At 25.2% G+C, this 72089-nt stretch overlaps 7 protein-coding genes across 7 annotated transcripts in view; 5 read left to right on the forward strand and 2 right to left on the reverse strand.

Annotated features, from left to right (window-relative positions):
* LOC145844691 (E3 ubiquitin-protein transferase MAEA-like) overlaps positions 1-4118 on the reverse strand; it is an 11690-nt gene extending 7572 nt beyond the window's left edge. The window contains exons 1-2 of the mRNA XM_082952101.1: positions 4059-4118; positions 2175-2264 (exon numbers count right to left, since the gene is read on the reverse strand). Of these exons, the coding sequence (XP_082808227.1) occupies positions 2175-2264; positions 4059-4112 (144 nt within the window). The 5' untranslated portion in view covers positions 4113-4118. The remainder of the gene's footprint in view (positions 1-2174; positions 2265-4058) is intronic.
* An 11773-nt stretch (positions 4119-15891) lies between these two features.
* On the forward strand, positions 15892-17948 carry LOC145844898 (serine/threonine-protein kinase pim-1-like). Its single transcript, XM_082952318.1, has 4 exons — positions 15892-16246; positions 16555-16691; positions 16926-17057; positions 17637-17948. Exons 1-4 carry the CDS (start codon positions 15892-15894, stop codon positions 17946-17948), a joined length of 936 nt encoding a protein of 311 aa, XP_082808444.1.
* LOC145844553 (uncharacterized) lies at positions 17872-23491 on the reverse strand. Its single transcript, XM_082951951.1, has 4 exons — positions 23374-23491; positions 21223-21533; positions 20476-20732; positions 17872-17962 (listed from the first exon to the last, which is right to left on the reverse strand). The coding sequence occupies exons 1-3, from the start codon at positions 23470-23472 to the stop codon at positions 20492-20494; spliced, it is 651 nt and encodes a 216-aa protein (XP_082808077.1). The 5' UTR covers positions 23473-23491; the 3' UTR covers positions 17872-17962; positions 20476-20491.
* Positions 23492-36786: 13295 nt separating this feature from the next.
* LOC145844644 (V-type proton ATPase subunit C 2-like) lies at positions 36787-41090 on the forward strand. The gene is made up of 6 exons (XM_082952044.1): positions 36787-37067; positions 37309-37389; positions 37743-37889; positions 38556-38692; positions 39017-39301; positions 40580-41090. The coding sequence occupies exons 1-6, from the start codon at positions 36798-36800 to the stop codon at positions 40797-40799; spliced, it is 1140 nt and encodes a 379-aa protein (XP_082808170.1). The 5' UTR covers positions 36787-36797; the 3' UTR covers positions 40800-41090.
* Positions 41091-41451: 361 nt separating this feature from the next.
* Positions 41452-43526, forward strand: LOC145844645 (NPC intracellular cholesterol transporter 2-like). Its single transcript, XM_082952045.1, has 2 exons — positions 41452-41696; positions 42656-43526. The coding sequence occupies exons 1-2, from the start codon at positions 41550-41552 to the stop codon at positions 42956-42958; spliced, it is 450 nt and encodes a 149-aa protein (XP_082808171.1). The 5' UTR covers positions 41452-41549; the 3' UTR covers positions 42959-43526.
* Positions 43527-48458: 4932 nt separating this feature from the next.
* On the forward strand, positions 48459-54111 carry LOC145844899 (uncharacterized). The gene is made up of 12 exons (XM_082952319.1): positions 48459-49103; positions 49196-49319; positions 49702-49863; positions 50181-50332; positions 50526-50729; positions 51128-51232; positions 51439-51553; positions 51893-51972; positions 52316-52420; positions 52498-52633; positions 52843-53038; positions 53883-54111. The coding sequence occupies exons 1-12, from the start codon at positions 49023-49025 to the stop codon at positions 53947-53949; spliced, it is 1527 nt and encodes a 508-aa protein (XP_082808445.1). The 5' UTR covers positions 48459-49022; the 3' UTR covers positions 53950-54111.
* Positions 54112-67671: 13560 nt separating this feature from the next.
* On the forward strand, positions 67672-70596 carry LOC145844900 (angiopoietin-related protein 1-like). Its single transcript, XM_082952320.1, has 6 exons — positions 67672-67846; positions 69033-69238; positions 69297-69393; positions 69645-69744; positions 69803-69870; positions 70316-70596. Exons 1-6 carry the CDS (start codon positions 67672-67674, stop codon positions 70594-70596), a joined length of 927 nt encoding a protein of 308 aa, XP_082808446.1.
* Positions 70597-72089: the final 1493 nt, after the last annotated feature.

Raw genomic sequence — 72089 nt, forward strand, 5'->3', positions numbered from 1 at the left:
CAAATATTTCATGTTGATCGATCTACATCGCGTAAATAAGTACAAGCTTGTGGTTAAATTTTGTTTTTTATGTTAAAATAAAATTCTATATATATTATATTAAAATATGTTTAGATCTTTATTTTAGAGAAATTGTACTTTTAGCATTTTTTTTGATATTTTTTGTTATGTGTTTTTCTGTTTATGTGGCCTAGGTTTTGATGCCTAGGTCCATCAAATGGACAATAATAATATATATCTAAAGTTGGTTTTTAAACTACATAATTTCTCATATAGTATAATGAAAATGTATGAGGAAGTTTATGATTTTATAAAAAAGCAAATTTTATTTCATAAATATAGTTTTTGAAACCAACTGTTTCTTAGATTTTGAAGGTCCTTAATTGTTTTCCAGATAAAAGGAATCAAAGAGAATCTTATAGACCACTTCAATGTAATGTAAAATTTAAAAAAAAAAAGTTTCTTAAACATATTGCTTCATAAAACTTTCCAATGATCTAGAAGTTTCGATTTAAATTCAAAACAGTAACTTAATGAGAAATATGTCTAGCAACTAATTTCTAAACTTTCACTAATTAAAAATTGATACACCCAAGGCACTAGTGTGTAATCTGGCATTTACTTTGACAAAAATTAACTTTGACCTTTATTTAAAAGTTCAAAATATAAACTATAAGTAAGTTTTTAAAGGCTGTGAAAATTTAAACTCAATTTTAAAATTTAGTCAGCTTTGTAAAAAAATTAAACTTTTTAAACTACCACTTATCAATCAGAAGTCTATAACAATACAATATTTACCCTGTTAGATTTGTCAGTTATAATACTTCTGAAAGATAAAACAAACATAAAGAAATACATTCAGGTTTAAGTAAAGTTTACAAACTAAATTTAGTGGATTATGTAAAACTATAATAAACTAAATCAAAAACACTTTAAGAACTGTATAATACGTAAAAACATTAATATGTTGATACTATGATTAATTACATAAGACTATAAGTTATAACAGTGTATGATTTTGATCTAAATTAGAATTAAACTAAAATTGTGAAAACCAAGACATTTATAATTAAAAACTAATTTTTCTGAACTGATTTTCAAATGAGTTCAGCTTGTTTGGACCTCTGGTATTTAGCACCTTATTATACTTTGAAACCAAAAAAAAAACTTGTTTTAGTTAATTTTACCAAAGTTAAAAAAATTCTTTAAGTAAATGATTTAAAAACTGTTTGTGGTAAAACATATACATTTTAAAAATATTAACTTTTGTTTTGGCTTTTTAGTTTAGATATTACAAAGTAAACTATTGTTATCTAAAATTTTGATTTAAATTTCAAAGCTTGCTTTGAAACTTTTAAGAAATGTTTTAAGAATGTTGCTTTGAAATTTTTTAGTAGTAAAAAAGTTGCTGATAGCTTACATTAAACTCTAAAAATAATTTTAAATTTCTAACGGAAAAGGTGGAACCTCTATAGTCTTAATAAATCATATTTAAATTATACATATATTTATGCTTTTTTGTTGTAACTAAATTAGATAGTTTTGCTACTTAAAAAGTATAGAATAATAACTCTAAAATTATGTAAATATTAAAAATTACTTTTAAGTGAATGATTTTGCAAAGTAGACTGTTTGAGCTCAAAAATTAATTTAATAATCAAACACCAAAATCAAAACACTTTATTTATAGTAAGCAGGGGCTTCATTTGATACCAATGCAGAGCAATTCAAACAAATCTTATTGATTTTTGAATTTATCAATTTGATTTAAATAAAGCAGAAGAACTTTAAAGTTAACATTAAGAATAGAAATAACTGAAATTAAGTATTTCTTGTTCGGCACCTCTTATGATATCATCATACTGTTAGGACATAATCATTCATAGCTATATTATATTTTGAGATGTTTTGAAAAATAAAACAATAATTAAAGATCTCTACTCAAACAAAAAGAAAAAATACAATTTAATTTTTTCTAAATTTTATTATGCAAACAGTGTTTTGCTCAATGAGCTCATCAGTGCTTTAGCCAAATTTCTGAAAAGTCATGGAAAATGTAAGTTGATAAAGAGATTAAGTTAAATATTATTTTTCAATCAATAAAAAAGTAGCTATTGTATAAAGGCTTATTTATACTAAACTGAGGTGAACAAAAGTATAAGTTATAGACATACCTCTTTAAAGCAGCTATTTAGAGTATTTGCTTCTCTATCAAGACTTTTTTGTGCAAGTCTAAACTTCTTATTTAGCATTTCATAGGGAACCTGTTATTGATTTCGAATTTATCTTCAGTAAACATATATCAATCAATTTTATAACATAACACATAAAAATTAAAACTTACAACAGTTAAGAAATGATATTCAAGTTTTACATTTAAAATTCTCCTTACTCTTGAGTTTGATCTTACCCAAAAAACTTTATAGTTAAGAGCACATTTGTATTTTTTAAGTTTCATTTAAAAAACTTTTTCATTAACTTAGTAATAATGAAAACAATAAGAACAAAATATAATCAGTACTCTTTCTTCATTACACTTCAACGGAGTATTCTTTATTTATTACACTAGCGCATGTTTCTGTGTCTTAAAGGATTAACAAACTTCAATGGAGCTATGAAGATCAAGAAATACATAATTTTGATCTTCATAGTTCTGTTGAAGTGTGTTAAGGGCATAGGGGGGGGGGGGGGGGGGGGGGGGTAAACACCCTTTTTTGGTTTTTGATCTTATTTTATATAGTTTTTACTAAGATACAAGATGCTTTTTACAGATTTAAAAAGTTCAAAATAATTTTTGAGATATAGCTGGTCAAAGTTGGAGGCAACAATAGGCTCCTTATGGGAGGCGCAAACTAAAACGGCAAAAATAGACTATTTTACTAAAAACCTATCTCCTCCTACGTTTTTTGAGATAACTACCTCAAACTTTCAGGAAATGTTCCTTGATATATTTAGAAAATTCTGTCGGAAGGAATTTTGAAAAATATAAAAAATAAAAATTTTATAAAAAAAATAAACAAAAAAAAAAGTTTTTTTTTTGTTTTTTTATTATAAAATTTTTATTTTTTAGTTTTTTTAAATTCTGTTCCGACAGAATTTTCTAAATACTGCAAGGAACATTTCCTGAAAATTTGAGGTAGTTATCTCAAAAAACGTAGGAGGAGATAGATTTTTAGTGATTTCTAGTTATTTGTCATTCTAGTTTGCGCCTCCCATAAGAATCCTATTGTTGCCTCCAACTTTGACCGACTATATCTCAAAAAATATTTTGAATTTTTTAAATCCGTAAAAAGCATCTTCTAGCTTAGTAAAGACTATATAAAATAAAATCAAAAACCAAAAAAGGGTGTTTACCCCCCCTATGCCCTTAACCTGTTATCACACAGAAACATGCGTTAGTGTAATAAAGAAAGGACACTGTATAAATTTTGTTATTTTTTCATATTTCATTAAACTTGTTTTGCTAGGATCTTTATTAGCAAGCGCTTAAATTTATATTATGAATAGTTATAAAATACAATTTTTTATTTAAGGTCGTTTGTTTTTAATGAAACTAAACAAAAAACATAAGGAAAACATTCAAATATACTAAAAATAATGCAGAAAAATCCAAAAGTTTAATAAAACAATGAACAATGCAGTTCACATCTACAATCTTATGGTTAAATAGAAATTATAGAACACCCTAAATAAAACTAAGATTATAAATAACAAACAATGTAATTTATATTAGCATTACTTAGAATTAACATTGTTTAGAATACATTGTTAAAAACAATTTTTAACACATTAAACTTTGCTTTCTTGTAAGAAAACATGATTATGATATCGTTAGTTAGCACTTCTAATGAGTTCCCACTCTTTGGTTTTGTTTAAAGTGCAAACTAAAGAGGAAAGTGACTGTACTAAACTACAAAGCCAATTACAAAAAGTTACCTAAAATTATTTTGTACACCAAAACTATATAAACCTAAAAAAAACTATAGCATGACTACTTATATATTTTATTTAAGCAAACAAAAAATATATAAATAAATTCAAGTTCTTCTGCAAATAACCTTCAAAGTTGCATACTCTTGTGCTCTAACACCGTCTCCAATTTTAGAAGTCATATTTAATATGCCTGTAAAAATATATATTTAATACAAAAAAGGAACTAAAAAACTTGCAACTAAAAAAGTTTCACAAGTTTTCTGAATATTTTTTTTATACAAAAAGAAGAACTTAAAAACGTGCAACTAAAAATTTTTACAAGTTTTTGAAATAATTTATTTTCTAGATTAAGTATTTAAAGTCAGTTTTGTCATGAAACATAAAGTGAAAACCAATTAACAATATGTTTGTAATACAGTTTAATAACAAACATATTCATAAGACTTTTTTATAAACCTAAATCAAGTATTGTTATTATCTAGAGCAGGGTTTCCCAAATGGGCTATATTGCATGTTTTTTGGAAAATTTTAATTAGCAGGAGAGCAATAAAAGTAAGGAGGCAAAACGGAGGGCAAATTTGAAAATTTAAGCAATTATATAAAATTTAAAAACTATCTTACACTGGACATCCTAAAGTTTCAAAGAAGAGTAAATTAAAAGGCCTGAAGGATAGTCGAAGGGTAATTTAAAACTTACACTAGATTTTTTGAGGTTTGTATTGAAAAGTGAAAGTTATTTTTATATTGAAAAACTAGGATGTTTGTTTTTTAGTTATCTGCCAAGGTGGTGATTATGAAAATGAGTTTGGTAAATCCTGATCAGCGTGATCAAGGTTACAAGTCTTAATGTATTTTATCAATAACTGTTAAATCTTTGAAACATTTTAAAAATTAAAATAAACTTAAATAAGTATTTATAATTAATTATTATAATAACTAGTCTTAATTTTCATTAAAATTTAGTCTCACTAAACTATTTGAAAATTATTTGTGGTCAACATCAAACTTTATAAAATAATTAAAAAATTAACAATTATTTTCAAAAAAAAAAGACTAGTCAGTTTCTAAACAGGCACACAATAACATCTCACAACTTTTTCAAAAGGCTTGTAATAGCCAATAACACCAACCTAAGATTTCAAGGAAAATTTAAAGTAAGAATAAAATATATCAGATATTAAATTACAAAACACATAGCTTTTATAGTTGCTTGAATAAAAATATTACCCTTATTCAGTCAAAGAAAAAAATGTTTTGATTGTTTTTATCACCATTTAAAAAACATATAGTATATTTTCTCTACAACTTAAACTAGCAATATGCATACTAAATGTTTAAGTATCATTATTTTTAGTAACAAACAATCCATAAAATTAAATAAAAGTATTAACAAAAAAACTATTTGAGCTGAGGGTTTTTTATTTTTATTACGTAAACAAAGGTATCTCTATATTTTCAGTTGCTTTTATAGAAACACCAAATGAATTAAATCAAGAGTGTACCAAAATAAAATTAAGATTTTCTATATAAATAATGTGCAGTTTTTGATTAAAATCAATGACATATATAAAACTTTTAAAAAAATAATAAGTTCTCTAACAAATTTGGTTTAAATAAGAAAATAAATCTCATTTAAAATCTAGAAAAAATATGTGGTGAGATTATTAAAAAATCTTAAATCTTTCCTGAAGATTTTATAAAAAATAATTAACTTAATTCAGCCTGTATTTGAAAAAATATTCAAAAAATCCTGAGTTTTTCTGAGATTTTAGATAACATCAAAATATCCACAAGTTTGTGGTAATCCTGAAATTATTCTAGGTTTTGTAGTTCTATATTATCAAAAAAAAAAATTCAACTTCAACAAAACTTTTTGACTTAAGAATAATTTTTAAAGCTTATGATAATATCAAACAAAACTGATGATTTATCCTAATTTTGTTTTAACACACTTTTTTAGTATCTTTAAGAGCTATTACACTAAATTGCTAATTTTCTTTAAAAGTTATGTTTATGATAATGTTTATTTTACAACAAAATTAGTCTTTTGGTCAGACTATTATTAAAAAAATTTAAAGAAAATGAGTTACAAAATTTATTTTAATTTGCTTATGGGATTTAGTTTGGATAAAAAAAGACCTTTTTAATTAAGTAATTTTCTGTTTAAGCAGGGTTGCCACTCTTTTAGTCAAATAAAATGTCCTGTCATCCTGAGTTTTTAAAACCTTTCAAAATTTTGTTTTTTTTAATTAAAAAAAACCTAACTCTTAAACAAAATTGGTTAAAAAGTAACAAAATTTTGAACATAATCAACTAAATGTCATTAAAAATGTAGAAAAAAATCTTTTCTGAGATTTAAAAAAGCCTAAAACTATCATGAGTCAGCCTGAGTTATAAAAAATCAAAATATCCTGAGTTAACCTAAGCTGTCCTGAGATTTTCAAACACTTCAAAGTATCCGGAGTTATCTTGATTGTATAGCAACCTTGAAATCATTACGGTAAATTAAACATAGTTGCAAAGGGTAAAGTTTTATGTATGTTTTTTACCATAAAAAAGTTTTACACTCATTTATAGTATGCTATTATTTTTATATTGATATTATAACTAATTCAAAGTAATGAGTTCTGAATCTTAAATTTTTACTATTTATTTAAATGTCATTTCAACTTCAGTAATAACTTATAGATCATGAAATTACTCTAGTAATAAAAATGGCCTATTTAAGTTTTATTTCTAAGTTAAAATAAACATCATTTTAATATATTTTAAAAGTACGATATCTATCAAATAGACTGAGATTTTAATTTTTTACTACAAATGTTACATGTAACATGTCTCTACTTCAAAATAAGCAAAACTTTTATGACCCAAAGTAACGTATTTATACAAAAATGTTATCTTAACTTATCTATTGCATCATCTTTTATTGCCATTTACATTTCAATAAAACATTTAGTTGAAAAACATCTTCAATTTTTAGTGAAGAGTTGCGATTGAAAATTTAGTAGTGCAATTGACAACTAAATTTTTTGTTTGTAAGCTAGGCATTTTTGATTTAGCTATTAGGAAGCTTGATATGGTAGACAGTATGAGGGTGGGAGCCCTGTTACTTCTTGTGCTTTGATGAACAGATGTAAATATGTGACCTTATTATAAAAAATACTAAAACATACATATAAGCAGCTTGATTAAAGAGAAGCTAATAGATTTGTCTTGACAAAAAGGTTTTCATATATTAGGTCCCCTAGGCTACCACGCCGAAACATTAATAAATGAGGGGGAACTTTTGTAATTAGGTTTACTTAGCATAGAAAAAATATATATACATGAGTAACAGTGTACTAAAGTTTGAGATACAATTTTTTCTGATAATAAAGGGCATAAGGTGGTCACACTTGTTTTTTACAAGTTAGTCTTATTTTATAGGGTTTTATACGAGTAGTCAGATACTTTTAACAAACTATAAGAATTCAAAGAAACTTTTGAGATATAAGCAATCAAAGTCAGTATGCTCAATAATTTCCTAATACAAGGCGCAAACCACATAAACACAAAAAAAGACTATTACATAAAACATCTATTTTCTTCTTCATTTTTAAACTAATCTTCTTCAATTTTTCACAGAGAGTCCATTTAAAAATTTTCAGTAGATTTAATGCAAGATTTTTTCCAATTTTGAAAAATAGATATTTCACCAAAATACCACCTATTTTTTTGTTCGTTTTTAAGCTTTAAAAGGAATGTTTCCTGAAGTTTTGAGGTCTCTAGCTCAAAAAATGAAGGAGAAAATATTTTTTTTGAGATTTTTCAAATTTTCAATAAAATTGACATAGAAACATTTGCGGTTCATACCTTTGTATTAGAAACATTTTACAAAAATAACAATATCTCAGACTTTAAACAAGATTTTAAATTCTATAAAATCTGGCTTGCAGTTTGTATGTAAAGCTTATATTAAAACTTGTATTTAAACAGAAAATTGAACTATTTAGAACTAAAATTTACCTTTCAAGCATTTAAATTTGAGGTGATTAAGATAAGACCTCTTGACCAAGCACAGAACATCAGGAGGGCAATGGAAGGAAAGTGGAAATCTTGAAGGGAGAAATTCTGAGGGTGACAAATACAGTTCAGATCAGCAAGTTTTAAATGGTAACGCAATCAATGACTTAGAAGTGGCCTGCCGGCACCTTGAACTTTAGAGCTTATGTTATTTTTTGTAAAACATGTCTGACTCCCCTGTGCCCTTTATTGTACTCTCAGAGTTTTGTAAGATGGAACTCATGATAGCCAGCACATATACAAAAAAAAGGTTTCAAGTTTCAGGAAAAAAATTTGCTAGTGAAGTGTGCCTATTTGTGATGATCTTTAAATATTTTTACTTAGTAACAAAAATAGTTCAGTTGAAGTCAAAAGTAGAATGACAAAGTAACACTAAAAATATGTTTTCTCAGTTCCCACCTTGTGAAGTGTTGATAGAACTGTTCATTTCATAACAAGTGTTTTGTTTTAAAATGTTTTGTTTCAACCATCAGGTGTCAGTATTTAATTGTTTTTATTTAGAAAATGATAATTTTGTGAATGATAATTCTTCAATGTTGTTTTTCATATTATTCTACTAGAATGATTATACATCATTTAGTTATTATCTCGATAACATATTGTTTTTTTAAAGACTAAAAAAGGGTAGGTTTAGTAGAAAAGGACCTTTCGGTTATCGAACTGTTCATCTCTTGGATACAGTGCAAAGTCTTTTTTTAAGCAGAGTACTTGTAAATGAAACTTCACTAAAACTTAGTTCTAAAATTTGCTTTTCCTGGAAAAGTATATTTAAAGGTTAGTCTTGCTGAAAAAAGCTGAAAAACAAGCTGAGTCAGTAAGATTTTTTGAAGCTTTTTTTTTTGTAACCTTATCCTTAATCTACCTTACTTTTTTGCTAACACAGCAATTTTTTTTAGCTCAGGACTCAGACTGACCTTTATGTAAAGACTTTATCTAGACTAGAAACATGACGGTCAGCTCGGTGTAAAACAAACCGTAACTTAGCATTTACAACAGGTAACAGTAACTTAAACATCGAATGATATTGTCTACTTGAAAAAACCAAAAAGTTATAAAACTCAGCTTAAAAAGTAGTTATAGAAGTAACTGTTATGCTGAAAATTGTTTAAAATATGATTGAAACCCTTGTTATTTTTTAGTAAGTCTGAGATCAAATGATTAACAATCTTTATATAAACAAACTTAGTTTGTAATAACCTGATTTTTCACGTCTATAAAGTCTTTTAACCTAAAAATATAAACGGTAAAAGTTACTAAAGTAAAATGATAATAGTTATGAGAAAGTGACTACCAAAATATGGATAAAGAACTTAGTGTAATAGACACACCTTTCTTTCTTAAAGCTATAAACTAATTCTTTTTACTTAAACTATTTTAAGCCAGGGGCGCGTCTGGGTTTTTACAGTGGGGGAGCACAATATGTTCTGTTAAAAAAAAAAACTTTTCTTAAACAAGCTTTAAATAAATCATTTAATAATTATAAATAACTCACAACTATCATTTAATAGGATTTGTGAAAAATAGTGTAAATAAGAAAAATTTTCCTTTAAATTAACATTAAAATATTTTGGGTCGAATATTACTTTTAATTTTAGTTTAGAAGTTTTTTTTCAAAAATAAAATTTATAGAAATAATAGTTTCAATTTTTTTCAACTGATACAGACATTATAAAAACTGACTTACTATGTAAAACATTAACCATTTGTTAAAGAAAAACTGAAAAATGTTTATAAATAACATGTTAGCTAACGATGAAATTAGATATTATTATTTTGTCCTTTAGTTATTTTTTTAAATTAGAACTTAAAATTCTATATTATTCAATATATTTTGATTACCTGTTTTAATCATTTTAATTTAACTACTAAAAATTTAAAATCTGTTATAGAAAAGTTAGATTTTAGAATAAGGCTTTAATAATAAAAATAAATGACAAAACAACATTTTTTTTTGTGAAATAAAATTAAAAAATAAATAAAAATGTCAGTACATTTTTAATATGGTCAGTGTTTAGTCTTAATTAACTGAAAGAATAAAAACTTAAAAAACTAATTAGTATTATTTACTAATATTACACAACTATTAACATAAACTACTAATGTAATACTACTAATATTATAAACAGTCCTGGACAAGACATTAAAAGGTACTTGTGGTGTGTGACTCGATAACCGAAAGGTTCTTTGTGCGCCAGGTCCTAAGACCAAACATTTTGAGCGTTTTTTTTCGTTCATAAAACTATACTATTACTTTTAGTTCATAATAATATTCTTAATGAATATGCATTAATATAGCCCAGTTTTCAATTGTTTCATAGTTAAAGTTAATAAAAATTTGGTTTATATAAACTTTTTTCTACAAGGAAAAAAAAAAGTTCTTAATAAAATTTAACTTTCTAGCTTAAAAACAATGCACAACCATCATTTATTACTTATTAAGCATTTCTATTAAAACTCTATGCATTGTAGTAAAATGTAACATTTTAAAAATAGGTTCATTGAAAGTTTGAACTAATTGAGACATCTCAATTAAACTTAAACTTTAGTTTCTTTTCAATGACAGCTTAGCTATGCACAAGCAAATGTTGAAACTTTATTAAAGTTTAAATCTTATAAATTCAACACTAATTGTTTAAAAATATAGAAAAAAAAATCACAATCAAATATACTCACATGTGTAAATATTTAGTGATGTATTAAATTTATTATTATTTATTTTTTCTCCGTTTGTAGGGGGCACACAGGAAAGAGGAAACTGATCAATGCACGCTTCTGTTGTATTCAATGACTACTACAATCATTTTAAAATTTGTACCGCGGAAAGCCCTTTATACAATTAGGCCTGCGACTTATAAAAGGCTAGTAATCCCCTATTTAGTATTATGTGTTAATTAAAGTTTAGCAAGGTTTTTTTTTTGAGCTATTTTGAAATTCAGTAAGATAACCTTTTCATGAAAAATTATAATATAATCTATAATACACATCTAATTAAATCCCTTTTACATATTTGGTTTTATAATTCATAACTTTATTAAAAAGTAACTAAAAACTAAAAAAAAAAGCTTATATTTTCTTAAAATATATTTTTTTGCATTCCTTTTTTTTTTTTGTTTACATAATGCACAATAAAAAAAAAAACAAAGAAAACAAAATAAATTAACAAAGTGGTTTTTCTTTTTTACATTTATGGTAAAAACATAATCTTAATTTTTCAGCGGGACTATCACTAGCTTCACTTACAACTCATGCCTATAAACAAAGCCATAGAGAAAAAACAGAAAGTCCAAGCTTTAGAATATTTTGTAAGGGAGCAGAAGTATGTTTCTGACTTTAGAAATACTTAAACAATTATTAGGAAAACGTGTTTGACTAACTCGGTGTAAAATAAAAGTTAACTTTTTTGTGCTAACACATTAATAGTTAAAATAACAACTGAAACATTATCATCATATAACTTAAGGAGTTTTTGATCTGCTTCCTAGTCTTAATAATAAATACTAGTTTAATGAAGACAATGATGTATTTTTTTTATAGAAATTTTAAGCTTTGTTTTAACAATACAATAAGTTTTTTTAAATTACTCAATTATATATTTTAATAACTTAAACACTTTTTTTATTAGCTATACCTAAAAACAAAAATATGTTTAAATTCGCAACAAATTTTTTAGAAAAAACAAAACATGGGCTTTGTATTTAAATAAATGGTAGGCCCATGCAAAACTTTACTCAAAGAAATAGTTGTCTATTTTAACTGCTAAAAAGTAATTATCGGTTTAAAGGTTGAATTGCCTTTTAGTTTACTCATTACTAACAAAAAGTTTATAAAGATTGTTTAATTTAAATATTTTACTGTTGTAAAATTAAGCAAAAAATCTACGGTAGCAGTTTAAATTAAAAACTAGTTTTTTTTCTAGTACAGTCTATAATGAACTTATTGAAATTTTAAAGTATTTCGAGACGGTATGACACAAAATAATCTTAAACTTCTTTTAATTTAATAATTTACAAAATATTTTTGATATTATTGATATTTTTTGTGTAAAATAATTTATCACCGTAAAAGCAACTTCTAAGGCCGTAATTCATATGTAGTTAAAACTCAAAACTTTTATAACTATTGTTTTTATTTTTGTAGCCGTTGCCTTTATGTTACAAAGCAACGGGTTTTATATTGAACTGTTATTTACATGATTTTTATTTTATTTTTTATAGACAGTAACCAGTATCTGGCTTGTTGAAAACTTTAAGATGCTGCCTAAATATCTTTGAATTGTAATGCTGTTTTTTTGACGTAAAGTAGATGTTAAGTACTATCAATGTGTGCAGAACTTTTTATTAGTTTTTAGGTTTTATTTTTATTTATAAAAAAATATTTTATTTTATCTAGCTATTAATAGTTTTCATTTATGTTACTTACAACCAATGTTAAAACTATAAAAACGTTTTATACTTATAGAACTAAAGAAATAACTTTAGAAACTTATGCATTTAATGTTTCTATCCGTTGTTCAGTTTTTACTTCTATGATAATAAAATACAGTTGAGTATTCATTTATTTACTGTTTTTAAGACTTATTTTATACAAAATCATGAAAGTTTACTGTTTTAAAATTAAATATGACACTTGCGTTTAGTATGATACGATTATATGATAGACTTATAATTTTGGTATAAAATGTTTTAAACTCTTTTAAGCTAACTTGTATTGTTGTAAGTAAAAACTTCTTTTAAATTTAGCAAAATAGTTAGACTTTTAAACTAATTTTAGTACATTAAATAGATCTGAATAACTTTTTTCTTTAAGCAATTTTATTTATTTTTGTTTTTTTTTTCATTGCTTGCTTTTATTGCAAATTACTGACTATTAGTTAAAATTAAAAAGTAAAACATTTTAAAGTATGTAAATTTACGTCGAAACTTGTTTTTTTGGTAAAACTCAACATTTTATTATTTGCTGTTTTTATTTTTATGTCAAATACACGCTGTCTTCAAGTTACAAACCCACAATTTTGACGTAGAATTATTATTCATAAAGTTGTTTTTGTTTAAGAATGATAGCTACTCGTTGCATTTTAAATAAAAGTTATTTTTAAGCAATAACTTAAAAAGGTATCAAACGTTTACTAAACTTAATTCAATATTTTTTGAATTTCTGTATTGTCATAACATAATCTTTAAAATAAAGCTGCTAAGCTTAATCTTGTAAAATCATTAGTATGTTAAACTTAACAAAACTTTTAGAAAATTATACTAACTTAATTTAAAACAGTTTAATGACTAATTTTCATTTAAATGCTATTATTCAAATTACGTTAAATGAAATTTGTTTAAATAAGACTAAGCTTAATTAAGCAATAATTTATACAAAACGCTTTTTTCTAATTTGTAGTGTAGTAATTAGAAACAGTTATTCGAAGTTTATTTGACGTACAGAGTAAAACTTTGCATAACGTTGAAATTAAGCTTAATTTTAAGTAGTTTAAATTATATCCATTTTTTTTAATTTGTTTTAGCGAATCTTATAGCTTATAAAGCTCATATATAAGTTTCAGCTACTCATTAGTTTATAGTTGAGCTATTGTGCTTACTTTTCTACTACAGAATTTTATAGAATATTGTATTCAGTAAAGTTTTGTATTTTTTAAGTTAGTTTAATAAAAATATGTTTTTAATTTAATTTTTGTGGTCGTTTAAACAGTTTTTTTTTTTTACAATATCTTTAATAGTTTTTAAGTATTAACAGTAACAAAAAGTTGTTTAACTTATAAAATGTTACAAGCAAAATATAAACATTTAAAAAGATTTATGAAGCATCTTACATATAATTTTCTAACCTTAACCTATAATTTTGGTAGTCAGGTCTAGCTAAGTTTCATTAACAAATTTTTTGGTTATTTTCTACTAGAAATCAGTTTTTAATCAAGTTAAATCAGCTTTTGTTGCAATAATGTTTATTTTACGATGCATATACGCTGTAATATCACACACATAATATGGTATGATGCGTCTCATACTAAAATAATGAAGTTTTGTTAAACTCGTCGTTTTAATTAAAAAGTTTTTGAAGTTTACACAAGCAGATATGTAGCAGATTTTGTTGTTGAATAGGATAATATTAAACAGCAATAATTCTATAGACGTTTAATAAAAGAGAATTTGTATTTAGTTCTTACCATTTAAAAACTGTTTAATTTATTAATACTACGTTTACAAACAACTATATACTTAACGTACAAAAGCATAAGAAATGTCGTTTTCACTCTTTATCTTTTGTTAGTTTTAATTTGCATTACATGAAAATTATTTTACTTAAATAATCTGTTTCATTTACATGATAATAGTTTCTAAAACTTTGTTCAAAATTGTTTAACTTTAACAATATTTCTATTCAGTAATTTACATATCGTTGACAAAATTTGCGTAAATAAATAACAAATTTTGTGATAATTAAGTAGTTGTAAACACAAATTTGTTTTTAAACAAATAAACTTATTTTTAGTTAACATTGATAAAGATAGGTTTGTAAATAACTCTTTCGAAGATAACAAAATTCTCGTTCAAACCGAATTTTTTGCACTAATATTAACTGTGTTAATTGTACGATGCACATACACTGTGATGTGTTACACGCATACAAATGATACAACGCTAAATTGTATAAGATTCTACAATCATTGTGTTTTGGCCTTTTTATTTATGAAAAAAAACTTATATAAGGTAGCTAAGAAATTTTTGTTGTTTAAAATTTTTTAGATTATTTTCCTTTGCCTTTGTGTAAATTAAGCTTATATAAGGCACTAGGAAATATTTTGTTCTCTAAAAAACTTAAAATAAAGATTTTATAATCACGACACAGTTAAAATTAGACAAAAGTTCATTAAAATTTAATTGAGATGAAAACAGATAGTTGTATTTTTTATAAAAGTTAGTAAAGCGCATTTTTAATTTTGTACTTAATTAGGTTATAACCTTTTTTACAGGAAAAGAAAAGATAAAATATGTTCTTTTCCTTTATAACATAATAGTTTAATAAATTTTTGGTCAACAATACTTGACTTGCTCAATTTGTTTTCTTCACTTACTTACTTATCAGTTGCTTAATTAAGCACTAAGTTTTGTTGTAAATGTTAAACTAAATCTAACTAGAAATTAAATCTGTTCTCTACCATCTTTTAGAATTTTTTATTAATGTAATACTTACTTTTTCTTAGAACTATACATATGTGAAACATTGTAAAAAGTTATTGATTGTGCTTACGCAACCGTTAGAACTAATAAAGGTTTAAATGTCATTAAATAAATTTTGATATTTCTATATAATAATTACTAAACTTCATCAATTGTTACTCTAAAAAGCTTTTAACATTTTGAAATTTAAAATAAGAAGTATTTTATAAACTTTAAAACTTTTTGTACTAGTTTAATTAAAAGTGATTCAGTAAGCTTAAAATTTACTTTTATATAGCTTGTAATACAAATTTTAAAAGTTGTAAATAAATAAACGATAAACAAAACAAAAAGTCTACTTTCTAAAGGCTTTTTATTACACGGTTAATTAATTTATACAATAAAATACTTTTAATTTCACAGAAACAAAGTAAGAAAATAAAATATCATTTTACCATTATTGATGTATTTTGTAACAAACCAAAGGAACTTTTACGGCCAAACAATAATTCAGCAGCCAAATACTTTATTTAACTTGCAAAATCAAATAAAACAGATGGAAATGATCTATAACTGGCAACAACCGACAGTCACTTATGAACATCCTGGACAAAACACAGCACAATTTAAAATACTCTTCAATAATATCTTAAACAATTGTCATCGCCAGAAAAATCAATTTACAAAAGTGTTAGCGAAAAACTATAATCTAGCAATTAAACCGATGTCCACTGTTTTGAGTAAAAACAAAAAAATTAAGCGAAACAAAGCTTTTCACAAACTACCAATCAAAACGCAGGAAAATAAACTGAACCAATCAGACCTTATAATTGACAACAAAGTGTACAGGCTGAAAAAATCATCTTGCGAGGATCCGTTTTGGGGAAAGTACCGGATTGAAAAGCAGCTGGGCAAGGGCGGTCAGGGCACCGTGTTTCTAGCCACCAACGTGCGAAACGGGACCAAAGTGGCAGTTAAGTGTAAGAAGATAAGGACGAGGACAGTTAAAGAAGAGTGGAAGGGAGAAATGCTACCCAAAGAAGTTGTTATTCAAATGAAGGCGTCCAGCAGTGACTTAAGTTTGTTGAAAGTTTTCGAATAATATACAGTACAGTTTTAACAACAAAATAAACCTAAATGAATTCTAATGTTGTTTTAATTAAAATTGCCTGTGTGATTTCAAACTAAGTAGATAGTTAGTTAAGATAATAAATTTTTTATACGATACAACTTTTTTACTTTGCCATAGTATGTGAAACTATTTTTATATACCAGTTTTACGTTAGTAACTTAAGTTACTAAAGTCTCATTTATGAACTTTTAAAAGCGATTAATAGATAACGTTACATATTTCTTTAGATTGATACATTTGTTTTCATTCTTACAGACTCAGTAGTAAAAGTACTCGATTGGTACGATTACAACGAAAGATTTTTAATAGTCATGGAATATTTTGATAACTACGAGGAATTGGGTAATTTTATTTTTAACAAAAGACTTTTAACGGAGAAAGAAACACGTCAAGTATTTCTAAATGTTAGTTATCAATAATATGGTTTAGAATATTTTTTTTTATAAAAAAGTATAAATTTGATTAAACTGCAGAGTTTGAATTTCTTCTACCACAAGTTTTGAAAACATATATTAACAACTGAAATTTAAAAACTATAGCAATTTTTATAATTAAGCATTAAAGCAACTGGGAACGTGTTTTAAAAAATGTTAAAACTATGGTTTTAAGTTGTATAAACAAAACAGGTTTGGAATGCAATAAAACAAATTCACAAAAAAGGAATAGTTCATCGAGATATAAAACCTGGAAACATTCTAATAAATTCACAGAGTTTAAAAGTAAAAATAATTGACTTTGGATGCGGAGACTACAAAAAAGTAAGATCAATTTTACGTATAACACATATTCTTTGATTTGATAACTTTTATAATTTTTTACAGTTATTGTAGTAAAAAGTGATAAAGGACTATAAATTTAAAATTCAAGTTATTCTTTCTAAAGTCTTTATTCAAAATGAACGTTGTTACAATATAAGTATTTTATATATGTATTGCTCCCTAACGTGTGTTTAAGCCTTTATATTTATCAGCTATATTCATAAAAACCTCTTTTATTTTATTTTCCATAACGTTAGAAGAAAAACTATTTAAAATTTAGGGTTAAAAATTGTAAAAAGTTAATTTTTACTAGTAATATAATTATAAGTATAAACTGTAACGTACAAAAATAGTATTATAATCTATTCTAATATAAAAAGTTTTATAATAAATAAGACAGTCTTAATACAGTAAAAATCAATAAAAAATTATAGTTATTTTGATCATTTTAAAAACATAACATTACAGCGCAATAAAATAAACTATATATTAATATGAAGCAAAATAATTTTTTTAATTTTTTTTTAATGATCAAACTTTAGTACAAAACAGCTGACTTAAAAAAACTTTCAATATTAGGACCAAATGTTGACTGAGTTTTCTGGAACGAAGCAGTGGTTCCCGCCAGAGTACTTCATCCACGGCAGGTACCGGGGAGAAAACGCGGATCTGTGGGGATGCGGCCTGCTCGTCAACTTCTGCTTGGAAGGATCGTGTCCCTTCGAAGACGAGGTCGAGGTCGTGCACAAAGATCTTCGGCACGGGAGGAGACAGGAGGTGACGTGGAGCTGCGCGCATTTTCAGGAGATGATGGCGGCAAAGGAGGTGGGAGGAAGGCTGAAGCAGGAGCAGATAAAACACCATCCCTGGTTCACCAGCGTTTTGTATTGAAAACGAATGTTGAACTACTTAAATTAATTAGTATGCAATTTAAATGTACTTTGCAGGAAGTCGTTTTTAGTTACATGAGTTTTTCTTGAAATAAAAAAACTTTTTTAATTTTATTATATATAAATTTGTAATTGAATAAAACTTTATAGTCTATAAAAGGTATAAGCAAATGTAATAAAGTTAAAGTAATACGACGATGAGGAACAAAAAAAAGTTGCACAGTTTTTAAATTTAATAACTAACTTTTTTTGTATTTTATTTATATTTAAACTTTGTAATACTTGAATTAATTTAAGTTAACTTGTTTTATAACTTGAAATTTAAAACACAGAAAATATTCTCTATTAGTCTCGTAAAGGTTATCTTTCTAATGATGATTAAAAAGCTTTTAGTTTAAAAAAATAATTGCCAAGTATTTTATTTTTTTTGTAGAAAATTGTATTGAGTTTTACGAAATTTTTTTGAGAAACAAAGTTTTTGTCAGTTTGTATTTAATTAATCTTATACAAATTATTTGTTTTGTGTTTTGAATAAACATAGTACTTATCAATAAATTGTAAATTAATAAAGAATTTTGTTATCAGATTTTAAACAACGTTTTTTGATTTTTGTAAACAAAGTTGACTTAGTTCTAATTTTGATTAATGAAAATCATAAACATACTATTGTTTAGCACTTTATTAAACTTTTTAAACAGTGCTTTATTGTCAGTTTTAAGACATTAAGATAAGTTTACAAATGAAATCAAATAACATCGTTTTTGTAATAACTAGATTTAATTATTCAATTTTTGCTATAATGCTAAGGCAAAAAGCTTAAATTTAATATGTTCAGCTCGGTACAGCGACTAAATTTTATAGCAATACTTATAACTGTTTACGTACGCTTCAAGATATAGTAGATTTTTGATGTCAGTGAGTTGTTAAACTGTTGAAAGTTTTGAATATTTATTCGTTAAAGATGAGTTGTATCCAAAAATACAACAATGGTACTAAACACCTTGGTTTTGCAAACCTATTTTTTCAATCAAAATGGAAGCTTTGCTTTGGTAAACTCTAAATAAGGTTTAAAAGGCTCTAACTTTTATGAAATAACTTACTATGTTCGTAAGCTTTACTAAGCCATAGCTCGGCGAAAATATCTAACTATAATTTTAGAATTACCGTAATTGTTGCTTTTGAAAAATGTGCCTGCTGTTTCTTTTTTTAAAACTTAATTAGCTTGTTTCTATAGTCTTGTGATGTCTTTATTTGGTATACATTACAAAACACTATTACATGTAAAAATTTATATTCACAGTTTAGAATAAAATTCTGATTTGAAACAGTTTTTTTATATGTAGAAAAGTAGCCAATATACTGTTGTGTGCAAACACAATCTCTCCTTAGTAATTTCAAGTTTTGTGGTATCAATAAAGTTTGTGAAATCTACAAGTTGTAGTGTGCATACTAGTTTTAGTTTGTTTTAATTTTGTTATTAACAAAATATATATTTAACTTGCTGAGGTCATTAACAAAAAGTTATCAATTTATACTAAACGAACGAATTAGTTTTCTTCAGTAGATAGTATACTGTACAAATAATTGAAAAAAAAAGTGATATAAATAAGATGTTATATGAATATATAACTAAAGTTATTGACCAAAAATTGCGACTGAAAACTCTTGAATATAAGAACTGATTAATGGGAATTGCTTGCAAATAACGCCGCTAAATTGCAATCTGCTGTATACAAAAGATTAAAAGAAAGAAAAAACAGTATTAAAAAAAAACTGAACAGACGAAGATATGAGAAGCAAAATAGATTTTGTTTACTAATTCTATGTTTTTTCTAGGTCGGCTGCAGTTGTAAGGATTTGGAAACTTTTTCATTCATAACTTTATGCAAATGAGGTAAAGTACTAATTCAGCAGTATATTAAGAAAATCTATATTAGAGGCTTGATTTAGTTTAAAAACTTGAACTCAAAAACGGAAGCAAAAGGATTTAAAATGTTGAAGGTCAATTTTTTTGTTGTTATGTTTCGTAAAATTTTAATAGTTACAAAGCATTTAAGAAATTTTACTTAACAATAAATTTTTTGAATTGTTTTTTTTTGGATTATTGTATAAGTAAAAATACTCGTATCAAATATCTATGACAAAAAGAATTTATGCTAACGTGTTAGGTTAGCAATTATATTGAATGCTTTGTTTTTTTTATAAAAGTTTATGCAGCTATGAAAACGTTTTACGTTTATTAGTTTTATTTTTAATATACTTGTTTGACTTAACTTTTTTAACTTAAGTATTAAATACAATTTACAAAATGAAAAGATTGTTTTGTTTTATTTATCTATTTTTGTTTTTCATTCACTTAATTTTTTTAAGAAGATAATTACAAACAACAATAGGTAAATTTTAATCTTTTTTTTATAAAATTGATAATTTTCAATTAAATTAGCGTAGTAAAGCTAACAATTTTTGTATCAAGTATTTCGCGTTCTCTTGAATAGCATAAAAATTTTAAACTTAATAGTTCTACTTACTAACAAGAGTAAAGAACTATAAACTGTAATGTTCAGCCAGAAAGTTCTCGGTTAAAACTTCTTTATTGTCTATGAACAGTTTTCTACCTTTCCACACTGCATTTAAACCTTCTTTTGTTGCTTTATCTGCTTTTTCTTGCATTTTCAGCTGCAATGAAGTCACAAAATCACTCATATACATATTTTTTGGCAAAAACTTCTTTCTTTTTAATACTTCTTTTTTATCATTTACACTTTTGAAGTTGATTAGAAGAGGCCTTAAAAAAATTAATATATTTTAATTAACAATTTAGTTTAAAAAGTTATATAACGAAATATTTATAGGTATATAATAATACTTTTTTAAACTTTTTCTGATATAAATTGTGCTTTAATATTAATGCAGTGCTGTTTAAGATCTACATCTTTCTAAAGTTATTAATTTGACTCGTATAAATATTAATATACAAAAAACTAATTTAAATGCTTTCGTTCATCAAGCTAAAAAACGTAAATATTAAACTTGAAGCTTTTTTGCAACCTAGGAGAATGTACTTTAAAAATCCTTTTTAATAAAATTAAACTGAGATAAAACAGTTTTTTGTCACATCTTACTGTATAAAATATTTTACGTAAACATTAAAAAAAATGTTATGAAACATAAGAGTTAGAATCGAATTTTGTTTGTGTAAACTTAATAACTTAAAATTTTACTTTAAAAATAAAATGTATTCGAAAGAAGTTGCTTATTTGTTTCAAAAACTTAACTGTTGTATGTCCTCTGACAGTGTCATCCTTTTAACGTTATCAATAATTTCTTTGTTGTATAAGTATTTCAATTTATCCTTTAAAAAATATTCCGCAGTACGCCACACATCCTCATTTGTTTTATTCTGGTTGATACCATAGACGAGTAAACCTTTTCTGTTGGAGTACTCTTCTACAATATCAAAATAAAGTGTTTGTACTATCAACAAGTTTTTTGTTACTTTTAGAGCTTTCATCAACTCTTCTGTGTTTTTTTCAGTTTCGTACTTAATGTCTTCAATGGTTTGGTAAACTGAACTGTCAGAGTGTACCTATTTACAAAACAAAAACTGAATATTATGCAACCAGTATAAGCAATAAATAATGCGAATGTTTTATTTTATAGTCTGTAGGAAAACTGGAGTATATTTAAGTAGTTATATGTATATAATAAAATCTAAAATGTGGCCTTTAGTTTTTGTTTTGTAATAACACATAAAAGAGCATTTGTTCTTTTGTAGTAGTTTTAAAGTAATTTTGTCATTATTTTTTTTAAGCAGATTGTAATTAAAACGATAGAAACCGTTGTAAATTATTTGTTTGAGCGGATTTAGTTGTTAATGTTTTTTTTCTGAATACTTTTTGTACCTATAAAAGTAAAATAAGACACAACTAATGCATCAACTAGCTTTGCTTTAAAACGTTTTGCTTTTCAAAGCGATTAATAAAATAACATTGGAAAACCTCTTTTATGTCATTGCAATACTAAAAAGTTTGCATTAGCTAATTTTTATTTGCTTTTTACTAACTGTAGCTATAATCACATAGTTTTTCCTTTAATTCTCTTATCTTTAAACTTCGTACATGTGAAAATATATGCGTTTGTAATTTGTATTTAAACATTTTCTCGCCATGTTTTATTTTTACAATACTAAACTGCGAAGTATTACTTTGAACAATAGAAATATCTAATATTTAAAAAAACAATCAAGATTCAAAGTATAAAAATTGGTGTTTTTCGAAACGGTTTGAAATTTTTCTAAATTAAAAGTCTCCGAAACTATAAAAGGCGGCTTCGTATTAAATTAGTTTTACTGTCTATTTTGAAAATCAAATTAAATAAAAAAATTTTTTGTTATATTTAAAAAAAATAAGTGTTATTGTTTTCTTAATATTTTCTAAAAAATTCAAATTCTTTATCAGTTATTTTAAATTATAAGTTAAGGACTCAATCTGTTTTTCGTTTACAAATATCAACAAACCATATTGTATATAATCTGCGAATAACTTTACATAGCTTTGATAAAATTTTACTTTACTCAAACCCAGAGTACTAAAGTTTATAGCTTATTTTGTTTAGAAAACTTTGCACTTTTTTTTGAGCATAACAGTTTGGTAATACAATTCATTAATGATGTAAAAATTTACTTTACAAAACTTCAGCTGTTTAGTTTACTTTGTGATACAGGAAAAGTATATTACTTATAGTAGAAGCACATTTTAAATATAAAACTTAAACCGTTATCTTACTTTCTTATGCTACAATAGCATTAATAATACACATAGAAAACTGCTACAAAATTTACAGAGAAGCCTAATTGAAATACATTAAATAGAAAAGATTTGTATAACTTTAAATTAAAAAAAATAGATGCTTATAAACAAATGTTAGTTTGTTATACGTTTTAATAAACTAAGAAACGAAAACAGACATACAATGCTTGTTTTGTTGCCTATGGTAGAAGTTTATTGTAGTGTTTTATGTTATAATTTTAATACAATTATTATATGGTAATATTTTTTACCATAAGTTAAAAAATTTCAGTTTCAACAAAGTATTTAAATTTTTTACCTAATACTTGTCATTTAAACTCTTAGCATTAGCGTTAAATTTAGTTAAATAACTTTATTGTTTGCTAAGCTTTGTAAAAAAATAAGTTAAAGCATTTTTTCTAAGTCTAATACTTTTGTATTTAAGGTTTTTAAGAAAATAAAGTTATCAAAATTTATGAATGAATTTTTATAGTTTTTGGGAATAAAGAAAAGCTAGTAACTCTTTTTGTATTTACTACTATAGTTGTATTTTCTTAAGCAAATTACAAAATTTAAGGTAATTTTATCAATTTTGTCTAATTTATAAAACAAATAACACAAATATTTTAAATAACTAACTTTTCTTTCTGCTTCTAAAGTTTTCGTTAAAAGTATACTCGAAAACACCATAAGAATTACTGCCGAACTGAACAGGAAAATGCTGAAACTTTTCATCATTAATAAACACCAATTCACAAAATCATGTCCAAAGTGAACTTTTTGGAAACTAATGAAAACAAACTTGTCTTTACATTTGCAGATAGTGCTTGAGGCGATAAATATTTAGTTAAAAAACACTTGTATTTTTTGTAATAATTGTAAAAAGAAAAAACTTGAAGCTTTTTATATCTTTTATAGTAAATCTTTTTTTACGTAAAAAAAATTTTTTTAATCTTTTTATATAGGTGCTCCGAAATTATTAATTAAGAAGAAAACATAAACTTTCTATTTGACATAATCACATTATATCATTTTATGCCTCATTTTTTGTAAACATATAATGTACCAGAATCTATAAAACCTTGTTTTTTTTTATCAGTTTAAATTTCATTATAACTATAACTTTTTGTTTAAGTTTTCATTTAAAAGATTTTTTTAGGCTATAGTAAAGTTTTGTTTATCAAATATATGATTTTTTTGTTATATGGTAAAAACTTTTAATCCAAACTAAATTCAAAACAACAACTTTTTTTTACCGGATATTTTTAGTTCAAACTAAAAACTGCTAAAACAACGACAAGAAATTAATGTTTTAAACTTACATAGATAGTTTACTTAAAAAAAATTTTATCAACTTGAGCTATTAAGACTCATTAAACAGTATACCAAATTGAACTAAAAAATAGATAGACTATAAAAACTTGTTATTAATATAGATTTAACTAAACAATAAAACAGTATAATTGAAATGTGTGTGTTAACAAAGCTGAGGTTTGTTTAAATTAAATTAAAACGCTTAAATTCAATTAATTTTTTAAATTAAAACGCTTACAGCGTTATTAAGCAATAAGATTTCATCAAAATAAGCTATACAACTAAGATTGATAAATGTTTTTCTTTGAAAACAAATTTAAAGACGTTGTAAAACTACTACTAGTTATCTTTAATTTGCTATTATTTATAGTATGTGTTTGTTCTTATCCTATTTTAAGTTGTGTTCCTTAATTCTTGTTCTCAGGTGACAAGATGTATTCTTATTAATTTGTTGTCTTAACATAATTTAATTGTAAAAAAACTAAACAGTTTTACTTTCAATGTAATTGGAAGAGCTAAACTAGGCTTTTTAATGTAGGATAGAAAATGCTTTGCTTGCTAGTAAAAGATAATCTTATAACAGTTTTTATTAAAGAATTTTAAATTATGAAACAAGTGCCAACTATTTATTGTGTTATAGCATTAAAAACAAAATTTACCAAAGTACGTAACATTAATCAAAACTAAAATGTGAAAATGAACTATAAATAATTGAATTTATGTTTAATACAGTATGACAGATCGGTTGCACTAACGATTTTTAATTTAAAACATAAATTCTTTTGGTAATAGTTTATGTGTGATCTGCAATTAAAATCCATTTAATGTATTACAATCAAAAATATTTCAAGGTATAAAACATCATAATAAACTTATACCCGATAACTTCACTTTGTTAGTTGCCATCCAATTTACTTCGTTTTTCTTTGATTCTAATATAAAACTTTTTTTGTCATAAAACATTATAAAATCAATTTAAGATTTATCCTATCATCTGTTTTGTTTGATAAGTTTTTATTTCTAAGCTCTAAACTTTACTTTTATACTTTATTAAGATTAATGTATAAATTTTGGTTAGTTTTATAAACTTCTCTAGATATCGTTCTAATTTTCTTGTTTAACAAGCTTAAAAGATAAACAATTATTTAAGAAGTATAGCTTTTTTTATAGCGATTGTATGTAAAAGCAAACAGTTTTGACCATTTTAATTCACTTAATTTTAGATATTATAGTAGTTTCTTATCAATGAATATTAAAGCTCTAAACTCTTTTAATACTAAACATAACTAGATTTTCTTTAGTAAAGGCAACAATTTGTTATTTTTGACCAAAAGTGCAACAATATACACATTTTGAGTTTTAATACAAATATAAATTATATTTTTTTAGACTTTAGAATTGAAATAAGACTACAAAACAATAAACTTTATTCATTTATTGTAACATATATATACTAGAAAAATTAAAAATATAAATTTTGTTTTTCAAATATCTTTGTAAATTTTCTAATATTTTTTTTAAGCTTTTATACAAAAAAAAAAGGTTTTAAAAATAATGCTTGATTTTTCTAATAAAGCTCAGTAAAAGTTTACTAAAGTAAATCAAAACTCGTCTTAAAATTATAATTATTTGAACATATTTCTTTTTAAATAAATTTATAAATACAAACGACGCCTCTAGCGTTCGAAAAAATACTTAGCACTTTCATAATAATAGAAATCAGCTTTTATATCATTAAAAGGCTTTTGTTGAAGCTAAACTTTGTGTTATCATGAATTTTCAATTATTTTGAAGAGTCAATGAATCAGATTCGGGCTCTATTAAATAAAACAGAACAGATGAAAGTTTAAAAAGAGCAAACATTTAAAAGCTTATTTGTTATTACCCATAACTATAATGGGTATAAATGTATAAATGACAATGTATAAATCTTAATCTGTTCCTTGTTATTTTTGCATGTAACCCTTATTAATAAATTTCATTGCATTATGTTTCGTAGGTAGAAAATTTTATAGACATAGCATAATTCTCTAGCTTATCAGGGTACAAACTGTAGATTAAAATTTTTATTACTTACATTATCAGATGGATCTTGAAAAGGTCCTAGTTATTTTTAAAATATTTTACTAAAATAACAAATGATTAAATTAAAAGTAAATAGTTTTCAATTATGATTTTATTCTTGTAGGTTTTAAGAGTATAATAATATTTAGTATACTTTCAAAGATGGTCTATACAGAGTATAGTATATTGATTGAGTTTTAACGAAAGTGATCCAGTAATGTCTTAGACTTGTTTAAAATGATAAAAACATTATAAACCCATTCAAGTTAAAAGCTAAAAGTAAGCAACGTATGACTGGCGGGCCGGATCAAGCCCGCTAACAAAATATATTATTATCTGGTTTGCAACGTAACTATTTAAGATAAAGTTGAAAGTATTTTGTGTAAATAAATTAAGTTTTAGAATTTTAGTGACGAAATATACGAAATGTCCTCTTAATTTGATTTTTGTGATAGTAAGTGCAGTACCATTGTGCACATAAGCACATTACTCGTAAATAAGTAAAAACTTTCATCATTACATAATATACATTTTTTATACAAAACCACTTTATATCTCATTTTTTCAAGTTATGAGATTAAAATAGAAAAGTGGTAAGCCTTTATTATTTACTGATAACAATAGTTTAATTATTATAAATCTAATGTACTAGAAATTTTTAAATCAATTAAGTCAACTTTATTTTTTCTTGCAAATTCTTGAGTAAAACATTGTAGAAGTAAGAACATAAACGGATAAATAACTATGATAATTTGTACTTAACAGAGCCCGAATCTGATTCATTGACTCTTCAAAAGAATTGAAAATTCATGATAACACAAAGTTGGTTAGTTATGAATGCTGTTTATTTTTATACACAAAAAAAAATATCTCATTAAAAAAAAGTAATTATCTTTTGATTACTAGAGGCACTTTTAGACACAACTAAATACAGTTAAAAAGTTAATAATAAATGTGTCTATAAAATTTTGTTTTGTTTTTTTTTTTAATTTTTTTAACATTTATTAAACAGGTCCAGCTTACAATGTATTGAACTTTTTTTTTATTAGGAATCAACTGCTTGTAATTATAACTCATTAAATTTTGTATAGTTTGTTGAATGTATCTAACTTGAACTGTAGTTTAAATAAAAGTAAAATATTTTTTTTAATTGGACGCTTAATTATACTGACTTCGCTAGAAAATAGTTTCATTTTGTCGACCTAAAAAAGAATCTAGTTTAAAATAATTAGATGTATTTGTGAGCCTTTATAGTTAAAGTCACAATTATCAAAAATTTATTACTCTTGTAGCGCTATATTTTATATTTAAAATTTTTTAAACAATAATTTAAGAAGAAATTAAACTAATTTATATTATAAGAATTTCTGTTTTAGTTTGAGTTATAAATACTGCCTCTTGTTGTCGATAACGACTTATGTTTTCTATTAAAAAATGGTTTATATAAATAATTAAATATAACATATATTAAGTTTAATCTTTATATTATCATGAATTTTCAATTATTTTGAAGTGTCAATGAATCAGATTCGGTCTCTAATAAACAAAATAAATATTTGAAAATAATCGTTTTAATAAATTAATCTTTTTTAAACTCCAAAAGTTTATTTTACAACTTTCAATAGAAGTTTTAGAATATTTACCTTTTAGGTAAAATTAAAGCAGCCCAGTGAACTACAAAACTGGATTCTAACCATCCACAAGTAAATTAAAAAAAATCATATAATCATAACTATCTTTTTCTAACTTTAAAGCCGTTCTCATCTTTATTTTTAATTTAAGAGCGTGATGTGAAATAAAGAGCCATAACATGTTTTTACAATCTTATTTAGTTTTCAATATTTTAACGTATACGAACTCCTACTAGGCAACGCACGATTGGCGTGCCGGATCAAGACCGCTAAGAAAAATGTATTATTTGCGACGAAATTTTGTGAGATAAAATATAAATTAAAATAGAGTATTTTAGCGACAAAATGTTTTAATTTTCATCTTGATTTGATTTTTATTGTTAATAGGTGCACTACCGTAGTGCTTATTAAACGTAAATAAGTAAAAACTTTTAATACTATACCTAATAAATTTCTGATAATTTTTTTTCTATATCTCACTTTAATAAGTCAAGAGCTTAGAATAAAAAAGTGACTAGCTACTGTTATTAACTGATAATAATAATTTGTTTTAATTTAAAGTACTAAAAGTTTTTCAAACGACATAAGTTGAATTAATTTTTCTTCTTGCAAATTCTCGAGTAAAAAAGTACTAGAAGTAAGAACACAAACGGATAAATAAGTTGTCTGATAGCTTACATTTGTTAGAGCCCGAATCTGATTCATTGACTCTTCAAAAGAATTGAAAATTCATGATAGCACAAAGTTGGTCTTTTATAAAAGTTATTTATTATTATACAGAAAAGAACATACCAGTAAAAAACAATAACAAATTTTTTACTACTAGAGGCACTTTTTACACCTTGTAAAAATAAAAACTTAGGAATGAATTCCTCAGTGCTTTGTTTTTTTTAAGTTGCTATAAAAAAGTTAAAACTTTAAGAGAAAAAGGTCAGATTTTTTATGCATTAAATAACTTTAAATTAAAACATACTGCTCGTATTTGTATCAAACTATATAATGATAGCTCATTAAATGTATCTAGTTTTTATGTAGTTTGAATAAAACATGTTATTGTTAATTTAAAAGCTTTGTTGTATTAACTTGTCAGAAAATAGATTTATCTATACTATTTTTATCAACTTAGACAAAACTTTCTTTAATTGGCTTAAGTTTATTTGTGAAAATTGATAGATAATTTTTAAATTACTAAAAATGTATGAAAGACTTGTAATGCTATATACTTTTTATTTAATTTTATTTTGCTAATCAATTTTAAACTTTCACTTGTGTTTTAGTTTTAGTTATAAAAAAAGCCTTTAGTGGTCTAAAATTTTTAATCGTTTCTTTTAAAATTAATTTCACATGCAAAAAACTATAAAAAATTTCCTTAATTCAAGCTTTATGTTATCATGAATTTTAAATTATATTGAAGAGTCAATAAATCAGATTTGGGCTTAAACAAATATAAAATCAAAACTAATTGTCCTAACTAATTATTTGACTATATTTATTGTAATAAAAAAAAACTAAGATATTACTTTACTACTTTTAGTTGAAGTTTAAGCTTGTTAACTATTTTACTATAAAATGAATTAAAATGAGCCTAAGTGAACTACAGGACTGGTTTAAAGGTTTTTCAATCTTAATTAAAAAAAAAGTTTAACAACATCATATTCATAACACAACGATCTTTTTTAAAATTCAAAGTCGTTGTCATCTTTATTTTAATTTTAAAAGTGTGATACTAAATAATCCTAACACTATTTAATAATTTTTATTGGCTTTTTAATATTTTAACATATACGAACTGCTAGTATCTAGATAAGGGTAAAAGTTAAGTTTTTGTGAACCGCAGCTTTAGTTCTGTTTTTCACAATAAGTTGCTAATATATAGCAAATTGTACTTTAGTTTAGACTTTCTTTTGTCTTCTCCATTACAAGCCTCAAAATGTTTAGTGTAAGTTTAAAAGTTTTAAACCAGCACCAGACTCTTTTTTAACTTCACATTAAATGTATTTTAGACCTTACTTTGTTGTTTATTTTAAACCAAAAGTAACTAGTGAAATTTTTGAAATTGTCATTCGCGGGCCGCAATTTTATTTTTAAAGAAAAAAAATTGCCCAACCCTAATGTAGTTTTTTTTTAAGAAATGTTTTCAATTAATATTATCAAAAATTTGTTTTATAGTCAAAATATTTACTTTTTGTATTGATATTGTTGAATCTGTATTAAATCTAAACTTTTAAACAAAAAACAATTCCTTCAACTGTTATAAGTGATTTATTAATAAAACTCTACGTATAAAGTCTTAAAAATCAGTATTAAAAAGTATTAACTAATTAACAGTCTTCTGCAATGGAATAACGAGTAAATCCCTCCAAAACCTTGTTGAAATAGTGCTTAGTTTAAATACTTACCATTTTTTCTTAACACTGTTTTAGTTATAAGTATACTTAAATTAAAAAAAAAATAACGTCAAGTTTTAACAAAAATGAAGCATAACTTTTTTTAAATGTATTTGACAAGACGATAAAACAGGGTTTCCCAAAGTGGGCCAAGTGGCGTCCTAGGGACCCATGACAGATACTCAGGGGGCCACGAGCAGCAAAGGGAAAAGAGGGGGAGCCATGAGCGGTAAAGGAGCCACAGGGGGGGGGGGCATGAGGCCATAACTTGAAACTTACACTAAATACTCTTGAGTTGCAGATGAAGAACAAAAACAAAAAAAAGGTCTTAATTGTATTTTATGGTAGTTTAGAAACTTACACTAGATATTCTTGAGTTGCAGATGAAGACTAAAAAAAAAGGTCTTCGGTTCTTTTTATTGTAGTTTATGAGTAATCTTGTTGAAGGGGGCCATTGCTTTTTCAATTTTTTCAATTTCTTTAAAGGGGGCCATTTGCAAAAAAGTTTGGGAAACCCTGCGTTAAAAGGTATTCAATTGTAGTTTCGAGTTCACACTTTCGATAACCAAAATAATCTTCGCGCGACAAGGCCTGCGACCAAATATCTTTAGCTTATTTTTTGAATGAAAAAGACACCAATTAAATATAATCTTTAGTTAGGTAGTAATAAATTATCGTATGTATGCATTTAGTTTAGATTTATAATCATATTTTGCGACGTTTTTTGTAATCATTTCTCAAAATTAATATTACTCTTAAATTACATTTACCTATTTAGTAAGACTTATTTAAAAGGGACTTTTGTAGACAGGTGCTCGACTGGTGCTTTTCCTCAATTTATCATTTAAGTTTTAATTTAAACTTAAAAACATCAACAAACAGTTTTAGCAAATCCGGTCCTTGGTTGAGGCCAAATCGTAAAAGATATTAACATTATTTTTAAAACAAACATTTAAGAATTAAAATAACATGCAAACTAAGGGAAAAAAAAATATTTATTTTTGGTTCTAAGGCCTTAATACTGAAAAACAAAAAAATAAAATCTTTATTTTTGGAGGGACCCCATGAAATAATTCAAACCCCAAACCAAATTTTTTTTTTAAATTAAAGAAAAAGTTGCGTTCTCTAAAATAATAAAAAAGTTGAGATAGCTTTTAAGATAAGGAAAATAATTGACATTAAAGTTTTATGTTTTTTGAAAAATTACTATAAAAACTTTGTGCTCGTCTGTTGTTTTCCTATTTAGCTATTTTGAATGACAAACATCTTAAAAAGTGAGAAATACTTGTTTGACATAATTCATTTCTGCTTTACATTAAAGTTCATATATTTATGTGAAGGTTTTTATAAAGGTAGAAAAACATTAGAAGAACTCACTCTCACCTCTGCAATGATAAACGTTTTCTGAAAGTCGAGCGAGTGAGTTTGAGCTCATCACATGTTATTCCACTTGCCCTATCTTTAAATTTACTTAGAAAAAAATTCCCTTTATAAAAAATAAAACTAAATCTGTCTATAAACCAAATAAAAAAATTAAATAATCAAAATAAAAACAAAAATAAAAACGTATTATAACACTTTATTCAAAAAAAAACCCTTGGTTACATTCATTTGTTAAACACTCACAAGGCTAAAGTCTCAACATCAATGAAGCTCAACAAATCTCCAAGTAAGTATCCGCTGGCCTACAACAAAAACACATCAACAACCCAACCATGTAATCACTGCCACCAGTCTGAACTCACAATCAGCTGTTGCAAACTCAAATAAACCAATATTTAATTTGAAGTATTTAGTTCTAAAAAAAAAAAACTAGAATAAAGAAATGCTATTGTAAGTAGAAAAAAATTATACTATTTGTATTGATAAAAATAAAAATTATATAGATATCAACACTAAAATTGCTAAAATAATAAGTGTTTTACAAATTTGTTAGTATTAACTTGGTTCAAAACTCAAAAATAAATGAATAATTATTTAAGAGTTGTTTAAACACTTAAATACAAATGAACTATGACATCAAATATCCCACTAATGTACATACCACATCACCTAAATTTTTAAAGGTAAGTAAGTATACCTAAAAAGTTTTGTGTTACAATAATTTTTTTACAAAAATCACTAACAAGCTATGCTTTTTAATTTTCCAAAAAGGACCAATTTACAGGCAAAATTTGCATATTTAGGGTGATTATGACGTCATAATTCATCAATAGCAGTTAATATGTCTTAAAATATATGTCATTAAGTATAACCTTTCATTTAAGATATTAAGGACAAAGGGGGGGTAAACATTATTTTTACAATTTTATCTTATTTTATATAGTTTTTACTAAGATACAAGATGCTTTTTACAGATTTAAAAAGTTCAAAATAATTTTTGAGATATAGCTGGTCAAAGTTGGAGGCAACAATAGGCTCCTTATGGAAGGCGCAAACTAAAACTGCAAAAATAGACTATTTCACTAAAAATCTATCTTCTCCTAGGCTTTTTGAGATAACTACCTCTAAATTTCAGGAAGTGTTCCTTGGTATATTTAGAAAATTCTGTCAGAAAGAATTAAAAAAAAAAACAAAAAAAAAACAGTTAAATTCATTTTTGATAATTTTGTTCCAAAAAAATTTTCTAAATATTGCAAGGAACATTTCCCAAGAATTTGAGGTAGTTGTCTCAAAAAATGAAGAAGATAAATTTTTAGTGATTTCTGGTTATTTGCTGTTTTAGTTTGCGTCTTCCATAAGAAACCTATTGTTGCCTCCAACTTTGACCGGCTATATCTCAAAAATTATTTAAAATTTTTAAAATCTCTAAAAAGCATCTTGTAGCTCAGTAAAAACTATATAAAATAAGATCAAATTGTGAAAAAAATGTTTTACCCCCCTCCCTATGCCCTTAATTATAAGTCTAGGACATGTATAAGAGATTTTATTATTGTTTAAGTCAAAAAAAAAGTGATTATTGGGGTAGAAATTAGTTTTTGGGAGGCATACTTTTTTTTTTAAATTTATTATATTTAGATTTTAAGGAAGCAAAACCTCATCCAAATCATATGTACTCATAAGTCCAGCAAACATCACCCAAGTACTCCCTGCCCCTACTAAAGTAGATAAATGGTTGCTTGCTGATTAATTTTATTAATTATTCGAAAACAAAATTTTTGCTTTTCAATAAAAATTGTGAAGTTAATGTTAAGAATGGTTTTCTTATTGAGCAGAGTGATAGTGTAAATACTAAGGGACCGCCCAGTTTCAACCCGTGCCTAATTTCCACCCAACTCAAATACCACTTGATCAAGTCCAACTAGAATCAATTTTTACCAAATCAAATTCCATAACAACCAATTACCACCAAATTAATTCTAACTTGATTTAATACAGTTCATAATGTTTTTCTACTATAATAAAAAAATGAAATGCAATTTTTTTTAAATATAAATACTGTCCGGTATTTAAAATCAAAAGAGGAAGACTACCTTCATCCCATTTTAATTGCAATTTTTTTTGTGTAAAATATATTTTTAAATTATAGTTCTATTCTGATTTTAAATAAATTTTGATATAATTGTATTTGCAACACAGTCTTAGGTTAATCAGAATAACTTTAGCTGGTTAAAAAAGAACTCAGGCTAATCAAAAAACTTTTGAAAATCTAAGGTTAGTTTGGATACTTTATCAAATAACTTATTTTTTTTTCAGATATGTAAGCTTGATTAGTGGATTTTTTTGAGTTTTTGGCAAAATTTTATTAAAATTTTATCTTAAACTCAAGCTGTTTGATGCTAGTTTTTGTCACTCAGTCTGACTTTTTTGACTGAAAAGACCTGGAAAAACCTGGAATTTGAGAAATTATGAAAAAAAAAAACTGAAAATCTAGAATAGAATAGAAGTAATAGAGTTTCTTTTGGACTCAAAAAATCTATCATATAGATAAATTTTTTAGTCATCATCAAAAATATTTTTTATTAAAAACAGATTTAAAGTAGCTTTACAGTATCTTTTCAATGTTTTTATACTATTTAACACAGTTTCTTAACTTAAACTTAATTTTAAAATAAAAATTGACTCATAAATGTGTACTTTTGAAAACCTGGAGAAAATTTTCCAAAAATATTTGGCAACCCTGTGTAAAGATCTTTTTTGATGATTTTTAATCAAGATCCAAGGATTTTTTTGTTGATTATCAAGCTCCAGCTTTTTTTATCCCAAAATTTTCAAACTTCAGGTTTTTCCAGGTAAAATGCCACCCTGTGTATCAGATTAAACTTCACATTGAAAATAAATATTTCAGAAGCAGAAGTGTATAATTTGTTGACAGTGCTACAGCTTAACACAGGGTGGCATTTTGCCTGGAAAAACCTGAAGTTTGAAAATTTTGGGATAAAAAAAGCTGGAATTTGATAATCATCAAGAAAAATTGTTGAATCTTGATTAAAAATCATCAAAAAAGAATTGTTTTTTTATATGAAAAGTAATGAAAATTAGTTCAGATAAGAAATCACTATCAATTATGAGAAATAAAGTCTTGTTTGGAGTTTTATTAAAAACACATTTTTAGTGTATTTAACTAACTTTTTTAGTAATTTTGTAATTCTTAAATCATAAACTTATTTTTATACTTAAAAAGGATAAGAAAACTTGCATTTAAAAAACCTAGAAGGTAATCTGAAAACTTGGAAGAAATTTTACAAAAACTGGTGACAACCCTGTTATTAAAATTTCTGTGAACAACTTGTGGTACAGACTGACTGAACAACTTTATTTACCAAATAACAAATTTATACACAACTAACAGTGTCTCCTTACTATTAACTTAAAAGTTTATTCAGATAGTTATCAGAGATTTTTTTTAAATTTGCAGTTAAAACCCTGGTTAAAGTAAAGAAATAGTATTTAGCCAAAAAAAATTATAATTTTGTTTTAATAAATTTTTCAATAAAAAAAAGAAGTATTTAAGTATAGAAACAAAGAAAATTACACTCACTTATAAACAAAGATAAATGTTTGAGTTATTTCTTTAACAGAGTTTGAAGTAAGTTTAAATGTTGAATAAAACAATAAAATAAAATGTATAAATAGGTGCCTCAGAGATTGTATAGATGCTGTTTTATATACTTAAACTAGACTAGGGGCATGGGGGGAAGTAAATGAAATGTTTTTACAATATGATCTTATTTTGTAGAGTTTTAACTAAGCTGCATTTTGAATATTTTTAAAATTTAAAATAGTATTTGAGATATAGCCTGTAAAAGTTAAAGAGTACAGTAGGTTCCTTATGGGAGGTGCAAACTAAAAGGGCAAGAAAATGCTTTTTCACTAAAAATCTATCTCCTCCTTTGTTTTTTGGGATAGATACCTGAACTTTTCAGGAGATGTTCCTTGCAATAATTGAAAATATCTATCATAATTAATAAAGAAAATTAGATTAAATTTAAAACAAAAACTAATAGAAAAAAAATTCTAAAAGTCACTTGTGGCTTAGTTAAAGGTTTACAAAATAAGTTTAAGTTCTAAAAGAAGGGAATTACTTCTTCTGTGTACCCTTAATACTAATATTTCTTTTCTTTTTTAATACTTAATACTAATCATAACTTATGTAGCTTAGCCTAGTTTTTAGCTACTCTACTAGCTAGTTTTTTTTTTAAGAATGTTAACCCTGTTATAAACATATATGTATAAATAATTATTTATCTGATTAAATAAAAACTATAATTTATACAGCTGTTTCATACATGAAATATAAGTTTCATGTACTCCTCAGTAAGCTACAGTTTATTACAATAGTAAACAGAAATTTAGATTTTGAAATTGAAAAAATGAAAATGAAAAAAATATTATATTATATGCATACACTGCTGTAAATATGGTTTTATTAGCATATTAAAATGTACCTTTTTATTTTCTATTTTTATTTTACTGTAATAACTTTTATCAGTTAATGCTTTTCAACAAACATAGTCAACTTAATCATATTTTTTTTATTAGTATCAGTGAAACAAAACATAATTGTCATTAAAACAGCTAAAAATTTTAGTTTGTTTAACTAATATTTTATGTTTTATTTAAAATATATCTATTAAAGTTGTTATAAAAAAGTAGTGGATTGTTGTGAGACACTTTTTAAGACTAGTTTAATTATTTTTAGCATAAGTTTTTATAGTTTTTAATTTTTATATTAGTTAATAAAATTATATTAAAAATATACTGACAAGAATCATTAAAAAAAGTTATACACTCTTGAAACAAAGTTAGTAAATAATAATAAAAAAGTAATCTGTAGAAAATAAGCATGTAGGTTATCATTTCGAATTCTATAAAAAAGTTTTACTTTAAACTTTTTTTTTCATTAAAACTACAATACAATTAAATTTTTTAACTTTTATAAAATAAATATTAATATAAGATAAATATAATATAAGATAAATATAAGATAAAATATAAATTTTTTTGGAACGCGATCTGTATAATTAATTTGGTTTAACAAAAATAAATACTTCAGGTCCTTTAACCTTGTTTAAATTTTGCCAAAAAATCATTGATTACTATTTGAAGGTCAGTGAAAAAGCAAACAACCTTTTAAAGTATAAACTTGTGCTTTTAAACTGCTCAATAAATCCACATTGCAATATTCAAAATAATCAAGTAAACATGTTAGAGCTTATAAATAAAAATGAACGAGTGCTGGCTGATCAGTGTGCCAAACGACAACCATGAAACCTGGCAGAAGCTGCAGGGAGAAACCGTTGGTTCAGGCCTCAGCAAAAACTACAAGTTTTCCATTCCCAACGAGTTGAAAGTGGGAACTCTGGACTCTCTGATCGGACTTTCTGATGAGCTGCAAAAGTACGATGCTTTTGCCAACTCCACCTGCCACAAGCTTGCTTCGTACATGGGAGAGATCTTAGAGCATGATGTTAATAGAATAGAACAGAATTTAAAGGTTGCTTTTGTATTCTCTTTGTGAACTGATATTTAATTGTTATACAATGAATAATCAGTATATTGAAAATAAAAACTAAAACTGTGATTTAGTTATTTAAATTAATGTAGAAAACATTTATATATGTAGGAAAGAGAATTTTAAGTTAACTTGGCTTGATTTTTTTTATTCTTTATGCTTCTCATAAAATTTGTATCAAATTATAAATTACAAAAAAAATATCATAAATAACATTAACTAGGTTGATGATAAATATTGCCAAGCGTATGTACGTCAGTTTCAATGGAATAAAGCAAGATATCCTACAAGGCAGCCAATGAAGGTAAAACTTTTTATTACATTGTTATAAATATTCAGTCAAAACTTTTCTAAACTAAATTTTTCAATGTTTGAGCCAGTAAAATAAATTAATTTTAAAATTATTTTCAAATTTTTAATTCAATCACTGAGATATAAAAATACTAGTATTTACATCAATAGTATTATAAACGAAAAAATAGATAACTAAGCCTACTTCTATATAAACTTAAGTTTATGTTTTGATACCTTTAATTTGTTTACTTGGTTATAAAGGAATAAAAATTTATAAAGTTGACAAACATAAAAAAAATATTGAGAAAGCTATTTATAATATACTATTCTGTTAAACTAAATTGATTTGTTAAATTTTTCTAGAGCATAGCATTGGGCATATCAGAAATGCTTAGCAGAGTTGAAATGGAGCTGCGTAGCAAGCAACAAGCATACAATAATTTGAAAACTAATCTTCAAAACATGGAGAAAAAAGCCAATGGAAGTTTGCTCATGAGAAATTTAAATCAGGTGATATTCAAAACTAGGTTGTGTATGCATTTTACCGTTTGATTAAAAAAACTTTATGCACCGGATAATATATTTAAAAAAAAATGCAACCTAGTTAGTGATGTGGTTTTAAAATTCAAACTTGATTTCTATAATTACTTAACTTTTGAATTAATAACTTAAACTTTATTTTTGTACACACATCATTTTGAGTTTATTAAAAAATAAATTGGTCTATTGTATTTAAGCAAATGCTACATTTGTTTTTTGATTGATTACTTTTATAAAGATAGTGATAAGTTTCTGTTTATTAATAATTTTGTTAAAGGGCATAGGTGGGTTTAGTTTGTTTTTATTGAATTTATTTTAGCTATCACATCAGACACTTTTTACCTCTTAACTGAATTAAAAGTAACTTTTGAGCTATTAGCAATCAAAGCTGATTTTTAATTAGTTTTTTAGCAAGCCAAAAAAAAGGAAAAATAAAGACTAATAAACCAAAAATCTTTTGTCTTATTCATTTTTTTACCAATCTTCTTTAACTTTTTACTCTTAGTCCATAACTGATATAGTTTACAATGTAGAATTTTTTTTTAACATGATAACTTCTTTTTCAATCCAACTTTTTTGTTTTGTTTTCCTGTGCAAACTTTTATTTTTCAAATACTTATTTGAATACAACACCAGGTGGTGAAGGCGGATGACGTCATAATGGACAGCGAGTACCTCCAGACCCTCATAGTTGCGGTTCCGGTGGCGCTCGAAAAGGAGTGGAAGAACAGCTACGAAAACCTCACCGATTTCGTCGCTCCCAAATCGTCCAGGTGTTGTTTTTTTTTTCTACAAGCTGTTCATTTCATAAGCTTTTTGTCAGACAGCTTACTAATATATGAAAAATAAATAGATAAAAGTAAGAGGATATCTAAGATTAAATTACATTTTAAGTAGTATACTGTATAGTTATCTTTTATTTTGTTTGTCTTTAGACAACTATTTTTTTGTTACTGTAATTAGCATCTTTTCTTCTAATAATGAACGTTTTTCTTTAAAGTTAAACACTTTTAAGATCTACTATTACCAACCAATAAAGCAATTTTCGTCTTGTTTATAAGAATACTTTCTCACAAGCAATCGATGTTTTCTCCCAGGCTGATAATGAAGGACGACGAGTACCTGCTGTTCGGAGTGACGCTGTTCAAGAAGGTCGTCGACGAGTTCAGGCACAAGTGCGGCAAGCACAAGTTCTTCGTCAGGGACTTCACCTACGATGCGACGAAAATGGACTCGGACCAGTCGTCGTACGAGCGGATGAGCAACGAGCGGCGGAAGATGCTCGGGCCGCTGCTGAGGTGGCTGAAGGTGAACTTCAGCGAGAGCTTCATGGCGCTGATGCACATCAAGGCGCTGAGGGTCTTCGTCGAGTCCGTTCTCAGGTGCGTGAAGTTTTTTTTTGTCTTATCTGAAAATGCGCCGTATTCACGGCTATGTTTAGTGCAGGTAATTTTTTTTTTGACACTTTCATTGGAAGTAAGTTTCAATTGAAAACTAGCAGCTTGTAGTTATTTATTTTGAACTCTATTTTTAAAGTTCAAACTTGTTGTTGAAAGCCATTTTAAACAACTGTGTTTAGTGCAGGTCGTTTTAGTTAAAACTTTCATTAAAATCAATTTTATTAGAATTATTTATTTTAAGGGCATAGGGGGGGGGTCCGACATTTTTTTTACTAAAAATAACATTGTATGTTATATTAAAGCTCAAAGTACAAACTACAAGCCAGTTTTTATAGAGTTAAAAAATCTTATTTAACTTTTAATATATTGTAAATTTTATAAAAAGTTTCCAATACAAACGTATGGACCGCAAGTTTTTGGGGTCAATTTTTTTGGAAATTTAAAAAATCACTAAAAACCTATCTTTTCCTTCATTTTTTGAGCTAGAGACCTCAAATTTTCAGGAAACGTACCTTTTGTAATTTAGAAGACTTTGAATGTTAGAATTTTCAAAAAAAAAAATTGGATAAAAAAAAAACAAAAAAAATAGGTGGTATTTTTTGTCAATTTTTTTTTTCAAAATTAAAAAAATTCCTGCATTCATTCTTTATAAAATTTAATAATACTCTCTCTGTGAAAATTTGATGAAGATTGCTTTAAAAATGAAGGAGGAGATAGATTTTTAGTGAAATGGTCTTTTTTCGCATTTTTAGTTTGTGCCTTCCATTAGGAACCTATTGAGGTCACCGACTTTGATCGCTCATATCTCAAAAAATACTTCGAATTTTTTTAAGCGCTTTAAAAGGTCCAATAGCTCAGATAAAACTCTATAAAATAAGGTCAACTTGTAAAAATCAAGGTGGACCCCCCTATGCCCTTAAGTTCTATTTCAATCCTTCACGCTTGTTGTTAGTAGCAATTTCAAATTTATTGCAAAGCCGAGTAACTACTACCAAAAATAAACTTTACAATTTTAAATTGTGCAATAATTTGTTTTGTTCAAAAGTTGTCTTGAGCAAAAATTATCTCATAACCCTTATATATATATATGTATATATATTTTTCCAAAAAAATAAATCAACAAACCTTCTAATGTTTTAAAACTCAGAGAGCCCTTTAAGAAGTCCATGACTAATTATAATCGTAAAACAAAATAACTAGCCGGTTAAAGTGTCATCAACGCCTCGCTCAGTCTATTTAAATCAATTAAACACTCACCAGGTACGGGCTGCCGGTCAACTTCCAGGCGGCCATCGTGGAGCCGCAGAAGAAGGCGAGGAGCCGGCTGAGGCAGGTGCTGAACCGCATGTACCAGAACCTGGACTCGGGCAACCTGGCCGAGAGCGTGGAGGAGGAGATGGCGGGGCTGAAGGTGGACCTGCAGGAGTACTACCCGTACGTCTACTTCAAGCTGGACGTCAACTTCGCCCCCAAGCAGTAATGTTGGCTGGCACTTTGATCGTCGAAAACAAAAGATTGTATTTCATCAAACTGGACAAAAAAATATATACGTGTTGAAATTTTAACAAACAAAGATTAAAAAAGTGTCAATGCTTTTTAAAATTTTGTGTTTTTTATTTTTTATCAGTTTTTCAGTGCAATATTTATTCTGATAAGGTTTTAAATTCTATGTCAAATTAGCATGCATATATTTTATTTCTTTAGAATAAAATTTCGAAATATTCTGCGTTTAATTTTATGGTATAAACATTCACGTTCTTGGTTTATAGTATAAGCGCGTACTTATAAGTTTATGGTATAAAATTAATATTTTTTTTAAACAAAAAGGTTATTTGGTTTCTTTTAAATTTTTATATACTAATAGATTAACTGTTTTAAAACTTATATATCGTTCACTTTAAATGTCATAATTTTTTTGTATGTTTTACATTTGTTGAATATGTATAAATTAAAGTGTTTTAAAAATGTTTCTATCAACTATCCAACAAAAGCATTAAAATATCGATACTAAAGTTGTATCTTAAAAGTTAAATGTTAAACAAAATTACAACAAACAATGATTTTGATTCGCAATATTTTTTTCGAAATCAGCTTTCAATTTTCACTTGATTTGCAATGTAAAGTATTATATCTTGTGTATAAAGCAGATACAAATACAACTTTCATGAGTATTCATTGCGTGCGACCAAAATAACCATATATATAATGTGTTTCAGAAATTGTAACTAAAATGTACAAGTTGTTGGTCATCACAGTGATTTTGTTCGCGGCGGTCAGCGCCGTCGACGTGAAGTTTAAGGACTGCGGGTCGCAAGTCGGAGTGATCGAGTCCATTTCGGTGGAACCCTGCTCGAAGAGCCCCTGCAGACTTCCAAAGGTTCGTTTCGATTGCGTTGTATGTTGAAAATTAAAACTTTAACGGTGGTTTTAATGTTGCGTAGAGATTTTTTGTTTGTTAACTCAAGTTTTTGTATATACAGTGCCCTCTTTTCAAGTTGTACTTTTTGACATTTAGAAAGTTTTTGGCGTTTTTTAATGAAGTACTTCTTGCATTACTTATCAAAAATGAAATAAATCGACAAATAAATTAGACTATCGTTATTTTTATAGCGTTTTCAATAGTTTTTGCTTATATGCAATATTTCGCTAACCACAGATAAGCTATTTTGGCAACTGTTTGTTATCTACCTTTTCTGTTTCTCACTTTTGAATAAAACAAGCATTTTAGAATTAAAATTACCCCCTTTATATTAATAAATTGTAAACAGCTGGATTATGTATGTAAGTAGTCTTAACATTATAATTAGTTCATAGTTTTACGTATTTAAGAAAAAGTTTTAAACACACCATATGTTTTATATTGCAGTATTTATATTTTGAAATGAAAAAGGTATAATTTTTGTATATTAACATGATAATTAGTGTATATATTTTAATACTAAAGCTATTAAAATTTATAGCAGTAAAATTTTTAAATTACAGTTCATATGTGTTATATATTGTTACATTTTTTTAAATTACTAATCTTTGCTTAATTTGGTTCGTTTAACTTCACATTTACAATCACAGAAATAACATTTTTACAAAATTAAGAACTTTGTGTTCCTAGAAACGATGCATTAAAAACTTATTAGCAACTCTTCATCCAAACTGTTTTGTTTCTAGTTTTGAAAATTTGTTCAAATTTTTGGTCTGCTACTTATGAATAGTTCTTTATATACAAGCAAATGCTAATATTTTAACATAAACCAGTCATTATAAATTGAAATGTGTTGTTTGATAGCAAACTTCTCTAAACAAAATGTTATAAATAATTTGAACATTCAATGCAAACAGGGCCGCAACTACACCATCGGGATCAACTTCAAGTCGGCCGAAAACACTCCGGTCCTCCGGGCCAAGGTGTACGGCATCGTCCTCGGCATCAAGGTGCCCTTCCCCCTGCCCCAGCCCGACGGTTGCCTGGACAGCGGGGTGGAGTGCCCGGTGCAGGCGGGTCGCGAGTACCGTTACCAGGCGACGCTGCCGGTGCTCACCTCGTACCCGGCGGTGAAGTGCGTCGTCGAGTGGCAGCTGGTGGACCACGAAAGCGCAGGAAACAAGTTGGCTTGCGCGGAATTCCCCATCATCTTGGTGTAAATTTCACACATTCTGACTTCTGTTATCACTTTCGTACTGCATAGTGTGGCCTTGATTTATTTTCACATACACATATTTGTATTTTGCAATATTTAATCAAATTTTTTTGCTGTAAAATTTACATACACACATTTTTGTTTTGATATTTAACCAAATCTTTTTGTTTGAAAGTTGTTACATAAGTGCTTTAACCAGCAAGCTTTCAATTCGATGACTTGAGGTTTTTGCTGTTAAGTTTTTGCTTACTTTGCAGAAATAAAAACTTTAAGGTTAATTGTGTGCAATTTGCTTCACAATCATTGTAAAGCTCACCACATCTTATTTCTATCCATTTTTATTATATAACAATTTATCACATTTCACCTATATACTCTTTTTTTACTATACCCATTTTAAGATTAAGTTTTAATATAAAGCAACATCAATTAAAATTTTCTGTTTAACTTTGCAGTATAAAAATTAAGTTTATTTTAATATTGAAGGCAACATAGTATATTGTAAAACATCTTTTCAGCTTTGATTACTTATTGGCAACAAGTTATTATTAATAAATTTTCTCAAAAAACATTTGAGTATAAGTTATTAGTTGTTATTTTTTGTTTGTTTAAAGAGTAATTTTAAGCTTGGACAGTTAAGTTATCAGTTTACTTAGTTAAAATACTTAACAACAAGGTTTTCTGATTCTAGTTATAACAAATTTTATACTTTTATATTTTTATAATCTATAAGAATATTTTCTTCCAATTAATTTTATAAGGAAAAATTGCATTATAGATTTGAAAAAAAAACCTTTTAGTAAATCCACACCAAGTTTTTTGTTCAAATTTTTCGAAAGTTTGACCAAAATTAAGTTTAAAACTATTCAAAAAAAACATCGTTCATAAATAGTTTTTTTGATAAACTACAACTCTAGTTAGACTAACGCTGTTTGAAAACAATGATATTTATATAATATTAATACCTATAACAAAATTATTTGTGTTAATTTAACATAAATTTATTAAAGTTTGTAAGGAATAGATTTATGCAGCGTAGTCAAAACATTAATTTATTGTTTTACAGTATTTATTTATCTATATCACATTTAATTTTGTTATAGGTTTAAATATTATATAAATATCATTTTTTCAAACAGCCTTAGCCTAACTAGAGTTGTAGTTTATCAAAAAAACTATTTATGAACGATATTTTTTCAACATTCAACGAATTACCCTGTTTATAAATTCATAAACCAAGTAATTATTAATACTATAAAATAATTTATATTTGGTTACCATATATGGTTTTTCTTCAAAAAACCACATTGTGTTTTATCAATAGTGTCGATCCATCTTAATATTCATAGATTTTTAACAACAATTTTTATAAGACGTGTTTAAATTTCTCAATGAGTTTAAATTTATTTTTTTTTGCATGAAAATTTTGATTATATAAAGACATATGTATTTCTTGTTTATAAAATGCACTGCATATATTATAGGTTAGTACAACAAACAACGTAAATAGTTTAATTGTACACGAATTAAGTACTTTCATCATCTAAATAAATATTGTCTTGTACAAATTAATCAAAGTACTTTTAATCTTACAGTTCAACATAAACGTAAAATGTTTGTAGAAGGATAACTGTATGTTTAGAAATTTCCGACTACCTTTTTATTTACTTGAACAAAAGTTGGTTGGCGTAGATTTAGACATAGTGACACAGAATACTTAAGTTGATACAACTAAATGTTAAGAACTTTTTCTTTTTTCAAGTAATTAGTCTATTTAAAAAAACCCTGCGAAGTTCCTTTTTTGAAGAAGGCAAAGATGACTTTATTGATAATTTTTAAAACAAATATAAAAAATAACAAATTTAGCTATTCCTAGTGCAGGGTTGCCACTTGGTCAGGAAAAATTTAAAAAAATGACAAAAGTCAGGAAAAAATGGGGGGTTATGAAAAAAAGTCAGGAAGTTTGATAAAATTTAAAAAAAGTCAGATTTTGTCAGTGTAAATTTACAAAATTTCTTGTTTTCCAAAGCCTTCAAATGGTAAAAGTTAATTGAAAGTCCTTTAAAGTCAGAAAAAATTCCAAAATTTTCCTAGAAATTTACAAAAATGTTTAATTTTATTTCCAATGCCTTCATCTGGTATAAATTAGTAAAATATCCTTAACGAAACTGAAAAGTTTTTCTATTAACATATTGAACAAGTACCGTACTTGAACAAGCAGATTTTGTAAGCTTTTTAGTATTGATGAACATACACTTCCATAGTGAAACTGTGATATATACACCAAAAGTTTATCTAGCATAGTTTTAGAATCAAAAAGTATTTTGTCTAAGTAAATAATTGAGTTCTTTATAACTAAGCAGTTAGTTTAGTATTTATGTAACAGGTTAATGTGTATACTTTACCTCTTTATAATTTTTTCAAAGTTGTTTGAATAAATAAGAGAGGTATATGCCAAGATTAAGTTTACTTATTATTTGTATTTTTGTAGAGTAACTTAAGTTTTTAAAGTAAATAAGAGTATATTTATTTGTTACAAATTTTATACTAAATAATATGTGGAAATATTTTGTAAATGAGAGTAAAAATAAATGAGTGCCAAAAGAAAAGAAATGAAGCCCACAAGTTGTGGCTTGATTTAGAGAAAAGATTCAACAAGTGTAGGGCCAGCAGATGAGAGCGATTTAAATAAAATGAGGCAAATGATTTTAACTGCCAAGAAAATGAAGCGGAATGTAGTTCAGATGAAGGAAATCATATCTTTATTAATCGAAGAGGTTGAAGTGCTAATAAAAAAACGGAGAAAATAAATTTTTGTACATACATTAAAAAAACAGTATTAGATTAAGTTCTTTATTGTTTTAATGTTTTAACTGTAAAAGTTCGTTATTGTTTTAAGGTTTGAGTTGTGGAAGTTACTTATTGATTTAAGGTTTTAATTGTAAAAGTTCCTTATATGTCGTTAGTTTATTTAGATACATTTATGCTAAGAAATTTAAAAAAATTGTGTTCTTTGTTTTTTTAAGGTTTCAACTGAAAAAATTTGTTATTGTTTTGAGACTTTAGTTGTGAAAGTTCGTTATTAATTCAAGGTTTGAATTGTAAAAGTTCCTTATACGTCGTTTGTTTATCTAGATACATTTATGCTAGGAAATGCTAAAAAATTGTGTCTTTTTTCAGACAAGCTGTGTTTATAAGGTAATAATACAAGTATTTTGCTGATCGAGCTGTTTATTACAAACATCAATCATACACAAATGGTTTAAATGATGTATTGGAAGTTTGATGATAGAATTCAGCAAAAAAGTGTTGTTTTTAACCTGTATTAAAATTAGATTGAAAGCTTTGTATCAGAGATGCTAAATCGCAGAGCACAAAATCCCCGCAGTAGAATAAAAAATAAAAAGCATGGCAATAGAATTAAAATTTCTTATGAAAGCAAAAGCTGTATTTTACAAGTTGAGAACATAAAAGTTTCATATATTCAATTACACCAACATATTTAAAAGCATATTGTTTTTATAAGTATGAATGCCTTAAATGTAAGTTTATGTTTTTTATTTTCATAAGGTTAATTTTATTCACTTTATTGTTAATTTAATCATAACTACCTTTTAACCTTGTAGTAGTAGGTAATGTTTGGTTAGAAAAATTAAAGAAAAGTATCTTCCACTTATTTAAATGGTTAATAAACTAAAAACATTGTAGCTTTGTAACTAAAAAAATTAGATACAATGGACAAAATATTTTTTCTTATATCCTACTTTTATCAAATTATTTGAATTTTTAAACTTAAAAATAAAGTTTGATTATAATAATTTTTTAAGATTCATTATAAATTATTTTATTAAGACATAGATTTCACTTAAAAGTAATTTGAATATAATTTATTATTTTTGTTTACAAAGTTGAAACTACTATTTGCTTAGATTAAATCTATTTAAAATTTTTAATGTGACAAATTTATTGAGTCTTTTTTTATTATAATTAGGTAGTTTATCTAAAAAAAATATTATACTTGAAAGTTTTAGTGTACAACTCAAGGTTTTTAAAACTAGTTTTGTAAATTAAGCAGAGTTTAAACAAGGTCAGGAAAAGTCAAAAAACTCAGGAAAAGCAGAAAAAAAAGATAAATAACAAGAATAGTAAGGTTTTTTTTTTAAACAGTCAGGAAGTTTGACTAAATATTAAAAAATACCAGATTTTGTCAGTTTAAATTCACTGAGTTCCTTATATTCAAAAACAAGTCTTTGAATGGTAAAAAATTAATTTAAATTCTTCAAAGTGTGATTAAAATTATTTCCAAGAATTTTACAAAATTACTTAATGCCTTCATCTGGTAAAATTAAATGAATATCCTTTATAAAACTGCAAAATGTTTCTATTAAATTTTTTTTAAACTATCCTACTAGAACAAACAGTTTTTGTAAGCAGTTTGATAATCTGTAGCATTTTTTAGTAAAACAATGATAATACACATAAGTTTGTTTATCTAGCATATGTTAGAATTGAATTGTTTTTTGTTTAAGTAAATAAATAATTTCATTCTAATTAAACACTAGGTTTAGTGTTTTGGGTAATAAGTTTATGTTTATAATTTACCTCATTATAATTTTTTCAAAATAGTTTAAATTTTTTAAATAAATTATAAAAGAGGTGAACTTCATGGTTAAGTTTAATTATTTATAGTTTATTGTAGAATAATTGTTTTTTATTATTTTTTACATAAATAAGGGTAAAATATTTACTACTAATTTTATAAATATTGATAAACTGAAATATAAAATTGAAGGCTTTATTAATTCCAAGTGTTTGAATGTGTATTATATTATTTGTTTTAATTGGTAATTTGATTTAGAAAAGTCAGGAAAATTGTAATAAAAAGTCAGGAAATTGTTTAAAGAGTGGATAATAACTATAGGGTTGCTATTTTACCTAGAAATTAAAAATTCTGTACTTTTACAATTAAGGCAATTAAAACCTTAGCAAAGCTGAAATTAGATATAATTTAAAAAAAACCTACATTTTTTAACAATAAACCTAAAAAACCTGAAATTCTTAACAAGTTTACATAGTTCGGTAATAAAATTTAACTTGATTCAAAAATCTATCATATAAATAAGTTTTTTTTTATCAGCAAAAAAAACTTTTTTTCATAAAACGCATTTCAATAAACTTAAGTATTTTTCAATGGCTTATGCTATCAGGGTTGCCACTTTGCCTGGAAATCTGTTTTTACCTGGAAACCTGATACTTAACAACTAAGGCAAAAAAAACCTGGAACTTGAGAAATTTTTAACCAAATACTTAGAAAAACATTCAGTTTTTAACAATTTCAGCATGTTAAGTAGTACAATTTTAACTTGACACAAAAAAACTATCATATAAATAAGATTTCAATTAAAATTTTTTAGTTATAATACACATTTTAATTAACTTTATAGTACATATACCATGTTTTTTTATTATTTAACACAGTTTTTTATATTAGACATAACTTTAAACTGAAAATAAACCAAAATACATGTAATTTTAAAAGCCTTGTAGAGATTTGAAAAACCAGGAAAAATTTATAAACATGAGTGGCAACCTTGTACTATTCCAAACAGTTTATTACAATAAATTTAACTTTAAACTAAAGCTAGACTCTAAAATGTGTATTTTTGAAGATTTTTTGAAATCATGTAAAAAATTTAAATAAAAATCAAGTGGCTATTCTCAGGGTTGCCACATAGTCAGGAAAATTCAGGAAATCAGGAAAAACTAAGAAAAATGACAAAAGTCAGGAAAATTCAGGTCAAAATGGGGGGTTTTTGAAAAAATTCAGGAAAAAGTCAGGAAAAAAATTTATAAAAACCTCAAATATTGTCAGTTCAAATTTATTTATTTCCTTTTATTTCAAAGCCTTCGATTAGTGAAAAATTAATTAAAAATTCTTTAAAGTCAGACTAAAATTGCAAAATTTTCCTTAAATTTTACAAAATTACTTAATTTTCAATGCCTTTTTTAGTAAAATTATAGTAAAAAGTCAGAAAAATCTTGAAAAAAGTCAGGAAAACTTTAGTAAAATGTCAGGAAAAAGTCAGGAAAAGTCAGGAAAAATTTCTCAGCTTGACTTGTGGCAACCATGCTATTCTGTAGTAGTTAAGGTAAGTCTCTAATGGTTTTTTTTTTCTTAGATTTACAAATAGTTATTAAGTTACACACTAAACACATTACTTTAGCAGTTACATTTTCGTAGGTAACAACCGTTGAAATTATTTTAGATGAAATTCCAGACCAAGAAGATTTACCAACTTTAGATTTTCCACCACCTAAAAAGATGAGGTACCAGAAATCTTGGGAATCTGTTTATGAGTTAAAAGGTTTTTTTATCTCTAACAATTTGTAGTATTTAAGAATACACATACTATTGATTGACTACTATTGACTACTGTATTTAAGAATACAGCTATACTTTCTTAAACTTTTGTTCTACTACCTTCAGTTGTTTAACTAGAACAAAGTGGTAGTCCTTTAATTTCACAGATTTTATGTACTTAAAAGTTCGACTATATTTGGTATTTTTTAACTTTCTTAGACATCTAATTAAAAAAGCATGAGTAGTAGTTACCAACAGATAATTTTAAAACATTTATATTTTTTTTTATTCCAAAGTATACAGATTATAAGTTCTTTTCATTCAAAATTTTACAGTTATTAAACTTATAACAAAAAGAATTAGAAAGCTTTATGTTTGAATCACAGGTGTTAGTATTTGTTATCTAAGCAAAATAAAGAAAACTTCAGTATCTACATTTTTACACCTCGAAGACCTTGGAAGAGACAAATCAGCGTTATCTATTGCTAACGCATTCAAAAGAGTCTTAAAGATGTATAATGTTCAGTTAAAAAATGTAGTTTCAATATGTAAGTATATATGAACTGTTACTGTTTTTTTCATTTTTGTATTCTAGTTATGTATTTATTAAATATGTACTACTAACGTGTTTTTAATTTTAAATTTAGATATTAATAGTAAGTTAATTTTTGTTTATTTCAGCTATTCTCTGTGTATTCTTGCTAACTTTTATAAACTAGTTTTAATATCTTACAATGATCTATCTTTATTAATAGACTTAATTTGATTTTATTCAATTGTTTAAGAAAAGTATAAATTGAAGCACAAACTGGTCTTATAATTTAAGAAATATATTTTTTTTTTAACTTAGTAAATATATTTTTAGGTACAGACGGAGCTGCTTCCATGACAGGAGTTAAGAATGGAGTAGGACAAATTCTGAAAAAAGGTAATCCCAGGCTTATAACAATATCCTGTACAAATCATGCTTTGCAAAATGCATGTTTAAATGCAACCAAAGCTACAATACCTAATGAAGTAAGTATTAAAACTATTTTATATAAATTATTAATTCAATTGTTGAATGAGAATTTTAGTAAGCTGCATTTATTCAAGTTACGAAGTTGTTTTTTTATATTTATTTATGATATTTTATTATATTTTAATATGTTGTATTAAAAAAAAACCATTGTTGTTGAATAAAAGTGTGTATACTTTTAAATTAAATAAGGTTGAGGAGCTTATTAAGAAAACGTTCAACTACTTCAAGTTATCTAACACAAGAAGAAGTGACTTTGAAAATTTAGGTGTGTGTATGACGGGTAAAATTCCGTTAAAATTTAGAGCCTTAAGCAAAACTAGATGGATATCACACTTTCCATGCATTGAAAGAATTTTATTGAATTGGGAAGTACTCAAAGCTTTTTTTAATGAAGTAGGTATTAAACTATTACTATAAACTTCAAGACGCTTTAATAATTAGAAAAATTATTAGTATAAAACTTAAAACAATCCTGTTTTAAATTATTTAGCATTTTTACAATTATATTTTTACAAATATCTATAAATTTAAATTTCAATCTGCCCTGAAACTTAGTAATCATATGTTTACTAAGGTAACATTTTATTAAATCAAATATATAATCAGAAGATATATAATAAATGTTTAAAAGCACAAATTAATTAACATAGATTTAATAAGAATATATATCTTTTTAAACAAAACTTTCTTTGTTAATGAGCCTTGTTTTATAAGTATTAGTGTTTATTAACTATAATGATGTTTGTTATCGAAATTTTTATTCTTACCTATAACATTTGTTTGTATATTAGCCAGAAAGAAGAAGAAACGATTTACATGCTGAAAGTATTCGAAAAATGCTAAATAGCAATAGATTAAATTTTGTTTTTAAATTTATGGGCAAAATTTTAGAGAAAGTTAGTTTCTAAGACCTATTATCTGCTTAATAATGAATTAACACCCTAAGCACTATAACATAACTAATTTCAATCATTCTAATTTGATTTTAAATGTTTATTTTTAATTACTTATTTTGTAGTCATGCCAAGTTTAGCTGTAAGTATTAAATGTAAAGCAAGAATAAATTTTTACAGTGTAATAATTAATTATTTTTATTCATCAGGTAAATTCTGTTAATATTCTTCTACAAAAAAGTAAAGTAGAACCTTTTAAGTTTGGATTAGCAATAACAAAACTTATACAGCATCTAAAAGACCTCATTTACCAACCAAATTCAAGTAAGCTTTATTTAGATCACTAGGCAACTAAGAATAATTTTTAATTTTAGGCTATTAATAATAAAGTTTCGTTTGATTTTATATCTACAACATTTTGGCGTAAATAAACATTATTTTTTAATTAGTAACGCAAACAAACGTACAATAACGTTCTTATAACAAAACATTACTAACATTTTGTTAAAGATTTAGTAGATTCAAATTTAGATTGGATTTTATACAGAGTAAACGATATAAGTAATTATTATCAATATTTTATTTTTTTATTAAATTAATAGTTAAATTATTATTTTACTATATAAACTAAGTTGTAGTTACTAAAATTTACATTTTTTGTAGCTAACCTTTTGGAAGAACCTATCTTTCATGTAGAAGTAAACGAAGTTTATGCAAATTTATCCATTAGTAAGAAGGCAGAGGTTAAACTAATTAAAATTCACGTTGTTTAGTCAATTGGGTTTATTAACAACTAAACTTAATTGATTTTTTTAAATAGGATTTGTTTAATGAGAATAATTTCTGAAATTGTTTTTACTTTACTTGAAAAAATTATAAGTCAAAATACAAGTTATTATAATAACTGTGTTTATTTTTTACATAATCGTTTTTTTTTTCAGTAAATTCTCATACTTTACTTAAGTAATTTACTTAATGTTGTGTATTACACGTGAAAAAATTTCTGTTAATGACACGCTACGGTTCTAATCTGTAACTAATTTTCCTATAATTCCAACATTTTTATAATTAATTGTTTTAATACAGGTAAAAAATATTTTTCAAAGTTTTGTTGTAGTGTTTATAATTGAATTGGAAAAAAGAAAGCTGCAAAATCTTGAATTTATGGCACAGTATGAAGTTTTAAACGATGTTAGTTGGTATTAAATATATCTTCAAAAAATAAAATAACTTATTTAAATATCATTAAAACTTATAATTTTTTAAAGGCCTTAAATAGACGGATGCCGGATATTGAGAAGTTTTTAGAACATCCAAAAATTAAAAAATTGTTTGAAGGAAACCACAGAGATACTATCTCACTTCAATACAAAAGTTTGCATGGACGTCATCAAACAAGTATCGGTTAGCTAAAGAAAAATAACAATAGTAACCTACTACTTAAATATAAATTAAAATTTTCAGTGTTAATGTTAAACAAGTTTTGTAATTTAGCAAACATTGTAAATCTACCGAAAACTAAGTTCTGATAAAATAAAAACATGATTTATTATTGTAAGAGTACACTTACAATTGATTATGTACATAAAAAGTTATCAGTTTATTCTTAACAGATAAATCAACAAACGTTAACTTTTGGAGCAGTGTTCGCGTTGAATACCAAGAACTTAAGGAGTTAATGATGAAACTACAAACGATACCTTTTAGTAACGCGCAAATCGAGCGAGACTTTTCCTTGATGAATATCTCGAAAAACAATAGACAAACTAATATGGGCCATATTTTGTTAAACTTCTTAATGATTATTAGGTAAGTAAAAATTTAATGTATTTGGATTTATGTCTTTTTATTTTAAACTATTTATTTCATAGAAATGAAATTTTAATGTGTAATTTAAACTGTAAAGTTTTTAATCATTATTTAGATTATTTAATTTTAGTTAAAGTTGGGTATGCAACTCGATGACCGAGAGGTCTTTTTGTGTACCCGGATCCTTGAAACAAGAAATTTTTGAATTTTGTTTTGTTATTATTCAACAAACCTTATCATTTTGATTTTTAGTTTTAAAAAACATATTTTCTTATAGGAGACATAAAGGCCCTATTAATAACTTGTTTTTTTTAATGTAATCCAATTAAATTAATATTTTGTATTACAACGATTTGTTTTATATAATTTTTTTTCTTTTATTTTAAATATAAGGGAAGAATAAATGCATAATAAGAATTGAAACATTTTTTTGCTAAATTTATCGGTATATTATCAGTAAAATTCAATAATATATATCACTAGTAAAAGTTACTAGAACTTTTTTAACAAATTTTAGTTTAGGTAGGTTTTTAAATTTTTTATTCTAATTAAAACTATTTGTACAAGGTTAAAAAGCTTGGCGTTTGCTTATTATTTAAATATTATATAGGTTGTTGTCTTTTTAGATAAAGTAAAGTATAGTGTTAATCTGTTTGTTGAATATTTTTATCATAAATATAATATTGGTAAAGTACAAAATTATAACTCAATGTATGGTTTATAAATTACTCTTTTTCATTCAAAGGTTCAATTCAAACATTAGTAATAAAAAATTCCTACAATTACTTTTTACATTCTTAAGCCAATTATTACCCAAAATTATAATAAAATCTATTTTTCTCAGATCAACCTGCAAAAGAATGGAGTTATGCTGTGACAAATTTCCACTTTCAGATAGAAGAAGTTGGTAAGTCTAGTTTGTACAAACCAAGAAGCCAAGATGTCAATGAAATCTTGACAAACGAAGAGTACAGCAAATTTAAACCTTCAAATTTTACAATGTTTGCAGCAAACAATGTAATATAAAATTTCAACAAAATTTTTGCGTGTTAAAAAGCAGTTAATTTTTTTCAAAAAAAAAAAAAGCTTTTCATTTGAAGTCAACTAACTATTTTAAAAACACTTTTACTTGAGTGACTGTTAAAGCATTCTACTGTTTAAATTTGTTGTGACTGTATTTTATTCAAAAATTTCAAATTTGTTTATTTACAAAGTTTTGTACATTAATTGCTAAAATTTCTTAGACTATTTGTACTTTTTTACATTTTTTGTAGTAACAATAATAAGTTCAATAATAATCCAACCGTTAATCGCGCTAATTTTTTATCATATTAGTATTATGCTAAATTTCTTTTGCCTAACAAACTTTAAAATTTCTCATTTTCTTAGTTTTTATTAAGTATTTTTTAATACTTAAAGTTGTTATTTTAAATTTCCGTATTAACTTTTGTATTTTTTAAAATTTTTATTTAAAATTTTAGGTTTTTAAACAAAACATTTTTACTTCAATTCAGCTTTTTTTTTAAACAATTTTCTTTATTTACCAATATAGATTTTTTTTAAATTGCAATAACTGCTAGTTATTGCAATACAAATTAGTTTAAGTCATAGAGCTGTAAACTGCCCTTATGCACTTGTTCTTTTATTAATAAACATATAAAATTAATCCAAGCTCTTTATATACATATCAAAAAAGTATGTAGAGTATATAGCTTGTATTAGTATAATGTTTTGTAGTGTCGAAGGTTTGTATAATTTTTTTAATTACAATATATCCTAGTTTTTATTTTTTCACAAACTTTGAAACTTGAATTAAATGAATAAACCTAGAAGTACATAAGCAACTTACAAAAATAAACTACTTTTTAGTTAACTATACTTACAAATTAAACATTGAAAATGGTTTAAAACTTAAAGATAAATGAAATAAGTAATACTAGTAACCTTTTAGATTTTTTTCTCTTAAATAAAGTTTTGTTTTATGAAACAAATTAAAGTAGTTTAACATGAATTCCTTTAAATGTACAATTTCAGTCTTTGCTTTATATCATAGTCATTATTATCTAATAAAATATCTTTTCACTAAGTTAACATTTTTAGCTGCGAATATTCTTACTGCAAAAGCTTTAGTATAATTAGATTGTTATAAAACTTATAGCAGAAAATATTTTTAATTTAGTTTAAAAAAGTAAATTAAGCTTAAATCTTTAACAAACCAGTTAAACTGACCTTATTTTTTTTTCATTTAATAAAAATTTAAGGTATATAAACAAATAAATTTTCGATAAAAATTTTCATAAGAAAAAAAATTGTTAAAATAAGTAAGTAAATTGTAAATTAAACACTTATGTAGTTTTTCACTTTAATAAAATTTTTGCAGGAACAAAAAAAAATTTTGACTTTAGAAATATAAGACAAGACGTGAAAGTTAGTTAAAACTTAAAAAATTAACATGCATTATTAAAGTTTTAAAATTAAGTGAATTACTCAAGCGTACGATTTTGGCATATAAATTTCTTTTTTCTTCTAGCTCTCTCACTTTTGCGCTAAAACTTTGCGTCTATTTGTAAAGCTCTTAAATGAAGAGAATAACTCGAGCGCGCTCCAGCGTACCACTCACTTTTCACTTTAGTTTCTTTTATTTCTCCAAATTTCTCTCAATTTACTATAGAGCTTTAAAGCGCGTGTTTACAATTAAAACAGCTGTATTTAACTGCCATCTTGATTATACCATGTCTGCTTTGTATAGTTTCAAGTGTTAAGTTATGTATTTTAGAATAAGTTTAATTTAAGAGTTTAATTTAGAAAAGTCAGGAAAATTTTGATAAAAAGTCAGGAAAAAGTCAGGAAAAGTCAGGAAATTTTTCTCTCCTTGACCAGTGGCAACCATGCTAGTGTGTATTGTAAAATAATGTTCTAGCAAAGAGAACAGGAAAATAAAGTGTAGCTAATTCGAAAATAAATTTTTGCATATCGTTCAGTAGAGAGTAGATTTTAGTAACCAATAAAGCTGATTTTCAAGCTCACAGTATTAAAAAATTTAGCCGAAACATAAACACTACAAAACTATAGTTACAACAGGGATGGGGCAAATATTTATTGCTACAAATTGAACTCGGCCAGCAAAAAAAGAACTTACACGAAATATTCTAGGGTTTGAAATGAAGGGCTAAAAAACTTCAAAAAAGAGTCTTAAAAAGAATTTCCGGATAATTAAAAACTTCCACTATACATTTCGGAGTCTGAATATTTATTTTTATAAGTTTTTAACAATTTTTGAGGTTAGAAATAAAGAGTTTAAAAAAGGACTTTAGATAGAACTTACTCAAGATATTTTAGGATCGATAAGTAAAAACTACAACTGCGGCCGCGATCTTTGAATGCCTGACAAACCCTAACTTATATAGATTTAATATAATTAATATTTTATACAGTACAAAAAGCGGTTCGCATCACTACACTTAATAACAATTTTTAAGCATTAAAAAATAGTAAGAGTCGTTTACATCAAGTGTTAAATATTTTGTGGAAAAAGTTTAGAACTTTTAGATTTCTTGTCGTAATTAAAACTACTAAGTTTAAGTATATACTCTTTAATTAAAAGCAAGAAATTTACAATATAATTTTTTTTAATAAGAACTCTAACATTCTTAATTTTTGGAAATAAATGTCTAGCAGCTCCTATCTAATAAGTTTGTAAAAATAACTTATGAATGTGTATGTAATTATTTTACGTATAAAGACGTTTGTTTATCTTTATGCTTTAATCAGTATTAGTTGTAAGCAGGGGCGTCGCGTGGGGTGTTGCACTGCCGCAACTGCACCACCTTGAAATTTTCTAAGAAAAAAAAAAGTATCTATAACGTTTTCGTTATTTTTTTGAACGAAATCTCTTTTAAAACTTCAATTTTGAAAACGACCATTTTGCCCACTTCACTGCCGCAAACTCTTAGCTGACTGCCGCAAATGAACTCAAAAAAGCAAAATTTCTTCAAGAATTACCGCAAAATCAATATCTTGCGGTAAGTAAGCTAAGTTGAAAATTCCCTAAAACAGGACTTGCTTAAGTATCATCTACAAGCTATTGTAAACATAAAATAAAAACAAAGCAAGCTACTGCAAAGGATTAAACTTGAGTTTATGTACCCACATGGTTTTTTAAATTTAACAGATCACTTCTATTAAAAGATTTGTCATAAATTGCATATTTTGAAAAAAAAGATAAAAACCCTAAATCACCAAAGTCTTAAAAATTTGATTTTTTATTTTAATCTGCATACATAAACTTAACTATAACTGATTATTGTTATCATAAAGTTAGTAAAATAAATAATAAAATTCAAGTTCTGAAAAAAAGAAATAAGAAGTTTATTATAAACTTCTAGTTCACTCTTACAGAAAAATATTTTAGATTTATATTAAATAAAAAGTAGTATTATTGAAACAATCACATATTTAAATAAAGTAAATAGCCTTAATTTAGAAACTGTGATTACTTAGAGTAGTTTAACATTTTAGGAAAATTTAGTCTACCTCTACTTTATATAACTTTTGGTTTAATTTTTTCATAAAAAAAGCAAAAATTTTAGATAAAACTGTTGAAACATGGTTGCCTTGCCTCATAATCAGGATAACTTAGAAATGTTAAAAACTCAAGATGACCCAAGATAAATTAAAACAGACCAAATTAGAAAAATATTCAGGCTGACTAAAGCAGTTTTAATTTTTACTCTGAAAATAACAAGGTTTTTTAAAATTAAAAAATAAGTGTTTTACCCCTATGGCCACATGAAAACTAACTAACCAAACTTTTACTTCTATAATGGATACATATTTATAAATTATCTTTAAAATTCTTGAAAAGTTCAACAGCCTCACAACTAAACTTAAAAAAGTTGAGCTCCTGAGAAAAATACTGTCATTAAAATGAAAAACAAATAAATATTAAATAAAGAAAAGATACCCTTAAAAAACTATTTAATTTTAAACCTCCAACAAAAAACATTAAAATTAGAAAAAAAGTTAATAAAAATGTTAATGTTTGTAAAAAAAAATGTGCAAATTAGTGAGGAGTAAGGGGGGAGGGTGTATAGGCACTTTTTTACATGTTGTTCTTATTTTAACTTTTTCAGAAAACTAATAGTTACTCTTTAATAAACTTGAAATTTCCAATTAAACTTTTAGGTACAACCAGTCAAAGCCAGAGAGTACAATGGTTTATTATACAAGGAGCAAACCAAAACAGCAAATAATACAATTTTACTGAAAACCTATATTCTCCATCATTTTTAAAACATTTTTTAATTAAACTTTTTCATCCTAGTTTTTTTAAAACTTTATACTTTTGTTGAAGAGAAGTTTTCAATTTTTAAGTATCAATATATATTTTTATATATACAAAAAAAAAACTTTTGTTATAATTTAATATAATTTAATAATGTGTTTTAAATATCTAATATAGCATTTTTTTTTGTTTTATAAAAGAAACATCTAAAGATTTTGAGGCCAACTTATAAAAAAAAGATATGATTTTAGTGATTTGATTTATTTGTTGTTTGATTTTATATTATAAAAATAAGGATTCATTTGTACCTCTGACTGTGAATTACCATATCTCAAAAATTTTAAGAATTTTTTATATTGATAAAAGATGATTTGTAGTTAAATTAAAACTGTATAAAAAAATTTCAGTAAAATAATTCTAAAGTAGATGTTAAGGGCATAAAGGGGAGGGGGGGGGGTAAAACATTTTTTTAAACACTGTTTTAGTTTGTGCCTACCATTAGGAACCTTTTGTTGCTTTTGACTTTGACCGGCTATATCTTAAAACATATACTGAACTTTTAAAATCTGTAAAAAGCATCTTGTAGCTTAGTAAAAACTACATAAAATAAAATCAAATTGTTTCATCTCCCCTATGCCCTTAAAAGCAAAGCTTATCTTCAGGTGTAGCAAAAGTTCAGTTGTTTTCAAACTTGACAGTAAAAACATATTTTTATTAAAATAATTGATATTTTTTTAAATTCTGCACCACCTTAAAAAAATACCACGCGACGCCACTGGTTGTAAGTTATACTGAAAGTACAACTCAATATGTACTTTAAATAATATTTTAAGTGTAATTAAGTACAAGTTAGGTACAATTTGTATTAAAAGCATCTTTAATTGAGAATCGAGCTTATGTATTTTTATTTTCAATTTGATGTGTAAATAAACATTGTTTTATGTACAATGTCAAAATATTCATAATGATTTTAGCTTATAAAAAACAAGCTAAATTTAGAGCTATCTTTATTATAAAATCATCCTTTACATTTGTCAAAAAATGTTGTTAATACAATTTTAAAATTTACATACAGAAGCTGAAAAAAAAATTAAACTATATTTCCTAAACTTTAAAGTACACTAAAATTACAAACAAAGGTTTTTGTATAGATTTACGTATTTGAACCAAATTTTTACAAAGTAAACATTTGATTTTTAGCTTTTAATAAATATTAGATTACCTTTTGTAAACTAAAATCAAATAATTTCTTTATTTTTTAAATTAAGTTTTGTAGTTACAAAATTTTACTAACGTCTTGTTAAATATTTCAAAGAAAAACAAACAATTCACTGTTGTATTTAAATTGTGAGATGATATAAAACTTGCTTTGAGGATTATTTTGATTATCTTAAATATAGTGGATGATTTTACAACTGCTGTTTACAATTGTATAAAATTGCAAAAACAAAAGATTTTTGAAGACATCCTTACATAAATTTTAGCTGAAAATAACCATAAACTTTTTTTTAGCAACTAGATAGTATAACATGCGCGTGATTACTTAAAAATTAGAAACAACAAACAAGACTTTAAAATAGGTTATATGCATTGAGTTTTAAACATATAAGTAAGGTTTGTTTTTGTAAATGAACAACTTGTGTCATATTTTTAAAAGAAAGAAAATAAATAGAATAACTTGTATTTTCTCATTGTATTCTATTTAAGCATTAAGAAAATAGTATGACTGTGTGTTCTTAGAGTTTCTTTTTTGTCGTTATGTTAGATCCTATTTTAAGTCCTTAAAAACATTTTTTTGTATAGTTTTGTAACCAAACAGGCTATATTTTAATGCTAGTTATGTTTATGTCTTAACTACGTGGTCTCCAGTAACTTATTGAACTAACTGCTTTACTTACGAGTAGCTACAGTAATAAAGTTACAAAACTTATTCCTAAGTTATGAATAAAACACACTTTGAATAAATGCAATTTACTTTATTTTCAATAATAATTCTTAGTTCTGAAGAAAGAAACTATTAAATCACGACACAAATAAAATCTATAAAAAGTATTAAGAATCGTAAAGTTATATAAAATACTAACATTAACTCCGCGATGTAGACGTTTTTTTGATTCTCGAAACTAGAAATAAAACGTTGAACTTAGTCGTAACTTGAAGTGCGGAATAACTAATTAACTCACTAACGCGTATTTAAAAAACAAACGCAAATATATACGCATTGAAATGAAATTAACTCCTAAAAATAAACAATATTGTTTTGAGAATTTAGAAAATTGTTTTACGAAAGCTTATTTGATGTTTATATCGCTACAACAATTCTATATTTATTTCCGCTTTGAAATTGTAAAATGAAATGTTAATTTCATTACAGTTTTAGTAGAGACTAATGCACTGGAGTCACTTGTTTGAAAGACAATATATTGTTTATCATTACTAATAACATTAATGTTTTTTTTTTGTGGTTTATTGTGCAACGTTAGACTCAGAAATCAAAATCAGAGCATTTTAAGCAAAGAGCACACAAAGCAAAAAATAGACATAAAAATAAAATAAAACAAATAAAAAAACACTCAAAAAAATTATGTACTGACAAAACGAAGGTTGTTGTTTAAAGTAAAATTGTAGGAAAATTAGTTAGATGAATACTTTTGTTACAATCTTCTTCTACATTTTAAAGATTATAGCTCGTGACTTTTTTTAATCGTACACTATCATAATATAGATATAGTATGGATTACAGTTTCTTAAAAATATTAAGATTAACACAAAATGTCAACTACTTGGGCATTTAAATTAAGATAAAAACAAATCCATTATTAAAATTTTCAAATCTGTTTTTCATTAAGTTAACTTATTTTTTTTGACATAAAAAGACATTTAACTAATATTATTACAAACTTAGTTTTACGTTATGTTTGGATAAGTTTAACTTTACTTTAAAGTCTTATCAAAACATTCTCCACAAACTAGAAACTTTTTGTTAGTTTCTTTTTTACTAAAAGGTTTTCAGTTAATTAGTTACTATACCTAATCTTCTTAATCTATATTCTAACGGCTTTCATTTTTTAAAATTATAATGTATTGTATTAGTTAACGATAAAAAATAATATAATATTTAATATAATATTTAATGTTATACTGCTAGTTATTTTGTGCTAAGTGTTTTTAAAAACTATGAAGATGTTGTTGAAAAAGTAAGTACAAAACTGAAGTTTAATAGTCTTTTATAAAAAAGGACCGGACGTTCTAAGAAAGTTCTTTTGTGGGCTAGATTTGTTAACAAAAGTGTTTAGAAGTCCGTGACTATTTTAAAATTTGTATTACACTAAACTGTTTAAAAGAAAAATTTCATTCAAATAATAATACTGTTTAGCATTGCTGATTGTTTTTATGCTGAAAAAATGACACTTCAGTTGTTTAGCGCAAGTAGTTTTTAAACTTTGTTATACATTGCGGGTCGGTAATATCTGTCTGTCTGTAATTTCCTACTCCTGATGGATGTACGCATTAAAGTTCTAAGTAATTGCTAATCAGTTTTTATTTATACTATTTTAAAATATTTTGTGTATGTTCAACTTATAAACAAAAATAACTACAAAAACATTTAAAAACTAGGATTCATATTATATAAAAAAATATCTTTTTTAGTGTATTTTATTTATTTTTAACTTCATATTCTCAACAAGTAGATATTCAGGTACTATATTTTTGAAGTTTCAAATTATTTTTATACATTTGGCTGTTATAAATAAATTTATTAATATAACATTTCTACCTCTTCTATATAGTCAGCAAAAACAAAAGTCTATATAGAAGCCTGGAAGGACGAAACCGGTCTCAGTCTACCGTAAGCTTGTGGTCTGATGAACAAATTAGTATGATCAAACCATCTAATCTTCTATAGTTTTTTAATCAAATTTACCAGTTACCGCTTGTTTTTTTCAATTTTAAGTTTTAAAAAAGGTTCTTCCAAAATACTTGAGCGATTATATGTTTTTATTTATATTGTATGTTTATTTATAAAATTGTAACCGTATATTTTTTATTCAATTTAACTTAAAAATAAAATTACGAAGTTTTTACCTAAATTGTTAGCAATATATTTTCTAATGGATTGTGTGAAGAAGCCATCATACTTTATCTAACTTTATGTTTTATGATAAAATTTATCATTTTTTAATGGGCATTTAATTTTGTTATGCTTTTTAATTTCAACTAAAGTATAATTTTCACCATTTTAGTAACAAAATTAAAATAAGCTAAGATATTTTCTTTAACAAAACAAATTTAACAAAAAGTAAAATATAAAAATTAGAATTAAAAAATTATATTTACAATTTTTTTTTTCTAGTAGCACATGTAAAACTTTTGTGATAGACGTAATTTATAAAAGAGAATTTATTATATAAATAAATGGTAAGCTGAGATTACTGTTTTAAGTAAACTTTTAATAATTTAGTCTACTCTTCTGAGGAAACTTAGAATTTCTTTTTTTCTTCAAGTATTATTTGCTTTCTTATAGTTAAATTTTTAGGCTTATAAAAGTATTCTAATTATAAAGAATGAGTTTAAAATAGAAGGATTTTTTTTGTTGTTATTTTCATTATTGATGATTATTACTTTTCTCATTTAGTGCATAGTGAGTAAATGTTACAGTACTTAGTTTTATACTTTAATTTATAAAAGTTAAGTTGTGTTTATAGTTTAATTCACTTCTTTAAAAAGTTAAAAAAAAACATGTTGTGCTTTTTTATTCAGGTATAAACTTCTTTAATTGATTCAATCAAATTATTAAATAAAAATGAAAAGGTTTGGAAATTACTTAAGTAAATTGCTGCTTGTTTAGACTTACAAAAATTTGTCAACAACTAACTTTGCAGCGATTACTTAATTTTGTTGTATTTTTTGGTATTTGGTCGCAAAATGTTAGAATTCATTTCTTTAGTTGATTTGGCAGTTGTTTTTTAAACTAAAATTTATAAAGTTAATTTTTTTAGGTATTAATAGTATAAATTTAAACTCATCTTAACAATAAAGTACAGAAACTGCTTTATAAAACCTAAAATGTTCTATTCACACTAATTTTCATTTATTATAGTAAAGTAAGCTTTAATATTTTTGTTCGGAGAATTACAAAAAAAAATATTGTTTGGTTACTTTAATTAAAAAATAAAATGTAAATGTATATTTTTGTTTGTTAGAGCCCGAATCTGATTCATTGACTCTTCAAAAAAATTGAAAATTCATGGTATCATAAAGCTTGCACTTGAACAAATGTTTTACACGATTATACATAAAAAACTTTTTTTTTAAGAAAAAATGAGCAATTCTCAATTTCTAGAGGCGTTGTTTGTAAATAAAACTAGATCAAGAGTAAAATTTAAAAATTAATTAGCAAAATAAAAGTAAATAGCACTACAAGTCTTTTATACAGTTTTTTAATTTAAACGTTAACTATCAAAGTTCACAATAAAAATTAAGTTAATTAAACAAAGTTCTATTTAAGTAGATAAAAACAATTAAGATAAAAATAATTTCTGGCAAGTTAATGTAACAAGGCTTTGAACTTAAAAAAGTATTTTTATTTAAATTACAGCTAAAATTAAATACATTTAAACAGCTATCACTTTGTGATTTGTTACAAATACAAGCAGTGGGTTTTAATTAGAAAATAGTTAATAGATAATAAAGTTGACCTGCTAGCTTTATTGTTAAAGATATTAAATCGCAATTTTGAAAAAATGAAAAAAAAAAACTTAGGAACTTTTAATTAATTTTGAAACAGCTTTAAGTGTAAAAAAAGTGCCTCTAGTGGTCAAAAATTAGTTATTTTTATTTTTATTAATATCTTTTTTTTGTACATAAACAACTAAAATTTATAACAGACCAACTTTGTGTTATCATGAATTTTCAATTCTTTTGAAGAGTCAATGAATCAGATTCGGGCTCTAACAAAAACAAATTATCGTACAATGTATTTATCTGTTTATGTTGTAACTTCTACAATATTTTACTTATAGTTTGCAAGAAGAAAATTTAAGTAAGCTTATTTGGTTTGAAACACTTTTTGTAAATCAAATTTAGAATTACTATATTTAACGTTATAAGTTAAAACAATGTTTCACCGTGTTAAATGAAAAAGAAATGTTTTAAAATCAATCCGTCTTATTTTTAATATTGAAACTTATATAAATTTTAATACTAAAATGTATTTATTAAGTTTCATAATCCAAAACTAAATATAATTTTTGATTTTGTTATTTATATATTTTTTACTCCAACTAAATATATTTAAACTTTTATTATTCTCAGCTTTAAACTTACGGAATTGAGGCATACATAACTTTTATAAATATCTATTTTGTGTAGTTATATGTTTTTGTGTAGCTTAGTTATATAAAAAAAAAGAGTGTTTCTAAATTTTAAATTTTTTACTCTAACAATTTTTAGATAACATTTTTCTGATAAAAAGTAATCAATAGTTTCAAAACGTAACATATTTTTCAAGATTTTTTAAAATTACTAAAAATAATTATGTTTTTTTACTTTGTTTAATCCATATCTCCAAAAAATATTTAATGTTTTACAAAAATAAAAAAAACGGCTTGTAGATATCAGTATGAACCATATATGTATTTTTTTATATGTGACAAATATACATTACATTCATATTTGTGGCTGTTTCAATTTATTTTTAAGAATTTGAATTGTCGGAATTTGAATTGTCCGAATTTGAATAGTCGTACACCCCAATAGAAATTATTTTACGAAATCGGCTATGCGTATTGTACATAGAAAAATAAAAGTAAATAATAATATTAAGATATAAACAAAGTGATACAATAAACAGATCAAAGAATAAAAATCATACAATTAAGTAAATAAAATCTATTTTGCTTCTTATTTTTCCGTCTGCTTCGGTTTCTTAATGCATTGTTTATTTATTTATTTTAGTATTTTGTATTAAGTAGATTGCCATTTGGTGCAGTCATTTTCAAGCAATTCGTACTCATCAGTATACCAAGTAGAAACAGTACAAAACTATAAAACCAAGCTAAGTCAGTTCAAAATAGCAAATATTTTCAAAAAGCAATAGTTACATTAATTCTAAAATTCTAGAACAAAACAAATTAGTTAGACACTTTTGCCGTGCTTTTGAATAAAGTTCAAGCCTTTAAACCTTATTTAGAGTCCACCAAAACGAAACCTCGGTTTTGATTGAAAAAATTACTTTGCTAAACCAAGGTGTTTGATACCATTGTTGTATTTTTTAATACAACTAATCTTTAAGGATTAAATATACAAACATTTCAACTGTTTAATAATTCACTGGTATCAAATCTTATAATATTTTGCAATATACGTAAAGTAATAGAAGTATTATTAATAAATTCAGTTGCTGTACCGATCTAAACATGTTTAAATTAAGCTTATTGCCTTAGCGTGATAGCAAAAATTTAATAATTTAAACTAAAAGTTATAAAACCAACGTTACTTAGTTTCATTTGTAAACTTATTTAAATTTTTTATAAATGACAATATAGCAATGATTAAAAAATATTATTTAAACTTAAACAAAATCATAAATAATACTAAGTTTATTTTTTTATTAAACCAAATTAAAACTAACTTATTTTTGTTTATAATGCTCAAAAACCTTTATTTAAAATCTGATGACAAAAAGTTTATGCACAAAGACCTTTATCAATTTACAATTTATTGGTAAAAAGTACGTATTTTCAAAATACATCTCAATAGTTTGTTTATAAGATAAGTTAATAAAATACAAAATAACATTAACTTTTTTTCTCGAAAACATTTTGTCAAACTCAATACAGCTTCCTACTAAAAAACTTTAATTACTTTGCAGTTGTTTTTCATTATATCATCATTATAAAAATAACCTTTACGAGACTATTGCATAACATTTACTTTGTTTTAAATTTGAAGTCATAAATAAAATAAATTATAGCTTGAATACAGTAACTTTTCATTTTAGTTTAACAAAAGAAAGTTCGCTTAAAATTCCAAAAAAAAAAGAGTACAGTCAAATACAGTCACAACAAGTTTTCAAGTTTCATTAAACATAAATTTAAAAATACGAAATTTAAATATAAACAAAATACTAGAAATACTAAGTTATTAAATTCAAAAATTGTGAAATTTTATTTGTGTCTTATATTCGTATTACTGTAATTTAATTGCACATACCTAAACTCACTTATAGACTACAAAGTTTCATTTCATTACATACTTCTATAAAAAAAAAGTTTTTGTTTCAAGAAAAACTCCTGTGACTAAAACCAATTTCCTACAAAGTACATTGAAATTTCATACTAATTGTATCAAGTAGTTTAACATTAGCATTTCACTGTGTTATGATTTTAAGTGAAAAAATTTTATACTGAAGGTTGAAAAAAAAAGTACAAAGTTTCTGTAGCGTATGCAATAACTTAAACCCCATTTCACAAAAAAAAAAAACAATTTAGTTGCTCATATTGCAAACTACACATAAACCGTTTAACACGTTTAAAAGTAAACTATATGTCAACAAGACTGTTTTACAGTTTTTAGAAAACAAGTTTTATAATGGAAAATAATAATTTGATTGCGTTTACAATTCTTTATACTAAAAGTTACGAACGGTTTATATTAAAATAACTACAAAAAAGTAGCATTGTTTATTTTAGAGCAGTTATTATTAGTATAAAGAGATTATATCATTTTATTTGAACCAGCAAATGCTTATTCAACTTATACTAACAAATGTATATTCTTTTTGTTAGTTATTTTCTATTCAAGCTTTAACTTAATAAAATACTTAATTGAAAAAAAACACGTATTCACAAAAGTTAAACTTTTCTTTTGTTAGTAGTTATAAGCAATTTGACAAAACAGAATACTCTGAAAGAGTAGGGGTTAGTAAATATTAGGACAAGGTAGGGCACCACGAACTTCCTTAACAACTTTTGTATTTACAGAACACAACGTTATAACTATTTTCGTTCGAGCTATTTATTTATCTAAAATAAATATTAAATTAACAAGGAGAACAATATATGAAGCAGTAAATGTTGCTTTGCTGCACCCTTTTCGTAGCCATTAAAAAGCAATTTGAGTTTAAAACTTCATTAATCTTAAATTGCCATGTTTTCGTACAAGTATTAAAAAGATGGTGCATAAAAAATTAAACAAACTCTGAATACAACAAACTTAGAAGTGTTGAATTCAAAACTAGGTGTTACAAAATAGTAGTTTTACATTTTTATATTTATAAACTTTATTAGTTTAAAAATTCGTTTGTTTCTTTTTACGTTTAAATTGTCACAGATTATAAAACACAAAAATGAAACTAGTTTTGTATTTAGTGGCTTGCTGTCTTTTTTACAACTCAGTATCTTGTTCTTCAGTGAACAAGGAATTTGACGATAAATTAGAAAAGCAATACGTCACCAGTGGAAATGTCTCAGCTTTTGAACAAAGGCTTACTTCTATAGAAGAAAAAGTATCTTTAATTCTGGGTTTACTTTGTAAATTACTTCAAAAAATAACGAGGCTTTGTTTGTAAAAATGCATATAAAATTTTCGAATAAAAACTATAAACAGTTTTTTTTTACTTTTGGTTTAGGAGTTTGCAGTGTTTTAATACTCAGTGTATTATATAATTAATTCGGAATCAGAATATGATAATTACTACAATTTGAGTTTTTCAGAAATTATTTAAAAGAAAAATTAATAATTATCTTAACGTTGTAACTAACATGTAAAAAAGTTAAAAACACAATAAAATTTTAGTTTATTTATTAAGCCTCATGAATTATGAAAAATATTTTTCTAATAATTGTAATATTAGTTATTATTTAATTTTAGGTTTTTTTGTAGTCCTACAGGGCCTGAGGTAGGAACTACCTTTAATTGGGGGAAGTCCCCTTTTTTGTGCTAAACACTTAGCGCGTTTAGCTCTTGAGGTTTTTACTGAACTTACCTTACTCATTAGGTTTAACTTAGTAACTAATAAGTATGTAATAAACTTAATATATATAATTTCTATAATGAAGTGAATTTATTGAAAACGTGATTTTAATGTGAAAATTAGGAAGTAGAAATGATAAAGCAGCCAATTTATCAGTAGAATAAAACTGCGAATATAAACACAACAAGTAAACACGAAATGCTACAAATTAAAATGTCTTAATAATGTTCTTAAAGTTTCTGAATGACACAATCTTAAACACAAAATAGGTCTTACTAAAAGTACTATTAATAATACAGAGTCTTAATATATATCGTGCTTCATGCACAACGATGGCTAAACTAAGCACAATATAATACGATAATGCAAATAAACATCAAGATCTTATAAACAAAAATAATAAAAAGTTCTTATAATCAGTTTTGTGCCTCTCGCACGGTCTTATGGCTTAACTGAGCGTAATAAAAGACATATTTTAAGTTTTATTGTGTGTTGATTTGATAAACAATCGTCTAACGCCCCCTGGCGGTCATTTAAAAAAACAACAAAATGTATATTTTGTTACATATTAACTTTTATGTAGTTTTTTATTTATATTCGACAAGTAGGCTTTTTGCTATTATTTATATGATAAATTAATATATAGTTTTAATAAGTTTGTGAATAACTGGCATAGTTTTAAAAAACGTGTGGAAAATCAAGTATTCTATTTAAATTAAAGTAAACTTTTTCAGATTATGTACGACCCGAAGAAAAAAACAACAACAACGCTTTAAACTCAAACTCTATCGAAAACATAAGTTCAGATTTACCTCCGCAAAAGAACTGCAAAGCGTGGTTTGATTTAGGGTTCACTAAAAATGCAGTCTATAATCTCGACTACGGATCAAACCCTGCCGGAATAAAAGCTTGGTGTGATATGGAAAGTGGGGGTTATACGGTAGTTTTTTTGTATATAACGTAGTTTTATGTAGCTTACAAATTTATAAAATAAATAGGTATTAATGAAAAGGTATGATGGTAGTGAACCATTTAATCGACCATGGTCAGAATATAGAACTGGCTTTGGAAAACGAGACTCTGAATATTGGATCGGTTGTAGAATTGAAATTTTGATAGTGTTATAGATTTTTATAATTTTTTCCTTAAATTAATAGCAGTTTTTTTACGTTGTATTACAATTGACAATTGATACAAAAAAAATCCGAACAAGTTGTTTTAAAATTGTATGAAACGTTTTTACAGAAAGTTTACAAATAATAACTAATCAAAGATAAAAAATTATAAAAGCTACAAAGAGTCAGAAACAAAGTATATAGTTTAAGCAAATGTTAAACATTTTTAAGGTCTTGAGAACATTTATGAGTTAAGTCGAAAACAAAATACAAAGTTGAGAGTTGAGATGAAAAGATTTACAGAAGAAACGATTTACTACGCTGAGTATAGGTCAGTTTGTAGACTTAATTAGAATTAATAGTTTTAATAACATTTATATTTTTAACAGCAATTTCTTCATTGATAATGAAGCATCTTATTACAGGCTTCACTATGGAGATTACTCAGGAAACGCAGGTATTAGCATATATTGTAAGATTATAGAAAAAAACTGTCTTAATCTTTTAAATCTTTTTTTTTTCATTTTAGATTTATGTTTTTATAAAGTTGAGTTTTAATAGTCTTAAGTTATTTGTTGCGACATAAAATAAGTTAAAATTTTAAACTATTTAAAGCAAGGATCGGCAGCTATTTGTATGTTTCGGGCCAATTTTCTTAGAAAAGCTGCTGGCAAACGGCAGTTTGAAAAAATTTGTAATAATTAAAAAAAATAAAGTCAAAAACTTGACAAAAAGAATAAAATTAAGCTCAACTTTAAACTAATTATCAAGCTACGAGCTTTATTGTAATTTTTTTATTACAAACGCGTTGCTTTTTAAAGTTTTAAAAGGTATGGTTATAGCTCAAATTACATCGCAGGCTGCAGATTACAAAATAAAAACACAAAATATTTTAACTGTAGGTGATGGTTTTTTGAATGTAATCCAAGGGATGCGCTTCTCAACTTACGATAGAGATTTGGATATGAGCGAACCTAATTCAAATCCAAAAGCTCCAAATAATTGCGCTGTAGGGCAAGGAGGTTCTGGTGGGTGGTGGTTTAATCAGTGCTCTCCTGTTTGTTTGACTGGAAAGTATTTGAGACCTGGCGAATACGAGTTCAGAAATGAAATATATTGGTACCCGCTGACCGGCAACGAAGAATCTCTTGAGATGGTAGAAATGAAAATATACGAAAACTAATTTAATAAACAACTGATATTTCTTAAATACAATTTTTGTTGATATGTGTTGTTTTGAAACATAGTTCAAAAGTGTTACGTAAAATATAAAGAAAATTTAAAACGAAACCCTGTAAAGGAATTTTTTTTTGAAAAGTGTTAAGTTTTGTGTATAGATTATAATTTTTTAAATGTAAAAATAAAGCTTTAAATAAAATAAGAACTACAGTTTAGTTGATGCGTAACATTAAACATATCATTCGTTAAAAAAAAGTGTATATTATAATTAACAGTTCTATTTTTAAGTTTATTAGATCTTATCTTTACTTTCAAGTAAAACTTATTGGCTGTTTTAAATAACAATGAAAACTAAATATATACATGATGAAAATAGAATTGTTTTATAATAAATATAATATTTAAGAGAGCCAAAAACTTACTTATTGGGCAAAAGACTAAATAATAATTATAATTTGATAAAACAAAGTTAACGGGACTTGATTATTTTTTAAGCTTAAAAATATTTTTACTTAAATCGTAGTTTTAATGCGTATGTTACTATGTCAGACTGAGTTACATGACAATTCAAATTGGACAACTCGAATTCCGATAATTAAAATTCTTAAAAAAATAATAAAAAATTTTATCTCAATAAGTAATATAAATTTGAAAAAAAAACATACATATGTAGATCTTATTAAAGTCTACAAACAATTTTTTTTCTTTTTTGCAAAATCGTAAACATTTTTCAAATTATTTAAAAATTTATAAAAATAACTATGTTTTTTACTTTGTTTATGCCATATCTCAAAAAAACATATGTTTTGCAAAAAGAAAAAAATAGCTTGTAGATATTGATATGACTTACATATGAATTTTTTATTTTTGACGAATGTACATTACTTTTTTATTTGTGACCCTGTAAATTTTTTTTTCAAGAATTTAATTTGTCCGAATTCGAATAGTCGTGCACCCGTCAGTAGGACCAACAAGAATTTTTTTTGCTTATTAAAAGTTAACTTCGCTCTTATTTTTAGTTATATTAAAAATCTTTTTATTTTATTTAGCTTTTATCAGTATTTAAACTGATTGGGACTTTTCGTAGTTATTTTCGTAGAGCTTTAGCTAGTTTAAAGTAGATTAGTTTTTTTGTATGCTTTAAGGTTGTAATAGGTAAAAGATTTTAGTTTTACTGTTTCTAATATACAAATGTTTTTCCTTTATTTACCATAGTTGTTTTTTTTATATGCGCGCGGTGTACTTGTTTTAAATTTAGAAATTTGCAAGAAACATCAACAACCTAAGTTTATTTTTATACCACAGGGAGGTATTATTAATATTGGTATAGCTTTTTGATACAATAATATTACGTTAATTTAAAAAAAGAATTTTATATATAGTACCATGTAAACACAATTAAACAAGTAGATTATGTATGATAATTTATTTCACAAGTAAACTTTTTTACACCATTTCCTCTTCCTTCGCGGCTTCCAGACTTTGCAACTGTTTGTA

Source organism: Thalia democratica, chromosome 9 (assembly GCF_965202585.1).
Source record: "Thalia democratica chromosome 9, ktThaDemo2.hap1.1, whole genome shotgun sequence".
Lineage (NCBI taxonomy): Eukaryota > Metazoa > Chordata > Thaliacea > Salpida > Salpidae > Thalia > Thalia democratica.

Bases quoted from the DNA above. Each gene is read 5' to 3' on its own strand.
- LOC145844898 (XM_082952318.1), top strand. From the start codon at position 15,892: ATGTCCACTGTTTTGAGTAAAAACAAAAAAATTAAGCGAAACAAAGCT. The intron at 16,247-16,554 runs GTTTGTTGAAAG...TCATTCTTACAG, and splicing joins GGCGTCCAGCAGTGACTTAA to ACTCAGTAGTAAAAGTACTC. The intron at 17,058-17,636 runs GTAAGATCAATT...TTTCAATATTAG, and splicing joins GATGCGGAGACTACAAAAAA to GACCAAATGTTGACTGAGTT.
- LOC145844553 (XM_082951951.1), bottom strand. From the start codon at position 23,472: ATGATGAAAAGTTTCAGCATTTTCCTGTTCAGTTCGGCAGTAATTCTT. The intron at 21,534-23,373 runs GTTAGTTATTTA...TTTTGTAAATAG, and splicing joins CTTTAGAAGCAGAAAGAAAA to GTACACTCTGACAGTTCAGT. The intron at 20,733-21,222 runs GTTAAGTTTTTG...AATTTTTTTAAG, and splicing joins CTGTCAGAGGACATACAACA to GCCTCTTCTAATCAACTTCA.
- LOC145844644 (XM_082952044.1), top strand. From the start codon at position 36,798: ATGAACGAGTGCTGGCTGATCAGTGTGCCAAACGACAACCATGAAACC. The intron at 37,890-38,555 runs GTGATATTCAAA...ATACAACACCAG, and splicing joins TCATGAGAAATTTAAATCAG to GTGGTGAAGGCGGATGACGT. The intron at 38,693-39,016 runs GTGTTGTTTTTT...GTTTTCTCCCAG, and splicing joins GTCGCTCCCAAATCGTCCAG to GCTGATAATGAAGGACGACG.
- LOC145844645 (XM_082952045.1), top strand. From the start codon at position 41,550: ATGTACAAGTTGTTGGTCATCACAGTGATTTTGTTCGCGGCGGTCAGC. The intron at 41,697-42,655 runs GTTCGTTTCGAT...CAATGCAAACAG, and splicing joins GCCCCTGCAGACTTCCAAAG to GGCCGCAACTACACCATCGG.
- LOC145844899 (XM_082952319.1), top strand. From the start codon at position 49,023: ATGTCAGGAAAAAGTCAGGAAAAGTCAGGAAAAATTTCTCAGCTTGAC. The intron at 49,104-49,195 runs GTAAGTCTCTAA...ACATTTTCGTAG, and splicing joins GCTATTCTGTAGTAGTTAAG to GTAACAACCGTTGAAATTAT. The intron at 51,233-51,438 runs GTTAGTTTCTAA...TTTATTCATCAG, and splicing joins TGGGCAAAATTTTAGAGAAA to GTAAATTCTGTTAATATTCT.
- LOC145844900 (XM_082952320.1), top strand. From the start codon at position 67,672: ATGAAACTAGTTTTGTATTTAGTGGCTTGCTGTCTTTTTTACAACTCA. The intron at 67,847-69,032 runs GTTTACTTTGTA...AAACTTTTTCAG, and splicing joins AAAAGTATCTTTAATTCTGG to ATTATGTACGACCCGAAGAA. The intron at 69,871-70,315 runs GTATTAGCATAT...TTTTAACTGTAG, and splicing joins AGATTACTCAGGAAACGCAG to GTGATGGTTTTTTGAATGTA.